The following is a 68,362-nucleotide window of genomic DNA, read 5'->3' on the forward strand; positions in this document are numbered from 1 at the left end:
ATACGATACGTTGAATACGTTGAATACCGTTTAATATCGTTAAATAATTTAAATTCTTACGTTTTGCTTGCATTTGTCACTTCCCTCGTCATTTCCCTTCCAGTTATTTTCTTACACAATATGGGATATTTTTGAAATTTCATCTTGTAATAATTTTCATACTCTGCAACGATAATTTCCAAATCGATGTTGTCGCAAACCCGATGTTCGGGAGATAGACGAGCTTCCCGGAATAATACATCGCTAACGTCTATATACATAAAAAAATGTAGTTTTTAATTAATTATAGTTTTTAACTAATTAAAAATATTTTTCGCAATGACTGAACACTATAAGATAACCATCAAACAACTGTTTTATCTCTAGGTAAGACAGGCAAAAGAATGTATTTACTATATAAATCCTCGAAGATAATTTCTTGTCTTCTGCTTTTTAATTTCCAATTTTTAGATGGATAAGAATAATTTGAATTTATACTTCATATATTTGTTTATAACTAGTTAATCTACATAATCGATTGAGTTATTCTTAACTACTGAATTACCGATGTCGAATTTTCAAATTTGGTTTCGCCTTCTCTTTCCATGATGTCCACTGATTTCTATTTCGATTGGTCACTGACACTATTCAAAAGAATTGGAACTAGGAATATATTTTAATTATAATATACTCACCCATTGTGTTCCAAATAATCACATACAAGGTATAATATGTTCCGATGACGTTCCGAAATACGACTCTCCTCCTAATGCAACATGGATATAGAAAGATGGATGCAACATGGAAATAGAAAGAGAACACCATGTATAGATACTTCCTGTCCATGTTTAATCAGGCATGCACACTAGTGGACACTGACGCTGCTCGTATACCGCTGTTACATATTTCCTGTACAAGTGCGCGTCATTAGACAAGGACGGAACATCCTCTCTCTACTTCTCTATCGCGTTTTTAGTTCGCTCACGCGCTCTGTACTTATATCTATTACATTTCCACCCTAGGCAGCGGCCGTGCAGTGACTTACAAAAGTTCCGAACGGTTCCATCCTGGGCGGACGGTTAATTGCGTTCGGTACTTCGAGGCAGAAAGGTGAGTACAGAATCGCTCCTCTTAGTACTCTTATTAGAAGTGTTATCATCGAATATAAGTTTTTTCAATAAATTCTTATCGTTTTACGATCTTTCTAGAATACAATGACGCCAGCAATCGATCATTTTCGCGAATTTATTGTAAATTAATTGGGGGAATATCTGGAGTTCTTTATCGGTTTCGACTGTAAAATCAGCAACTATTCGAATTTTTCATTCATAATTGTGACATTTTCGACACTTCCGTTGCCAAGACCCTCTTGAGAGATTTTTGGCACGTTCCATCACCCTTGTTAAACGAGTGCACATTGGTGGATATATTGATTTTAAAAACCAATACGTGTACGAGATTTATTATCTCACTGGGACAAAGAAATCCGTTTTATTCGCGAATTTTCCGTGTTTCTTCTTAATTTTCGTGAGTGTCTGGCGCGGAGCATTATTTGAATGAACTTTTCATCGTTCAGATTATATTTCGTTTAAAAAGATTGAAATTGATGTCGAGAAGAAATGAAACAAGGTGCTCGGGCATTCCATCGTTTCCCGGGGAAAGAGAAATATGAAAAAAACGGTCGTTCTTCCTTCTGCCATTTTCGTCCATTACCAAAATGGTATGACCCAAATGTCCCGGGCCGTGAATCAATCAAGCGAATTTTGAATAATTTTTGAATAATATCCAGTTAATAATTTGTGAAACAAATTAATTTCATTTTATTGTTGGAAACAAATTAGTTGGATTTTTCTTTCTTTAGCAGTTTTCGCCGGAGTTGACCTGACGTGCTACTTCAGTTTCCATCATCGCTTCTCGAAACTTCCAACGTCCTTGGTGTTGGAGTCTCCTTGACCAGGTGAGTACATAGCTTCTAGATACTCGTCGCTGTTCATCCTTACGAGCCTCTCGAGAAAAATCCGCAGTTAATATTCTGCTAATCCCTGCTGCTTTTAAAGACCATAAGTAGTCGTCCGTAAGGTTTAAAAGATTTCGAGTAGATTTGTATTACGTATTTTATCTTCTAATTTTTAAAGAGAGGGTCGTGTTTAATCAATTGAAAATGACGAAACTGTAATGGGACATTATTATCAAATATTAAACGTGGTTCCATTGGGTACTTTTATGGTCTTTGCGAGATATATATGCATTATACGTTGCTACTAGCAACGCGTAGCGATGAACGATGGAGAGCAGTACCTTCGTTATCTCGTCTCGGTTGTGTACATATCAGTAATGCACAGTACTCGTACTAAATATCTTACAAATTCCATACAGATTTTCAGATTAGTTTCGAATAATACCAACACGACCATGATAGTCACAGTACAGTATTAAATGGTGCCACTATGCATAATACACTCCTAAAATGTTTCTACAAATATATTTGTCCGAATATTTTTGTCAGCTACTATATCCTAACCACGGTTTATTAAACAATATATAGATTTAAAAAAGAATATATAACGACATTACTTGTTTAGGCTAGATTGGTTTAACTTGTATAGTTTTAGTAACTGTGTAAGATCAAACAAGAACTTATCGTTAGTTTGGCGAGATCTGATTACACGAAGCAACATAATTGCTTTGAAACTCAGGACAGAAAACAATGTCAACCGGTAGACGCGTTTGTCTGGTGAACGTGTAACGCGTGAATAATAGATAGCGACAATCACGCGAACGCTAGTTACAGCTGACTTGGCTTACATTGTAGCATTCAAACTAGAGTATACGAGCCGTAAGCACTATTGAAAGTTCAAAGACCGACTAGTGAGCTTCATCCTGTCTCATTTTTTAATCAGGCGATGGATCGACGAATCGTATTGATTTCGAGGATTATTATAGTTCTGTGGAAATTTTAAAGCGTGGTTTGTCTAATCTTGTCTCGTTAGCTACAGACTCTTTGGCGAGCAGCCTGAAACTTGATCCAGTTTCGAGAAAATGAAAAATTCGTTTCTTCTCTTTGCTTCCCTGTTCCTTCTTTCCTCCTTTTTCCCTTTTTACATCGCGTTAGGACCCGTTAAATAATATTGACTGCCGTGGACGCTGGCTGAGAAGTGCACTTTATAACTAGCTTTAAAATCACTGACGTCGATGAGGACAAAGGTAAGTTAGAGGGTCATTTATCTGAGCTGGTGTTATTCGACCTGAACCCTGCAGCTTTTCAGAGTTTCTTTCGTTTTTCTTTTAAGAGCAGAGATGTTAACTGGTCTCTTGTTACGTGTAAGAAGTATGTACTAAAGCTTATTTATCACCAATTGGTTGCTCAAAGTCGAGATATACATACCTATATTATATTAATACGTTACAGAAGATTACGCGTTAGTTAGCTTATGAGAATTTATAGTGTGTCACAGATCACAAAAGCAGAATGACTACTTTTTCATAAACGATATATGTATATGAATTGAAAGTTTAACTATTACGTCACATACTTCTCTCGATAAAGGTCGTCGAGTGCATATTGTTAAAGAATATTAGCCATTTGAATTCAATAGTTTCGAAGATACTAATGCTTCTGTGAAGTTTTTGCAGGCTGTTAATTTTTTATTGAGATACTACAAATTTTAAATAACTTCGATTAGAAATAAAAATCACATTACATTAACGCGTAGAATGTAACGTAACGTAGATAATGTAAATATAAATTATATTACAAGGAAACAATACGGGTAGGTAATGTGAAACATTCTGGTTAAAATTGCATCCTTTGAAGGCTAGGACACACAGTACTTACGAAGTAGATTAAGTACCAAATGGGGTACTTAAGAAAATTCATGTTGTCATTGTTTAATAAACATCTTCAGCTAATAGCTTTCTGCAAAAGCTGGTTTAAGTTATGCTAGCTTGTTCCTTATTAATTGCAATTATATTGTTCGTATCTCCTAGAGGATTAACAATCCATTTTTATAATGGATAATAAAAGTAAATTCCTATTAGGTTGTCCCAAGTTTCTTTCGTTTTATAAAGAAATGACAGTTATGTTATTCTATATTATTTTATATTAAATTGGAAAAAGGTGGATCACACGTAATTCAATAAAATAATATAAAACGAAAAATGTTGTACATCTATTACTTTCTTATAAAACGAAAGAAACTTTTGGAACAACCTAATATTTCTCTACTACGATGCTTCTACAGTGCTAAAATATTTGATAAAAATGTTAAGAAATTCTAATATTGATTTAAGCGTATCGATTTATCCACTCTTCATATTTGATCAAACAGAAATTGTTAATTATGATTTACACTTAAAAGCGGATTGCATATTATGAGGATAAATTATCAAATTCATCTCTAATATACACATTAGAGAATCATTCATAGCCGCAATCCTGTTTACCGCTAACATTCCTGGTACTCAATAATTCATTAGGTGTCTGCTTTAGCCGCACAGAATACACCTGTAAATAATTAATCGCCATTAATATTCCATCGACTTTTGAAAATCCCTCATGTGATCTATTTCATGCGATGAGAATATGTATAAATTGAGATTGCGATCGACCATCCTCAGTCGGATAAATCGAGTGATTCAAATTATAACACAAAAAAAAGTTAAAACTAGTTACATTATCTTTTTCAATTTTTATGTATTATTTGGCGGAAGAAACTTTGGTAATTGGTAAGTAAAGTTCACCTCCTTAATGTTAATGATTTTAATATGTTATTAAGCTCAAAGTTCTAAGGAATTTTCTATATATATATATATATATATACATATACATAACTGTGTGCGTATATATATAATATACGTATAACAGCCAAAGTTCAGCTCTCAAGTGTACGCAAAACTTTTATGTTCATTTTACGCTATACCAGTATGTTTCATGAATTTGTTTGCTAACAGTATCGAAACAAATAACAAGCAGAGGACGAGCTATTCATGAATTGTTTTGCCAGCGTGTACGCTCCCAATATTTTCTATTTGAGAAAACATACTTGTTGCTATTGCAACTACAAATATCTTTACAGTCGACGCTTTTGCCGCGAATCATTGACTAACATGTAAAATCGAGAAAAAACATGGTTTATTGTGATGGAAATGTGGAAAACCGCAAAACCGATATAGAAGGGAAAATAAAGGAAAGGAAGGTAGGGATAAGTAGAAGCTTGGGGCCAAGTTTAATTCACTGAAACCGAGCTGCTTGTATTATCGCAAAACAAAATTGCCAGTACGTCATTTCCGTACTCTCGTCCTCGCGAAAATGGTTTTGCTCGTTAAGAAAAAACGAAGAGACAGGGAAGAGAGGAAAAAGCAAACGGAGAGCGCTTTTAAAAAGCTGGCGAACCGTGTGTTACCACAACGAGATACGCGGTGCTATTTGTCGCTTTAAATTGTGTCGCAACTCGTTTTTGAGATCTTTGCCAGGGACGCGTTAAAACACGCTGCAAATATATTTCTGGCTTTTCTGGGGTTTAACTGAAATATGACAAATAACGTTGTAAAACATATGTACTTATGACTTACAGAGTAATTGAGTGTACAAAATATAATAGCCAGCGATTTAGGGCTTTAAAAGATCGAAAAGAAAAGAAAAGAAAAGAAAAGAAAGAGAAGATAATATGTTGCGGCAGTTTAAGTCGATCTAAGAAAATAGATAACGGGAGGGGGGGGGGAGGGCAAAGCTAGTTAATCTGGAAAGAATCCAAGCGTCAATTTCAAGCATTTACAGAGAATCAAGCGGGCTGGTTAAGGTCGTGAGTTGAGCAATTATCCCGCGTTAGGTTCAATCAGGTTAGTCCCACGCGAAATTGATCCAACCATGCGAAAACGAGTGTATTCTGATTTCTGTCGCAGATACTTCTGGCTAGTGCAGTACCTACACGGTGGTTGTTGAAATAGCCGCTTCTCATCTATTTTCCGCAGCGCGGACATCATCCTTTGATCCCTTACGACTAATGAAGTTTTCAAAGATGTACGGCAGTTTGAGATTCTACTTGAAAATGATCATGATTGCGGTCTGCGTACCGCCTGCCCTTCTTTTCGTTCTTCCGTTAAAGACTGGTAAGTTGATACTGATTAATTATGCGATCGAAATCCTATATAATGGCTACAAAAAATATTTGCATCATTATTCTCGTTTCCTAATGAATCGCTGTTTTAATCAAGTTTTATATTGCATCAAATTTCTGTAGTTACACGAAAGTACTAAATTATAGAAAACTTGATATACACGGATTTAATTAATTGATAAATTAGTCGATATATAGGCATTATTATTTATTATATTATATATTATAGCCATTATATATTAGTAATGTATATATACACTTTTGAATTTTAGCCTTCTATTATTCTTATATCCTTTAAACGTCATTTCAAGCTACAAGCGACTTTAACTCAAATAGCTCGATTTCAAGTTCTAACGTATACTGTAAAGCACACTTGCGAAGTGAAACAGTAAACACGATATGAAAACTCTCTCCCCAGTAAGAAATCGAATATCCAATTTCAATCGTGCTTCATCGATAAAGCATCAATGCTACGTAGAAGCATCGTGGCAGCCGCAATGCGGATCCGTTGATCAAAAATTTCCTGGCACGATCGTTTTCGTAACGCTATTAGCCGTTTCAGTATCAGGGATGTTTTAAAAATCCGTATCGGATTGTACCATGAAGCGCAATAGCGCTTCGTTTATTTATTTACGAGAAGTGCCGATCAACTCGATTGCACTGCTCTTTTTTTTTGTCGAAACATACCTTTCAACGCGTTCACGCTTCACTTCATCAGCTATATCAGAAACGTTACACTAAAGAGTCAAAAGGTTGCCAAATATTCGTGCTTTACCTTTTGTTTGTGTGACGTTCTGTAATTGGTTTTCCAATTCAAGAGGTAATTTATACATTAGTTTTTTCTTTATTTGGTTTACGATTATTTGAAAGAAAAGTAATTACGAGAGGAAACTCTGATAGACTAGCGACAAGCTACGTTCGGAACCGAGCGCGCTGTGAATTGACAATCGTAACCAAACATCGCGACACAGTTCACCACACTATGCGTACAGCATGATCACGCTGAGTGGCGTTGAAACGGTTAACGTAACTGCGCGTACGACCGTCGAATGGCAAAGATATTCAAGCTGAGAATCGTTTTCAGATGCTACAAACAACCGCTGTGCTGACTTTGAAGGAGAAACCATTCGACATGATCTTACGTTTGAGCCGGGGCCTTCGGTTTGCAGTTTCTGCGTCTGCTACAATTCGAGGCTGAAGTGGTGCATATCGATCGTATGCAACCCGCCCGTAGTGAGTATATGCTCATTACTTAAACACTTAACACAACCAGAGAGAAACTAAAGCACACCGTTAATGCGAATAGGGTACACAGCGATTCATCTAACTTGCCTTGAATTACTTTTACAAAGAGAAACATGGACAGGAATAATTCTTTGTTACGAGTCGTTTAATTTATTCGTTCGTTAGAACGATTGGTCTGACAAATTCAAAGTCTTGTTCCGTATAAATATTTTGAAACAAGCACGTCATAAGCTTTGTATATTTTTTTTATCGCAACGAAACTGTTCAGAGAAATGTTGAAATTATTAATTACAAAAGAAGACATTTACGTTGTAAAAATGTTAGCGAAAACATTTGTGAAAAAGTTACTTTGTTATAAATTCTACAAAAGGAAATATTGAAAATCACGCCCCATTTATTCAGTTGCACGTATGAAAAGTATTTTGCATTCGCGCAAAAAAATCCCTTAAGGATACATATTTTATAATAATTGGAGTGTCAAAGTTATTACGCGGATTGGCGTACACGTGCCTTTTAATGAAACTAGGTTATTCATTTGTTATTCGTTCCTAACTTTCAACTTTATGATTTTTGCGGAATAAAATTTTATATTCCGGTTCAGTTTATAAATGATTCATTTTGAATTTAATAAAATTAGAGTTACAGCAGAGTAATTTAACAAAGAACAAATAATCATTTGTACTTTATTAAAATGTTCTTTTAGCGTCTCGTTTTAATATTTCTCTAATAATATTTTGTTAACCGTTATATTTAAATGAAGGTTTTCAAAGCAGAGACGTACTTTAACGTAGGAAATGGACGTACATTTATAATGAGAATTCAGAAGCAAAAATATTTCATACAAAAATAAATATTCCCCATGTGTAAATAGCTACGTTATGACTTTTATATGTATCTAACGTTTTTCCATGCAAGGTAACGTATATTTGCTTCTTCGCTTCTTCGCTTCTGAGTAGTAAAACCTGGCATTCATGCGGCTGATAGGTAGTTACGCGCTGACAACGAAAAACATAAAATGAATAAAAAACATGAGCCATCCTATAAAAAAAATAAAGCTGCTTTTATCTTTCATTACATATTCGTCAGAATATTGTTAATAAATATTTAAGTTCAGATTTCAGCTTAAATAAATGCATAGGATTGGACATTTATTTATATATGTATCTGCGAACGCTTTTTGACATAAAATTTTTATAACGACTAAAATGACATATTCCGATATTAAATTAATTTGATGAGAATAAAAACTGAATTTTTTAAACGAGATTTTGTATGAAGTTACATTTATTGGGAAAAATTCATTCTTTTATAATATGATAAAACGAGACTCATAGTCTGTATAAATCATTTCATGGAATATTATGTGTATGTACATGTGTTCTACGCTTTTATTATAAAAATGCTAAATGAACATAACGATCAAATGCATCGACAAATTGATTATCTTTTATTTGTTTCGAACTACAAATTGATTGAGACATTCGTGTTTGCTAAATTGCGAATTTAACGCAATGAAGTCGTCTGAATCCCTTGCGAGCATGTAAATATAGCGTCGAATTAACAGGTCAATTACTTGAGGTTGGAACTGAAAGAAAGAGAAAGATGGAGGAGGTCTTGCCTTTGAATGCTGGACACTTCTAAAGCCCACAGTTCGCTGAAATTGCCAGAGAATTCAATTAAATGGCAAATTAAACCATTGAACTGAATCTGTTTCCAATCGTGAGCTTGGAGGTTCTACCCTTTGAATTTTTAAACCAGTCAACCTTCTTTTGTACGTATGGTAACGAATATAATTCATAAACTAATGAAGTGTGTAATTCAATTGAAAGCTCTTTTCACTGAATTCAGTTTAGATTAAGAAAAATGATATAATAACGAAATTATCAATTTACAATTTATAGAGCGTATACTTTATTCGAAAGTGAAGTTTATTACTGCAAATATTAGTTGGCTATTTATAGCCTGTTTGAAAAGGTGATTTAATTTCGATTGATTTTCGATAAGTTTTTGTTGGTTTACTCAGGTTAATTAATCTCCAATAAAATAGAAATACCAATCCGGTAGTATAATTGCTTTCTTGCTTATTACTTTTTTACCAATTAGCGATGCACGATTCCAGACCAGTAAATATTTTTCCATCGGGAGAAGTCAGGTCGAGAGATGCAAGATTTATACGCTCGTTCTGTCAGTTATCCCAGTGTCTGTTACGCGATAGAAAATGAACGAACTGAATAATAAATGCATTATCGGCATGAAGATTGCTTGATGTAGGCCACCGCTTTTTTTCTATCCTTCCGATACCATTTTTCTTTACTTTTTTTTTTTTTTTTTTTTGCGAAACACTTTGCTAGTCGTGAGAAGCAGCAATTCCCTTCTGCGAATCAATTACGGTTCACGAGAAATTGTATTATAGCCTGGAACGTATTCAAATTATCTTCAATTATTCTCGGCTGTTTCCATTTCCATTCGTCTCTTACGTAAGTACTCGTTTGATGTACGTACATCGTGAGACAATAATCGTTAACACCTTTAATGTCTTCAGTATTATAGAATAAGACGCGAAAATACGTTGAAACCTGACTTTTAGATTCGCGAGACTCTATAAGGCTTCGAAAGTCTCTTGTTTCAGGCCGAATAAAAAATTGTAGATGAAGAATTACATTGCGAGGTCTGTTAAGGAAAATTTTAAATCGTATCGTTGTAATAGGATTATTTCAGCGAGGGAAATTACGTGTTGCGTGCGAAGCCACGAGCTTTCTTTCAGGCTAATATATATAATTGTCCTATCGAACTTTCCATCTAAACCGTTGCGCTCACACGTGGATTTTGCATTTCAATTTTCTTACTTACAGTCCAGTCCAGTGAGACCAAGTTAAATTTTTCAGCCCTCCGAGGTAGAATATGTTTTATAGAGAGACGTACAACGCCATGAAAGGGAGACAGATCAATAAATTGGGTTATCTTTAAATTACTGACAATCATTTCATCGACGCGGTTTCACCGACACCGAGTCCCCCGGCAACGTCTGACAAAGCTTATTTACCGATACACTGAACCACAATCATTTTACCGACCTCTTCCTTTGCTGACAGTTATTATACTCGCTGTCATATGTTATCGTTGATTATACATCTTTATTTACAAATTCGTTCCTGTGTATAACGAAACAAAGGAAGAAACGAAAATGATACGTTTCATGACGCATTGTTAAATTATTAATTAACGAGAGTTACATATCTACATGAATGCTTTGAAATGTCAGTTATAATTCATGAAAATGGATACAAGCCATTTTACTATACATAAATATAGGAATATAAGATGCTAAGTAATCTTCCTATGTAATCTCCTCCAGCTTTTTCTAGTTTGATCAATAATTATTAGTACATGTTAGGAAAATAAATAGAATTTTTGTTCTCAAGCGAGGTATAATTTAAATTTTGTATGTACACAAAAATGTTAAATTAATAATGATTATAATAATCAATAAACTATGATTACAGAGGATGGGTTTTTTGATAAAATGACATTCTGACAAATATATATAGATCGATATATATATAGATATAGATAGACAAATATATAGACTCTTACAACAGTAGTTATGAATGAACAGTAGTTATTGTATCAATTCCGTTCTTCAGAAGCTTCATTTGTGAAAAGACAATTCGCCAGAATATGGATTCACTGTAGTTATAGCTATAGGATTTCAATCTAGTTGACAGACTTGCTTTACGTAGAGAATATCTGTCTCTTGTTCTACCTTATCGCGATTCTCTCCTCATCTTATACGCTTTGTCGAGCAAAGTAATATTGGCATATATCTCGGCTCTGGTTACAATCATTAGTTTCCGCCTAAACGGTTAGAATCACATAGCTCGCGCTCTACTCTCGTTTATTCACCATTCAGGCCATATGGTCGCATGCGACGAGTTTTATGTTAATTCCGACCGATTACAATACCTTTCTTTCGTTTACAAGGAACGACGAGACTGGCAGTTGCGTGATTTGCAATGCAAAAGCCGCGATATCTGCACGATAACCTAACCTCAACCGATTTTGTTGTACTATTCTTATGTGGACTTCGTTTGTACCACTTTCGTAACAAAAATAGAATACGTAGAACACAGCATTCCGTTATGCGATATTGTCGATTCCTAACATCCGAAAAATCAGAGATAATTTTTTTCCCTACAGTTGTACATTTGTGTGAAAAATTACGAACGTAAAGTTGTTTGGTGCATGCACAGTCCTCCCCTACCCTGCATTTGCGTGGACATGCTAGAAAGATTCACTTTTCCACGGTGAAACTGTATGTATTATAATTTCATTTTTACAAAGGTCGAACATCCTACTATACATAAATTTAATATTAATATAAGCAGGTTTCCTGTTAAGTATTACATCTGACGTATAAGCACACGTGTGTACGAGCCTTGGTTTTAAATGTCTTATAGTAGACACCGAAAAGATTATTCAGTTGGATATCTGACTCAACATCAATATTTTACTAGGAGATAACATGTTAAGAACACGTTGGTGGATGGCATGGGAGATGATGAATGAAGACATACTTCTGTGAGATACATAAAATAGTAGTCAGAACGTATTTTGGCGCTTGGGGACAGCAACAGCTGGTGATACTGTCATACACCTCCATTTATAAACTTTCGAAAATCGATGTGACCTTCAAACTTTAGTGTATTCTGTTTCACAGCACAAAATATTTCCGAAACGTACGTTTATTGTTACAATGAACTTGACTAATGGCTCTGAAATACTATCCTTGAAAAAACAATGGGGGAATTAGAGCAAAAAAAAGAAGGAAATAAACAAAGACCTTGTTGGTTCGTAAAAATAAAATATGCTACAGGAAAAACTTTTTCCAACTGATTGAGATGCGACAAGCTTTAAAAGCTATGACGCGAATCGAGCGTTTGTCTACAAGAGCGCATTTTCGGTGGATATATAGATATACATGTATATGTGACGAAATATACTAAAGCAATATTGACCCTTTGTCGCTGAAAGTATCAAACTACAAAACTTCCTTTCAAATTTTCAGAATAAGGAAATCAGGATCATGATAAATAATTGGAACATAATTAAAAATAATATATCTTCTCTATAAGATAATGAATACATTGGTTCATTTAATTTTTATGGATATTCAAACGCTTCTGTGAAATAAAACGTCAAGATTATAGAGTATAAAATTCATAGCTATGAAATAACTAAAACTCTGATGTATTATTAAAAATATACGTTAGGTTCTATGTAGTGATACATACAAAGATTACATGTACAAACCCATAATTAACACAATGCTACCGCAACCATTCTGCAATCTACCTTGCCCAAAACACTCTTCCAGTCACCTCCAAACTCTTCAATTCTCTCCACCTAACCACCCACAAACCATTCACAAACATGCAATTCTCGACAAAAGAAGAACTTGTCGTCAGTTGTCCTTAACATCTCGTTCATTCATTTGGTCCCTATCCCCCTATTTCCTCCCACTGCGATGATCGCACTACATTTTTCCACGTCTCTATTCTATTCTCTGGATGACCTGAATTCTCGAGCAGTCGAGTGACGATTGATCTGTACAATTGATCGATTTCTGTTTATTACAGCCATGCAGGAAATTTCGTCTTGGAAAGCGATGTTGTGATTTCGAATGCTTGGACCATGTAAAAAACATTACCGGAACCGGTGAAATTTATGTCCTTGAGGATGAGAAATCCTCCAGCTCCTCGACTCACCAACAAACGTGATGAGCTCAATGGTGCTGTTGCGGCTATTTTAATTTTTCAACAAGGATCCAGATGGCGCCGTGGACGAAATTCAATCATTATAAACGTCAACGATCAACATCAGCCATCAGGTAATTTCATATTGGTGACTTATTTCTTCTGTGTTATTTCTTCTAATTTTATTGTTAGTTCTTCCATTTGTATTCCAAAAGATTGAACTCTTTTTACGTGCGTGTGTGTTTTTCTTTTTTTTGTAACTCGTCGAGTTGCAATTCTAATTTTTGCACTTCCTCCTTCATGTCCTCTATGTGCTTCTCGAACTCTTGTGTCGTCCTGTCTTTGTCGGAACATTCTACTTGAAGATCAGCGAGTTGATGCTCGGGATCGTAATTCAATTTTTGGTCATTTTATTGCTGTCATTTTATCAACTTCTTTCTTCTTCTTTCTTTTTTTTTTTTTGAACTTAAAATCTTGATTTAAGGTTTGTGTTTCACTATATGATTTATTATTATTAACTAGTTCAACATTATTTTCAGTAGATTTTTTTTTCGCGTGATTTTTATACATATTTAAATAGTTTAACATGAGCAAATGCATCGTACGTCAGATATACCATTTTTAATAAATTGTCGCCTTTACAACTCGAGTTACCTCTGAACGAGTCGCATGATTGATCAATAAGCCATGAGTAATTATGCAAATTCAGTATTTTTTTCATCTATCTATCTGAATATTATAACAAAGACTTTACATTGAATATTTTATTAAAATTGTAAGTTTTTCATAAACGCTTCAAAATCCACAGTCTATTGATCAACTCCTCTATCCTTTCTCTTTCTCCTCACTAAAATAGATAAATTCCTAATGTAGTTTGTGGATAATATTTTTTTTTTTTTTTTCTAAAGCAAATCACATTTATCATCTGATATATTTTTTGAAATAATTTCTGTCTGTACATTTTCTTCTTTTCCCTTACTCCTCTTTCTCTTTCTAATGAATTCTTTTTATTCCGTAAAATAGTTTTTGTATATTCAATTTTGTTAAGTGCAATCCTTATTTCTGATAACTTACTTTTATTAGATAATTCTTGTGAATCTTCTACTACATCTTCCATATCATTTTGAGTGCGGCTTCTACCTTCAGTAAATTTAATATCTTGAACCGTATCATTAATTTCAATAGCTCTTTCGGTATCAAGTAAATCGCACTTATTATTTAATATACCTTTTGAATTGACTTCTGTCTCTGTAGTTTCTTCTTTTGTATCTTCTTCGAGTTTTCTTCGTTCTTCTAATCCACCCTTCTCATTTTCTAGGATCTTCCTTGTTGTTACGCCGCCTAAAACATCTGCACGCCAGCCCGCGCCAGCTCGCGCCACCGGACAACAACCAGCCTGCGTAACGTCACTTCGACCCTCAATAAACCTAAGGACCCACCATAACTTTCACTTCCCTGTATTGTTTCGCCATGTGTCTTCAATCCGTTTGTCTTGAAGAATTTCTAAAGCTTAAAAATATTCTCGAAACACAGTCGGTTTTTAGAGAGGTCCTTGGGTTTATTAGGCGTACTTAAAACACGGAGAAAGCGGGTATGCACCCATTAGGAAAATCCGAATAGCCCTCTAATAAAACAAGCTATGTTTTCCTCACGCACACAGTCATCTATCCACCACGATGGTAGGAGACTTCCTACTCATCCCTTCGAGCAGTAGTGCAGGTCATGACCAATCGACACCGCGGTTCAAATTTTTTGACACATTGTACAAAGGTGTATATCAACGTAACTGTACCTGTATGTCTATATTCGAGATTATTTATCTATTCAAGATAGCAAAGTAAAAATACTATATAGAGGATTTAATTAATGTGTGGATCAACGTATGTATCACTATATGTAACAATAATATTGACTGTATATGTACGTGTGTAATAAAAGATTTCCGGTTTACAATGTTTACGATACTGATATAAAAATACCATATAGAGGATTTAATTAACGTGTATATCTACGTATATATCATTATATGTAACAGTAACATTATGTAATATCGTGATGTAATATGTTTACAAAACGTGGACAATAGAGATGTTAATCAGACAGAAGAGACGATTGTGGCTTAACTTGAACTATTCATACCAAACGTACAGAACACAGCGCAATCCACACTCTCTCGACAACGCCACTCGCAACCTCCGTCTCCGCTCAACTCGCACTCGGCTCCTCGACTCGCACTCTGTGCTTTTCGACTCGCGCTCTGTTTCTCGACTGACTGTTGTCGCATTCCATTGCCCTTTTCCTAGGCCCACCGCACACGTGTTCTGCAGACGCTCGTGGCCAGGGTCACGTAGGTCTTTTCCACGAAACTATGCACTTGAAAAGACCGATGACACATTGATGGGCCCGACGGCGCCCCGGCTCTCGCGACACTGTTCATAGTTCGTCCGATATTTCCCAGGCCTTTCGTCCACGATACTACATTCGGCCATCCTGCAATAACATCTGCCCTCAGATGTTGCCTTCTATCTCGCTGTCATCAGATGCGTCACTTTCGGCATTTAGGACCCAAGGTTTCATAAAATCGAGGTGTGTGCGGGTCCTTCCTTCGGTACTGCTTCGCACGCTTTCTTCTTTTCTTGTAATTTCGCAGGCTCCCTTCTAGCTTACCTATGTTTCGTTGGGTTAGGCTACAGTCAAGGCAGTTGGACACCACGTGTTCGACCTTTTCGCGTAACCCCTTGAACCAGAAGTCCTTCTTGACCATAGCTTCTGTTTTGGTAACCTCGAAATGCCCACGCTCGTGCGCTTGCCTGACTACCTGAGCCCGCATCGCCTTCGATACTACTATTAGCACATCGTCCTCACACTCCTTATACAAAATATTGTTTCTTACTACCTGCCCATCGGCCTGACTGCACGTTGCGGCGTCCAAAATCCTACGGACTTCAGTGTCCTTGTTCTGTGCCCTTCTCAACCGTGCAATCAGCCCGTCTTCACTCTCCGTTACATACATAGTGCTCGGCAGGGGGTTCCTACTCGGAGCATCTACATGCTGCATACTTTTCCCCGGCCGATGACACACCTGATACTTAATCTCGCCTAGTAACAAGGCCCATCCAGCCACACGCACACACAAATCTTTCTTTCTAACTACACCTATCGGACTCGCATACTCCGAGTCTGACGATTTGATGACACCCTCGTTTGTCCACGCTTCCATCAAATCATCTTCTTCCTTTCTTTCCGACGGCGCCAGTCTTCGCGGTCTTCGCGCTATCGGCTTGTCGCTTTTCAAAACTACTTTTTCGGTTATTCCGACGTCTCGCTTCTTCTCCGGCCTATACCCCCTAACGATATCGCGAATCGCTTCACGATAATGCGGTTCCCGTACGTGTGTCAGGTCTGTTTCGTCGGCCTGTTCTACCGCGTTTACCCTCAGTACATCCGGCGCGTCCTCGTGACCGTCGGTCTGATCGTCGAGTCGTAAAAATGTCACCTCGCCCCGTTTGACTCGCAACTCTACCTGGTCTAAAAAGTCGGTACCTAAGAGTAGACTGTGTCTTGTCATTACCTTATTCGAGACAACATGCAGGGTGACAGTAAAGTCGTACCCGTCGACCGTCATTACCCTTGTAAACTCGCCCCAGGTACTATTGCCAGCGGAACCAAAACCATCAAACTTAAGTTTGCAGTTTCCCAGAGGTGGTGATCCTAACCTCACATACTCATCCGCTCGTAGGAACGTAAGGTTACTACCTGTATCCACTAATGCCACAAACCTACAATCATCTATCGCCACTTCCTTCACATACTTCCCCTTTTCGGATCTTGACACTACGCAAGTCTCTTTCGGTTGTGCCGTACACCTCGCTGCAATATGTCCAAATCCGCTGCACTTGAAACACCTAACACCTTCTCCCCTCTCCGGACACTTAACACTTAGATGATCCTCACTACCGCAAATGAAGCATCTTCTTTTCTTCATTGCATCCACAGATTGACTGGGCTTCCCGTTCTTCTGGGTTTTAGCCGACTTCACAATCGACTTTGCTCTGCGACTCTTCTGCTCTTCGTACATTACTAACCTCTTCCTCAACTCTTTGATTGACGTAGCGCCATACAATACAGCCTTATTGTTCTCGTCGTCTATTATTCCATCCACTATGTATTCCACCTTTGCTTCCTCCTCCATGTCCACATGGCTGGCTATTTCGAGCATACGGTACATGTAAGCCAGACATGCTTCATCACTCTCCTTTTTTGTTTCTTCAAGTTTCTGATGAACTTGCCTACTGTTGACTTTCCTCGAAAATTCTTTCACTAGCCCCCTCTTCTACTCATGCCAAGTCCTGGCATGACACTCGAAGCTCGCATATATTTTCGCTGATCCCTTCAGCAGCTTCCTTGCATAGACTGCCTTCTGCCCATCCGACCACATGCACGTATCAGCGACTTCCTCGAACGACTCGAACCATCGTTCGACATTTTCACCTCTGTTGCCACTAAACGACTCTAATGCATCTTCGACGTCTCTAAAACTCAGTGTCGAACCAACACATGCCCTTCGACAACATTCGTCACGGTCCTGATACACCCTTCGCGTATCTCTCTTGTATTCTCTTGCGTTTTTCTTGTCATCTTCATCCTCACTTTCGTCGTCGCTTTCCTCTTCCGACGATATGTCGTTACCATCCATGGCCGCTCGTAGCCGTGCGCGTAATTCTACTTTTCTTCCCGTCGTTTTTAAACCCAAACTAGCGAGGCGCTCCTTCAACTCCTTCGTATTCATTTTCTCAACATCCTCATCTTCGTTGCAATCACGCTCAGCTCTCTGTACACTTTCTAAATCTCGTTGACCGGTTAGCTCTTCACCGCCCGTCGATCCCTTACGATACGATTGTCCAGCCCTACACGCCCGATTCAGCCTTGCAATCAGCACTGACCTCGCACCCGATATAGGGAGGTTCATTCGCGCGAGCTTATTCCTCAGCTCCTCCAGCGTCGAACCCTCTTCACCCGACAATCGTTCGTCCTCGACGTTTGCCATTTTTCACACTGCACAAACTTAAACAGTCAACGATATCGTCTTTTACCGCACCGCGTACCGGTAAATTCACAACTAGCTCGAATAGCTCTGTTAAACCGTTTCGTTTTCTGTCTTGTCCAATCCCGGCTGAGCCCCCAAAAATATGTAATATCGTGATGTAATATGTTTACAAAACGTGGACAATAGAGATGTTAATCAGACAGAAGAGACGATTGTGGCTTAACTTGAACTATTCATACCAAACGTACAGAACACAGCGCAATCCACACTCTCTCGGCAACGCCACTCGCAACCTCCGTCTCCGCTCAACTCGCACTCGGCTCCTCGACTCGCACTCTGTGCTTTTCGACTCGCGCTCTGTTTCTCGACTGACTGTTGTCGCATTCCATTGCCCTTTTCCTAGGCCCACCGCACACGTGTTCTGCAGACGCTCGTGGCCAGGGTCACGTAGGTCTTTTCCACGAAACTATGCACTTGAAAAGACCGATGACACATTGATGGGCCCGACGGCGCCCCGGCTCTCGCGACACTGTTCATAGTTCGTCCGATATTTCCCAGGCCTTTCGTCCACGATACTACAATTATGTGCATATGCGTATAATATTGGTTAAATGTTAAATGTTAATATTGGTTAAATGCGTTAAAGTGAAATGTTATTTACCTATTCAAGATAGCAAAGTAGACATACCATATAGAGGATTTACTACTGTTAACACTCGGTATTCTCGTATTCAAAGTATTTAACCAAATAATTTGGGAATCCAGCGGACGAGCTTGTATTTAATATGATTATATTTAATATAACAACTTTACTCAATATACGCGTAGGATTTTAAATGTCATGAGGGTTGCAGCGGACTCAATTTTAATGTACCTCGATATCTTAGCTTCTTATAATATCCTAATAAAATGTCATTTATCGATTACAATTGTCCTGTCGTATTTTATAGTGTTTGCTTTATAAATGTGAACTTTATTCAAAAAGAGTTCATCGATGATTATCCATTACAGGTTGTTAATAAACCTGAATTATGCACAAAGGAATTGCCGTTAATAACTTAAGATTCTCTGCCCGTCGTACAGGGTACACATAGTAATTATTCTCGACGATCGTAACGTTTAAGTCCAATTCGAGCTTATAGTCCCATGCGAGTTAAACAACGACAATAGTTTGAATTTCTATTTGTTCGTTTGTCGTCTGTTTATACCCGGAGCACCTGCTGTAAACCAATACAAAATTTATTAGATCTATAAATAACACATATAAAACTTATTAATTTATAATTAATATAAAATAGGAGAGCACGAAACTTCCTATTTTATGGATATGTTAAATCTTTGTAAAAAATACCATATCATTAGTATCATTTTAATCGTTCTAAAGGATTTAGCCGCATAAAGCTGTGACCCTTGGAAGAATCGATGTTCACGCGTGACAAATTGAAATTGTGCGAAGGTTCCGGTACGAACATCACAAGCCGAACATCGATACCAGGGGCACAGGCACATGTTCTGGGTTCATTATATATTTATAAAAGGCTGACGATTCAGTAGATGGTCCGGGTAAATTTAAATTGTAAATGAACGCATTGCTGGTTTCAAGTAAAAGCCTGGATAAGAGCGGATATGGTATGAGAGTCTGTCGTGGAAAGGGGAACAGGCCGCTTTTATTTGTAAAGTTTGAATCTCCTCGATATTGAAGATGTTGAAGCTGCAAGTATGTATTTCATTTTAATCCATTCGAGACCGAGATTTAATTGTAAAACGATACCTAGGTGTCGGTACGATCTGAATGTTTAGTTGGAATGATTCTGTGTTTTACTCTCTCCAGGGTATCCTTTTCATACTTTGATTTTAAATCGATGACAATCTTAAATAGTATGCCTCATATTTTTAAAATATAAAATTATATACTATGTTATTCTATAATGTATTATGTACAGATATATATATATAATAATTCTATATTGAAAAAAATATGAAATTAACATGATATATACATTACTACATAAGTTATATATAAAATATGTATATTATACCCTTGCCTACTGACTGATATGAATTTCTTTCGGTCTCGAATGCGTTAAAAGAGAGCGCAAAGAAGTCGAAATTACTTATTGTAATTAGTAAAACGACCTGAGAGGCAGACAGATACAAGAAAGAAGGAATATTATATTAGCGGCATTATCATGTTTTTGCTCTCTTTAATTCTTTCATCGAGACAGACAATCTACAGGTATTAATCGACCAATTTCTCCAAGCTGATAACTTCGAATTGATGTTTATATATAAGAAGTGTTGTTAAACGATACGCAATTTCCTTTTGATCGTAAATTTTACTATCAAGGGGTCTTTTATGTATGCGTAATCATTGTGAATTATAACAATTTATGTGATCGATATTAAAGGTGTTTAAAAGCATGTATTTTTTTCTATATTATTATTCTCCTATATTATTATCCTATATTATTATAGCATTCCTATATTATTATAATATCCAATTACATGTTGATACACAAGATATACAGATTATTATTTATAACGTTTTAGTTTTCTTAATTGAGTCATTCATTTAGTACAAATGATAAGAAATTAGTAATAATTCACAAAAAAAGGATATCGTAGTAGAAATATTATAAAAAAACATTTTCTGTTTTAGTGTAGAGTTACTCCTTCTTACAGACAGTGTCGTACAAATCTGTACGTCTCTGAGAAAATGTAGGTATCCGAGCCCTTACTTCCTCAACAACTTTTAGATCTGATAGAAAAAAGAAACATACGAAATAATAAGTAATGCTTACTAATAAATTCAACAAATACAAAGGAAGATGGCTAAATCGATAAATTAACGAGACTAAAAATTAATTACATCATGGATCTCTCGCTTTTAATTTTAAGCTGTAAATTACCGATATCGGTGACTGCCATATTCTCTTGAGTTTCCAAATCGTAAAGAATCTTTCCTCAGGGATTGGTCAACTGTGTATGTCCCCATGCGACGTAACTTGCTTAAGGAACACGAGCCGGTGATATGCAGGCAACGTATAATTGATTATCATTCGCTCTGGAACGCTGAAGTAATGACCAGTGCAGTGGTCCAGTGGTCATATTGAATGCCGCTGGATATATCAGCATTTGGCAACCTAACCCAGAGAAGCAGGAAATATGAAGCCACCGAATACCAATTAACTTCGTAGTTGCACGGTTCACATTCCATCATTTCTGAATATGCGAGGACAGTCCTCTTATTGTGCTTTTAATTCTTTTATTTGTTTCATTTTCAGCAAATATACTGGTTTTTTAAATTAAGCTTCTTTTTATACAGAGTTACAGATTATATTAATTTTATATAGAATATATTTAAGAAAGATATTTAATTTTTTGCTAGTTAAGTATTGATCGATTAAGTTACTGTACCTTTGTTCCGATAAATGCGTGCCATTTCCTCGAATCTAATATCATAGCAAATGCCAATACCTATTTTGCAGCCCTTCACATCGAACGTCGTTAGGGAGTTACCAGGACTGAGTGAATCACTCTCTCGAAAAGTAATCTTATTAGGAATGTCGATGTCGAATAGATGTACCTAATAACATAAAAATGTGGTCGCTAATTATATTGCTGCAACTTTTGTAATTTAATATCAAAGTTACCAACTCCTAAACTTTAATTATTTTTTATTTAATAACTGACAGCGTTTTTATCACTTTCTTTTATTAAAAAATCTTATCATTTAATAATGTTTAAAAAGGAGAAAAAATAAGTATAATAATATTTTAAGTATGTGAAAAATTTATACAACAACAAACACATTACAACAAAAATGGGCGTTTCCCGTATCATAACGTATTTTATAAACCGTAAATTATAGAATTGGTTATAGTATACGTATGTACATATGTATATTCCTAAATTATTCCTAGATAGAGTCACTTTCTTCACCCCGATATTTTCAAATTCAAAGCCATAAAGGAATATATTACTTACCTTTCGGTGTCTTGCTATCAAAGTTCCATCGGGACCCCAAATAGTACAGGTATTGTACAATTTATCGCCCTCTATTTCAGGCATCGTACCACCAACTACATAGATGTTGTTTTCTTTAGCTGCGTTCGATGAAGCAACGCTCGTTTCACCATCAGGAATACTCTCGCCGTATTTAGGAAAGTACTCTGCATTGCAATATTTCAATTAATGAAAAATAACTGTCTTTTGTTCCAACCATAAATTAAATTGAAATGTTTGTCAGTTTTTTATTTTCTAAATTATCAAAATAACCAAGTTTTATATTTCGACTTAATTAAATATGCAATTTCTTAGCTAATAGTATATATAATAAATTGTTTCTACAGGTTCAAAATGAAAAATGAATATTTAGAAATATTTAATTACGACAATGCTATTTGTGTTAGCATCAGTGGCTTGTTACTCAACGACTTTGCTAGTATAAGTACCCAATTATTAGTATCTTAAAAAATATATTTATACAAAAATCACGATAATCATGAAAATGGGGAAATCCTATATTCTCGAATCAATTCACAATTTATTTTGTATATTAATTAGATTCCGCGCTCATCAGTACGTACTCACTGGCGACATCGAGAAAATGTATCGGCAATTCCTCGTACGACCAGAGGATCGGAAATATCAAAGGATATTATGGCGCAGCGCGAGTGGAGAAACAGAAACATATGAGCTTAACACCGTAATACTCTTATCATAGAAATAGAAGCAGTCCTCAATTCCCGCCCGCTAACTCCTATCTCCACCGATCCAAATGATCTCCTAGCCCTCACTCCCGGACATTTCCTCATTGGCGATTCATTAATGTGCTTACGTGATCGAGATTTCAGAGACATTCCATCGAACCGACTCTCCAAATGGCAGCATATCCAACAGCTTAAACAACATTTTTGGAACCGCTGGCATAAGGAGTATTTGAACGAGCTAACCAACCGCAATAAATGGAGCAAGGGTGGACACAGCATCCAAAAGGGCACAATCGTCATCCTCAGAGAGGACAACGTTCCCTCCATGCATTGGCCTCTGGGCCGAGTTATCAAGGTTCATCCAGGCGCCGATGGTGTCATCCGGACAGCTACAGTTCAGACGGCAAAGAGCATTTTGGATCGGGGCGTCAAAAGGCTTGTCCCACTGCCAATTCAACCCGATCTCGAGAAACCCGAACAACTAGCCACCGAGACGAAATAAGATGGGAACTTCAACCACACCTCGCTAGTTTGATCGGTACCCTCTCAACGGGGGGAGAATGTTACGCCATGCGGCTTACCATAGGTCATATTCTTAACTATCGATCGCGGCACTATAATGTCGCAGACGGATCGTCGCGTCTGCCCGGCAAACAAACATTGTAGTGGCAAGCGCGTGGTTCATTAAGCAGGGCGACTTCCAGAAACGTCGACTCGTGGCCCGTATTTTACCTCGCAGTAAAAGAATGTGGCGTGATCCGAACGTAGTGGGGGTCGCCTTCCAGAAAAAACGAAAAAAATCGAAAGGCGTTCAGAACTTTTCGAGAAGTCGAACCGTCAACACATGTGGTATGTCGCGCATTACTTATCAACCAAAACGCAGTTACATTTTTTTTGTTCCTTTTATATCTTTCTAGTTAATAAGTTGTTGAAATAAACATTAATTTATTTGTGTTAATTCTGTGGAATTTCATTGAACTACCCTTATTATCATAATCGAAATAAGGGGATCGATCAGTTCGTGGCGTCGATTATTTAATCGTAACGGGAACTTACAACTCTCGTTGACGTGCTATCTCGCGATCGCGTCTCTCCGCGAACGGTCGAAACAAAATGATTCACTAAAAACTGTCCTGAATTCCTAAGAATTTATTTACCGCAAAACTGACAAAGTGTTTATTTAAAAAATGAGGTTGAAGGTAGTCCTTTTCTTTCATTTCATTCATTTTCATTTTCTTTCTTAAGTATGGCTAACACAATATCTAATCAATTAAAATTTTATATTTTCACGTGAAAAGTTTCTTTAGATAATTATTATCAACATGTTGACTAACTCTTACGGATTAATACGTGTCTGTAGGGCAATCCGGTGGACTTGATCGGCTTTTTACTTCGAAAGTTGAGTAATCGGTGTCGCTTTCTTACGCATCTTTGAACTGTATAAATGTTTTAAAATTGTTTGATCCAGAATGTACGTACCACACCGGACAATCAAGAAGGCACGTTTTATGTCTTTCTTTCCGATTAATAATAAGCCATTTACTGCAAAGAATGAACTTTAAAGGCATTAAACAGCACATCAATGTACATTTCAATTAGACTAAATAATAATGCTATGATTTTATCGGTAGTAACTTTACTTATTAACTTGAATTATTTCTTTCTTTTACTTCATGTTAGGAAGAGTATCTTTTTGCTTGAAATAAAAAATTGATATAGGAGTAATAATATAGATAGAGATCAAAAACTGTTAGGGCAGAAATTACACGTTTGAACTTTATAGTTCAGTATAGTTCAAATAGAAATTATATAGAATTATTTAATAATTTGTATTCCACTGGAATAAAAATTTAATTTCTGTCTTTATCAAATCTCTATTTCAGAGTATTTGTACGTATGTACTTATCGTCTGCTGTATGATCGAATATCGAATAGGTAATAATCGTTGTTACTCGTTATGTGAGAAAAAATTATGTATATTCACAACTATGACTATTGCATTTTAGGCGCTTGGCCATGGATCGCTGCATTAAGTTTTCGTAATCCCCGAAACCCAGACAAACCACTATGGAAGTACGGAGGTTCCCTGATAACGGCTAGGCATGTTTTGACCGCAGCACATTGTGCACATATGGATGGAATAGAAAACATACACAATCATAATATTGCCATTCTTAGATTGGTGGAGGAGGTGCCATTTTCGAGTAAGTCCTCAAATATATATATATATATATATATATGCTATTGAGTATTACTGAAGTATCATATTCTGAAATTTCTTACTGTACACATATATTGTGTCATAAAGCGTGTACAATTCTTTCTCATACTTTTGGTCATTCGTTTCCTGCATTTTCATTTATTCTTTTATTTTTCAGGGTACGTATATCCCATTTGTACGAAAGAGCCCCTACGAAAGAGCAACTTCGTCGGCTATAACCCCCTTGTTGCTGGATGGGGAGCATTAAGATATAGTAAGTGATATCAATTTTATAATAAAATTAAACAGTTCCAGTCTTAAATATCTTTCTTATTTTCTTCGTAGGACGACCACGACGTAATGCATTAATGGAAGTACAAATGCCAGTGATTAAGAACGCCGAATGCAAAATAGCTTATTCCAAATTTCCTAATGCACCTGATATCACTGATGGTATAATATGCGCCGAACATGCTCAAGGTGGAGAGGATTCTTGTACGGTAATTAAGTTACAGAGTTACTACAAACTATACGGTATCTGAAGACACGTCAATTTGAATTAACATCAAATCGACGTCTTAAACATTAGAAATAATAGATAAACACAATTTAATAGTTTTGCCCACTTCTCACACCTCATTATGGTATTTAGTCTAATTTCCTTCTAATCTTAGTTTTGTTCAAAATACATATAACATGTACATTATAAATTGGAGTATTTCTATACACAAATCAATAGAAGATTATTACTGTATATAAGTATAATTTCAATACAATTCGATCGATATATTTCAGTATCTTTGATTAAAAATTTAACGATCCTTTCAGGCTGACCGCGGCGGACCACTGCTGATACAACATGAATTAACCTCGTATTTAATAGGTATTGTGTCTTACGCTTATAAGTGCGGCACAGCTGGCTATCCCAGCGTTTACACTAGGGTCACATCGTACCTTGACTTCATTCTCCAAGCGATGGAATAATATGATATTACTGTTCCATAAATATCATTGTGTAAAAAACGTAAAGTTGGATTTTCTTATTGTGGAGATAAGAAACAGCTCAAATTTACATTGTTTTGTACGTTACAAATTATAGGCTTAAAATGTACGAAATGTAACTTTGAAACGACACTAATTTTTTACGCACGATAAACCTCCACGACTTAGGTATGTAAAGATGATAAACGTATATTAATTCTATTAATTTGGTAATAATAAACCAACTTTCTGAGAAGTTCTGTAAATTTCGTTTCTGTTGTATCAAGAGAATAATGGAATATTCCACTTAGATCGTATACTTCTTGTATGTACATACAAAATTTTCCGGCTAATCTAAAACACTTCATAAGATAGAGAGCTTCTGGAAATTCGGACACAGAGAGTACATAAAATACAAGATAAGTCTCGTGTCTTTCAAAATTATTTTTTATTCGCTAAAAACGTCCTGTATATTCATGCAATCACATGCAACCTCGAAACTTCACTTATTTTTTATCACTTTCCAATTCAATACACTGTTTCTGCATTTTTGACTATATGTAAGAGAAATTTCCATTCAGCCAAAGGTGTACTTACAGATTATAGATTCCTATACGACTCTCGGTAAAAATTTATCCGCACTCCAGATAGTTAAAACTTCTGTCGACCATATTGATCCATCTGCACTCTTCGTATGACGTCTATATCTGTTCAGTGCTGCTGCGTAGGTTTCATTGTGTTACGTCAATTCGTTTGTGCAGGATGCTGTGATTCGTTTCTTGTGGTCTGAGGTTATGTTTAATGCCTATATTTATCAAAGATTTAATGCACATTATGGAGAAAGTGTTTTGTCATGAAGTGTGTTTGAATGGGCACAAAAGTTCAAAGAATATCGCACAAGTGTTATGAAAAAACAGCTGGACGCCCGTCCACATCCACGATGACAACATTGAACGTGCTATCTATGGAATAGACGAGTGACACTGGATAATGTGGCAAATCATTTGCAAATCAGCCACGGCTCTGCTTATGCAATAGTGCACGACAGATTTGGGTTTTAAAAAGTTTGTGCGAGATGGATGCCGAAAAAGCTGATGAAAAGGTGAAGACGACGATGCATTCGTGGTTTGCAGCTCAGCCCAAAACATTTTTTAACGAGAAAATATGAAGGTCCTTCAGCAAATGGACAAAGTGTATACAGAAATTGAGTGATTATGTCAAAAAATGATGTATGTCTTTTTTGACAATTGCTTAAAATAAATTCTACACCGACAGAGAGGGTAACTTTTTACTCACCCTCGTAAGACACTTAAATTTCCAATCTATTATGATGAATAAAAGAGTTTATACTATTAAATCTAATTGTATTTTGTTGCATGAGAGTACACGTGTATGTGATGTACATTACCTTTATATCCCCTTGAACGCTTCAATATTGCGCATATATACTATATTTTGTGCAGCTTCTATAAAATTTTGTATGTTTGTTTAGGCTGTTAATCGAGAGGCTGGAGTACAAAGAAGTGGCACAATGATGTGGGCTGATGACATTTATAATTATCAAGGAATCACCCCTACATTCGCTCAGGTATATATCGTTGACTATAATGTATTTAACATATATGATTGTTAGAATATTAATAATTAATTTTTAATTCTATCAGAATTTTTATGAAACTGTCCCTTGGGAAGGAAGAACTGATACCTTGATATCAGGGTTTGTACATCCTATATATACGACAAATTTTAGAACATTATATAACGAAGAACCAGATCGTCGTGGCCATGTGATGTGAATAAAAGGACTTGAATTTGATGATATTTTTATAATGTTAGATAACATAACTAAGTATCTTCACAGTAAGATAGGATGACATGGTTTACATGATCTTAATGTTGTTCACTTGAGTGATGATATTATAAGGAAAAGTGTAATATCACAGGTAGGATGATTCATAATTTAGAACTACTAACTCATGTATGTATTAAAAATTAAAGAAATATATTAAATTTTATAGGATATTTATGTTTAGTAACCAGTAATTCAGAGATTGGTATTCATGGTTACTATAACGAGGCTGTAGAAACGCACCCTTTCTTCTTTGCAAATGGTCCTGTATTTATGTCTAAGCCGAAACTGGAACCTCTGAATAATTTAGATTTATTCTTGTTATTTTCTAAAATACTTATCTACAGTATACCATAAGGAATGATACCGTATCACACCTAATCAAGTGCCTTAAGAAACATCAACAGGATATCACAGTAATCCCTTATCGACTGATATGTAAGTAAAAGTTATGTGTCATTGTTATACACAGTTATGTGTTAGTGTTATACACAGTTATTTATCATTTTCTATTAATTCAGTTGTAGCCACTACAATATCTATGACACCGGTAGTAATTATAAGATCAATAATGATGTTCTATAAGAGGAAATGATGATTAGGAACAAAAACTTACAGGTAAGTCAAAGTATATGTTATTTGCCATTTGAAAAGAAAGTTACTAACTTAGAATTTTTTGATAAATAACAATTGTGCAAAATATATTGGATTTCAAATTTGTCAAAAATTGAAATTTAAGAAGCATTGTAATAATATAACATTAATATTTTGATTTTTCAGGAGATATCATGCGGTGGATGGATAATATGTAAAAAATATTAAGCAGTATATGAATTTTCATATTGCGTAGAGATAACAAAATGAATTTTAAAAAATGTCGACATGGTAATAAGAAATAGCATCATGACAAAGAATATATAAACACAGTTTCATTTTTTATAAATAAAAATTTGTTGTTCCAGATTTTGAAATATAGTGAAACGTTTAATTAGTATCTTAATATCTTTAAATAATTATTATTTTAGAATCAATTGTAATTGTATCATACGTACTTTTGAATTCGTGCAAGAACATATGTAATTTTGAAGTAGTTATTATTAGGAAATTGTTAGACGCGAACAGTATGCGAAAAGTTAGTATGCAGTGTAATAATTATCAATCAAAACACAAGAATTAAATTCTTGAGGAAAAAATTTCCGGAATTTCTTATTTAGATGATTATAAAGAAATCCATAATAAAAAGGAGCTGCTTTCTAATACTTCTCTTCCTTGTAATGCCTACGTTAATAATAACGAGGTTCGACTTTTTGTTTTTAGAGGGATACTGGAAAATTTGAAAGTACAGTACCATTGGGAAGAAAATCACGATATTGAAAACGATATTTGCAAGTAAATTTCCAAAAAATCTGTTTTCAAATTTTCGCTTTCTATTTCACATTAAAAGAAAGGGCTGCCTTCTTTCTCTGCAAGACAAAACAAACATTCTGAATCTCGTATCAATGAATGATGTCAATAAGTTATTTTTCTTTTCAGATTGAACAATATTCCAGATTTATTCATAATTTCATACTACGCGAAGAATAGACTTTCATGGGTATATAAAGGAAATATTAAGTATAGGAAAACTCTTTTTCGTTGTAGGTGACATATGCTTCACGGTTGAACACAAGTATTTTTGAACACATATAAGTGAAAAAGTACTCTTATGGAGAAAAAGAATTGATACCTTCGATTGACATTAGATAATGTATATAAACTTATGAACAATCACTATCGGTTTGTATTTTAGGTGCACACGCAGATTTGTTGGAGTTCTTATAAAATGTACATCCTGTACGAACGTTTTATTCTTCCAAATTTTACGATACTATGTCTCATATAATAACTATATGGATTAAACGTAATATAAATGATCCGAAAATAGACTCGAACGACATTAATTGTCTTTCTATTTATATCAATATCGAAAATACAAGTAAAGCTGGAACAATAGTATGCAAGAATGGACTATTTATTATTTTAAACCAAATCATAGCATATTCAGAATGCACAGTATTATCATGAAATGTAAATGAATCAGTTGTAAACGAACGATTTTACTGTAAAATCGTTGCCTCCTTTTTTTCATCTGAAATATAGCAGCAATGAGTACATTCTTTTAATATATAATAAAACGAGATATCTTTATAAAGTTACATATGTCATCACTGGTAACTGTTATCTCGTATGACACCAAATATACCGTTAGTATGGAATGATATTTTTATGAAGATATACTTTAATGATAGATTTTATGAATGAAACGTTATATAAGAAAAATTATCTCTTGTTATTCTATGATGTGTAGTAGCTAATGAAGATTAATTTTACAAAGTATTGGAGCAAAAGAGAATTAAAAAATTAAAAAGATCTAAATAAGATTGTTCGTGTGGCTTAATTATCTCAATTCTGGTACACCACTTGTTACATTCTAACTAATTAGCGCTAAACAATAACTTGCAAATATTAAAGATATTAACACCTTAATATTAACACCTAAAGGTTTTCAGGAAATTTTATAATATTTGATTATTGTATATCTAGTCATTGATTGATAAAATTTCTTGTATAAGCATAGATCGAGGTTGACGTCATACGCAGATTGCATATCATTGACAGGTATCGTTTTAATTTATTTTATGGCTAGAATCATTTGAATATTATACGAATAATTATTTCCATTCGAACGATTAATAAATCACGTACCTATAAAAGATATATTATGAAAAAGACGTGACGAAACAAAAAAATATTGGAAATTCCGTTGTCATTAGATCAATTATTTTTGCAATGATTTTTATTTCCATGTAATTACATATGAAATGGGTAATTCATTAACATCTCCTCGAATCGAATATAATTCGTTACACTTCACAACGATTCAAATAATGGACGGGAAATATATAATAACTTTCCTGTCCTTGCGTTAAAATAGTACTGTACAAATCAGATGATACAGGAAATACCCAAAAAACCCAATTACATCCACATTGCATGACAGCACACTTGCAATGGATTTTTGTGATTTCAATGTCACAGACAATGACACAACTAATCAGAACACGTTCGAGGCTATAGACATTGAAATTACCGCGTGTTTAATACGTTTAAAGCATAAATCTAAATTTCACGCGATTATTTCTTTGTACATTGTGAAACTCTTAAATTATCTTAATCGAATAAATAATCCTAATGTAATAAAACATCTTGAAATAGACCTAGATATCTGAAACAGAAACTCGAAGGATAAGAAATCCTAAAAGGTACTAATCCTAAAATAACAAACTCCTAAATAATAAACAAGTGATAAAACCTGTTATAAATAATAAACCTTACCTGGAATAATCAAACCCTAACTAATCGAAAATAAAATAAGGCAAGCAATTCTTAATGTTTCAAGTAATTTTTCCGAAAACACAGAAAGATAGAGAAATTAAAAAGACGCAGCACAAATTGCAGCACAATGAAAGTTTCAGAGCGATGAATACGATCGTATTAAACTAAATAATTTTCAAAAGTGAAATTACACTGAAACGTATATCGATGATATTTGTCATTTCTACGATCTGTTTCGCTTGATCGTGCTTCTTTTCTGATGTAAATTCAATTTATAATACGAACTAAGTTTCCTTTATTATTATTAGTCCTGCGTCTTTTTAATTCGTCACTTCTTTTATTTCAGAACAATGACGGGCTCCAAGATGCTGTTCGGATGTTTGGCGTTAATTGCTTTTCTGCATCCATTAGTTCACGTTTGTACTTCGAGTAGTACAGCTCAAGGTTTGTACTTCGAGTTGTCTTTTTCCATGCACTTCAAATTCCAATACGATCTGGTCACGTGGCCTTCGTACAATTTCGAAATTTTACCTGTTTGGTAATCGTCAATGAAAAAAGAAGTTATGCGTGACCTCAACACATTGAAACAATTTTTATGATTTTTTATTTGCCGGTTGGTCAGCAAGTTAATGGAAAAATTTCACTTAACTATTCGCGTTAATTTCTTCGGTTTAACTTTTGGGAAATGCTTCGTTAGCTTCGGGAATATTCCAACGATTCGTTTTACGTACAAAATAAGCATGATAAATATTACATCGCGATAATGTAATATCGGAATATATTAAAGGTGTAATTTTGTCCGATTAATTATAATTTATTAATAATGGATTGAAAATACAGATATTAGTTAGACAGAGAAACGATGTTTGATTAACAGGAAAACTAAATGCAACGCTCGTATTTACAACAAATAACTTGACAACTATTTGGTAACTCTCTCTCTCTCTCTCTCTCTCACACTAGCAACTCTAACACTCGACAACACTCGCAACTCAATTCTAACGACTCTATGCTTCGACGTCTCGATCAACTCTGATTCTCGCAACACGCACACTTTTCGATTCGCCTTGGATAGCGAAACCGTCCTTCTTCTAACGCGTTTTTAAAACGCGATGGCGCTATCACTTTCTAAAAGCGTCGTCTTTACATTTCCGATGGCCACGGGCACATCCGACTGCCAGATATACAATGTATTATAAGAGTATCATTACCATACTTTTCATGAAAAGAGCAATTTTTCTTGATAACTATACTCTGTAACATAGATTGGAGTCGCTGATTTGATCCCTCTGATATCGTTGTCTTATGAGAGTCTCGCCTGGTCTTGATTGGTTCTGTTGACTCTTATCGTTGTGAAAAATCGATTCGTTGTGTACCTTTTTTGTATAGAGAATTATTTTGTGGTAGAATATAATGTTGTAATATTTGTGGTCTTTACTTTACTAATTTTGTCACTGAGCCGCTCTTTGGTTCGTTGAGCGATTCATATTCCGCATATATTCCGTACTTGCTTCGCTTGGTACTTTTATAATTTTCGCAGTTACAATAAAAAATTTAATTCTTAACAGATTAAAGATTTAACCTCTTGCTTTATAGTGTACAATAATTTTTTTTTTTCGTATAGGTTATGTGATCCATAGTTTGAGTAAGTAGTACATATATATATATATATATATATATATATATATATATATATATATATGTAGTATCGTGGACGAAAGGCCTGGGAAATATCGGGCGAACTATGAACAATGTCGCGAGAGCCGAGGCGCCGTCGGGCCCATCAATGTGTCATCGGTCTTTTGAAGTGCATAGTTTCGTGGAAAAGACCTACGTGACCCTGGCCACGAGCGTCTGCGGAACACGTGTGCGGTGGGCCTAGGAAAAGGACAACAGAATGCGACAACAGCCAGAAAGAGTTAGTCGAGAAACAGAGCGCGAGTCGAGAAGCAGGGTGCGAGTCGAGGAGCCGAGTGCGAGTTGAGCGGAGACGGAGGTTGCGAGTGGCGTTGCCGAGAGAGTGTGGATTGCGCTGTGTTCTGTACGTTTGGTATGAATAGTTCAAGTTAAGCCACAATCGTCTCTTCTGTCTGATTAACATCTCTATTGTCCACGTTTTGTAAACATATTACATCACGATATTACATATATATATATATATTTACGTGACAAGCTTTCATTTCAATCTATATTTAAGATTAATATTTTATCAGTTTCTGTTCGTAACAACATCGAAGTAGTCAATAAGTTTGAAGAGTATAATTAAGGAAGTTATGAAGCAAGAGGTTAAGAACAAATTCTGAAAGAGGTTATGTACAACTCAGTAGTACTGCTTTACATTACTTTGCGAATTACTTTTCAAGCATAAAAATAGTTTAACAGCCACTTATAGTTACTTCCTTACCATTACATTCATTAAATTCGTTTGATTTTGTAAACAAAATAACCACGCTGACCAGTCTCTCATTTAAAATAGAATTATTTTGTCACATATCCAACAGTTTACTTTCTCTTCGTAAATATTATTAATAATTTTATCAATTTCGTATACTTCCATCCTTCGTATAAGTGACAATGAATCAGAAGAGTTTCATAGCAATATTGAACAACATACAATCAACTACAACACCATTAGATACATCCACCATACAGTCAACTACAACACCATTAGATAACAGCAATACAATAGATTATAATTTTCTACGTGTCATTGATTCATCGTCATCATTTTCCATTTTTTTAGCATATGTAAAAACGTATCTGACGTAATCTTACCTCGCTCTTTGAGTACAAAAATCCATTCAAATGAAACAAAGGGAAAAGAAATAAGAAAACAAACACTCACATACGAATCTTCATTACATAACTGTATGTACTCCTCGAGGTATAATTACTCAGACACGTTACAGCGTACCTTCTTCGTTCCCTGATGGCTGATGTTGATCGTTGACGTTTATAATGAAAGAATTTCGTCAACGGCGCCATCTGGATCCCTGTTGAAAAATTAAAATAGCCGCAACAGCACCATTAAGCTCATCACCCAGAGTAGCTTTTGTTGCTGAGTCGTGGAGGAATTATTACCATCAACGACATAAACTTTACCAGTTCCGGTAATGTTCTTTAGATGGTCCAGGCATTCGAACTCGCAACATCGCTCTCCAAGACGGAATTTCTTGCATGTCTGTAGTAAAAAGAAATCGATCAATTGTACAGATCAATCGTCACTCGAGTGCTCGAGAATTCAGATCATCCACAGAATAGAATAGAGACGTGGAAAAATATAGTGCGATCATCGCAGTGGGAGGAAATATATATATATATGTACTACTTACTCAAACTATGGATCACATAACCTATACGAAAAAAAAAATTATTGTACACTATAAAGCAAGAGGTTAAATCTTTAATCTGTTAAGAATTAAATTTTTTATTGTAACTGCGAAAATTATAAAAGTACCAAGCGAAGCAAGTACGGAATATATGCGGAATATGAATCGCTCAACGAACCAAAGAGCGGCTCAGTGACAAAATTAGTAAAGTAAAGACCACAAATATTACAACATTATATTCTACTACAAAATAATTCTCTATACAAAAAAGGTACACAACGAATCGATTTTTCACAACGATAAGAGTCAACAGAACCAATCAAGACCAGGCGAGACTCTCATAAGACAACGATATCAGAGGGATCAAATCAGCGACTTCAATCTATGTTACAGACTATAGTTATCAAGAAAAATTGCTCTTTTCATGAAAAGTATGGTAATGATACTCTTATAATACATTGTATATCTGGCAGTCGGATGTGCCCGTGGCCATCGGAAATGTAAAGACGACGCTTTTAGAAAGTGATAGCGCCATCGCGTTTTAAAAACGCGTTAGAAGAAGGACGGTTTCGCTATCCAAGGCGAATCGAAAAGTGTGCGTGTTGCGAGAATCAGAGTTGATCGAGACGTCGAAGCATAGAGTCGTTAGAATTGAGTTGCGAGTGTTGTCGAGTGTTAGAGTTGCTAGTGAGAGAGAGAGAGAGAGAGAGAGAGAGAGAGAGAGAGAGAGAGAGTTACCAAATAGTTGTCAAGTTATTTGTTGTAAATACGAGCGTTGCATTTAGTTTTCCTGTTAATCAAACATCGTTTCTCTGTCTAACTAATATCTGTATTTTCAATCCATTATTAATATATTCCGATATTACAAGTGGGGGCTCGTCCGGGATTGAATAAGACAGAGAAACGATACGATTTAACGGAGCTATTTGTGCGGGAGTAGAAAAGAATAGAATAAAATGGCAAACGTTGAAGACGAACGATTGTCGGGTGAAGAGGATTTGACGCTGGAGGAGCTGAGGAGTAAGCTCGCGCGAATGAAACTCCCTATATCTGGTGCGAGGTCAGTGCTGATTGCAAGGCTGAATCGGGCATGTAGGGCTGGACAATCGTATCCTAAGGGATCGACGGGCGGTGAAGAGCTAATCGGTCAACGAGATTTAGGAAACGTACAGAGAGCTGAGCGTGATTGTAACGAAGATGAAGATGTTGAGAAAATGAATACGAAGGAGTTGAAGAAGCGCCTCGCTAGTTTGGGTTTAAAAACGACGGGAAGAAAAGTAGAATTACGCGCACGGCTACAAGCGGCCATGGATGGTAACGACATATCGTCGGAAGAAGAAAGCGACGACGAAAGTGAGGATGAAGATGACAAGAAAAACGCAAGAGGATACAAGAGAGATACACGAAGGGTGTATCAGGACCGTGATGAATATTGTCGAAGGGCATGCGTTGGTTCGACACTGAGTTTTAGAGACGTCGAAGATGCATTAGAGTCGTTTAGTGGCGACAAAGGTGAAAATGTCGAACGATGGTTCGAGTCGTTCGAGGAAGTCGCTGATACGTGCATGTGGTCGGATGGGCAGAAGGCAGTCTACGCGAGGAAGCTGCTGAAGGGATCAGCGAAAATATTTGCGAGCTTCGAGTGTCATGCCAGGACTTGGCATGAGTCGAAGAGGGGGCTAGTGAAAGAATTTTCGAGGAAAGTCAACAGTAGGCAAGTACATCAGAAACTTGAAGAAACAAAAAAGGAGAGTGATGAAGCATGTTTGGCTTACATGTACCGCATGCTCGAAATAGCCAACCATGTGGACATAGAGGAGGAAGCAAAGGTGGAATACATAGCGGATGGAATAATAGACGACGAGAACAATAAGGCTATATTGTACGGCGCTACGTCAATCAAAGAGTTGAGGAAGAGGTTAGTGATGTACGAAGAGCAGAAGAGTCGCAGAGTAAAGTCGATTGTGAAGCCGGCTAAAACCCAGAAGAACGGGAAGCCCAGTCAATCTGTAGATGCAATGAAGAAAAGAAGATGCTTCATTTGCGGTAGTGAGGATCATCTAAGTGTTAAGTGTCCGGAGAGGGGAGAAGGTGTTAGGTGTTCCGAGTGCAGCGGATTTGGACATATTGCAGCGAGGTGTACGGCACGACCGAAAGAGACTTGCGTAGTGTCAAGATCCGAAAAGGGGAAGTATGTGAAGGAAGTAATCGCAGGAATTAAGCTTCTATTCTCTGAAATTACTCTCAAATCTCAGAGTCAACCCTTCAAATTCTCCACACTGGATCTTCGATTCTTAATATTTGTAATATCGTAGAATAGCTTTGATTGGAGATCGGCTGAAATTAGAAAACACCGTGTACGTCGTCTTTCGTGGTTTGTTTACATCCAAGAGCGCCTAGTAACAGTGACGCGAGAAAAGATAAGCAGCGTCAAAACAGAAGTACGGTTCCACATTTCAAGGAGTGGCAATCGAGAGGCCAGAGTATGTGAGCCGAAAAGTGTGCGTGTGTGTGTGTGAGAGAGGACGAGAGCAAGAGCGAGCACGACCGAGCAGGAGTGTATTGGCGAAGATCAGAGCTAATTGAGTCGTCGAAGAGTAGAGTCGTTAGAGGTTTCGAGTCGTCGAAGAGTAGAGTCGTGAGAATTGATAGAGTTGTTAGAGAGAGAGAGAGTGTGTGTGTGTTAGATTCGTTGTGACGAGAGTGATCAAATAACTGTAAAGTTATTTGATATAGATACGAGTATTGCATTTAGTTTCCGTTAAATAAATATCGTTCTCTGTCCAATTTATATTTGTATATTCAATTTAATATTAATAAATTGTAAGTAATCGGAAAAAAATTTCTATCCTTATTTTCCGATATTACATATTTGAAGCATAAATTAAAAATCGACACATTGACTACTTCAAAGAAATTAGCCCGAACGAGACATAACTCGTTCATCGTGGTTTTCGCGCGAAGTATATATGCGGTTTCTCAATCGTTGTGAGATTCCAACGACGTTAATTCTGTCGAAACAGCGACGCGCGACGACGATCGCACATTCTGTTGCTAGCGAGTGCTTGCAAATCGCGACGATATCGAGCGTAAAGACTAAGCGCAAAAATGGAGGACACTCGGCGGGGAATTGGAAATGCTCGATGACGAAAGGTATTTCAAGGTGTAATTACATCCACATCCAATTGGATCGTACCTTCGTTCGGTTGCTAGGTCAACAACCTTCGATGTTATTCAAATAATGCAACGGCTGGAGCAGCCGGTAGCGAGTCGTAAAAGTTTCAATAAAACACGTTCCTGCTAGTGAACGTATGTTAAGACTTACACCGAGTTTTATTTCGCTACGCCGTTTACTAGTTCGAAACGATCGATTGCATAATAGTAGCTGTTTCTTTCATCTCGGAAACACGATCGTAAACGGTGACAACGATCCAGCTTATTCCTGATCGTGTTAATTTCCACGCAAACTTTGTAAACATTATACGTCGCGACGCTCTCGTTAACGCGTCATTTCCTCCAACTCGAAAGTCTTGCAACTTTGGTGATCCGTTTTCTGTGTAAAATTGGTTACGAGCATCAGGGGACTTATCGTCGTAATCGGTAAATTGTTTATTAAGGATCTACAGCTTTTAAGGATTTCTCTCTAGAGATTTAGAGATTAGAAGTTTCATTAACGCGTTATCGTGTCTCTAACTCGATCTTTTTTCGTGTAAATTGGTCACGAGACTTACGAGCTTCGTTGTAAATAGAAGATTAGTAATATTTCGTAGTTTCGTGATAGTATATAGACATTTTAGTGCTTAAACGCGCAATTTTTAGTTCGCTTTTCGCTCGCATCGGCGCTATGAAACGGATCAATATCTCAACACTTTCCTTTAGTTCTACGAATCATCTTTCGACCGGCTTTTCTTGGCCTACCGTTTCCTAACGCTGTCCTAATACTATCGTCTTGCTGAGATCCTTTTTCCGATTGTATCTTCTGCTTATTTTATTATAAATCCGAACTTTCATTCACGTCGTATGTTTTACAGCGTAAAATCCGCTAGAGCGTTCCAATAAATGTAACCAGTAGGTGCTCTAATACTCAAACGCACCTGTGCGTATCTCTGCATATTTGCTGAAAAAAAAGATGAATCTTACGTTACATTTTCAATATGCGTAATAAGCCGAAAATTTCTCTGATGCTAATCCTTCGTAACAAAAGGATGGCATCACTATATGCATAAAAATAGCATTTGGCAATCGTTAGAAACACAATACATGGATATATATGTAGTTGCCAAATTAACCTTCGCGGTGTTCAAAGTGAACGGCTAGAAACGATTGCTTTTTGCTATACGCGCATGGTTCGATTGCACCATAATTCGTTATTAAGACGTTTCGAGAGAGGCAAAGGATGTGGTGTCGCAACGTGTTGCGCTCGCACAATGCTCCTTGGATAAAATTCCCGGAGCGCGTATTATCGCGTACGCCGCGCGAACGCGTTGAACCTTCGCGCGAACAATGAGAGCGTGAAGGCGAAAAAATAGCGTCGAGCACGTAACATTCGGCCTGATATCCTTGATTGGCCGCGAATCGTCAACATGCACGGGACAGTTTTACGTAAAGACATTCGATCCGTACAATTATGTTAAGACGTCGACCATAGAACGTACTACGTTGATGCAATTAAAATTTCAATGAAACAGGAGAACGCGCGAATAACTAGTCACCCCGTTGTTGACCATAACGTACAAATACTTTTGTTTAAGAGCTGCTCGTTAGTGTTTACCGCGTGCAGCGATTAAGTGACGAACAAATTACGTTCAAAGGGTATAGAGCTCGTTCTCGATTAAAATTTTCCTAACTTTCTAATGGTATTAGAAATTATAACTTGAACGTATGTACGCGACTGGCGTATAAATATCAGGACAGCCGCGGATATTTAGTATAAATCGAATATGTGTTCCATTGTCCTTAATTTCTTTTATTATCGATTATTATTATTATAATTTTTATATTAATATTAATATTATTTAATATTTTAATATTAATATTATTTAATATTTTAATATTAATATTATTTAATTTATTCTATTATTGATTCGTTCCATTCCGTTTACGTCATAATACGTAGCCTGCGGATTTTTACGCATATTTTTCAGAATATAAAGGAAGCGAAAGAAAAAACTAGAAGCTGGATAAAAAATTGTTTTACCTCGATTAAACGTTACAAAGCGTGCTACTTTCCGATGTTTTATATATTTCCACGTGTCACACGTGTACTTTGCAATTTTGCCCTTTCAGATTTCACAGAAATGCATAAAACTTCCGTGACCTAATTTTTTGGCACGTGCACGTGCTTCAAAATAAATTCGATGATATTAAATACCAGATTATAGGAACCAGAAATGAAGAGTTCTACAACGATGGAATGGGTAAATGATTGTCGATCAGACGAAAGACAATAGCAAACAACGATATAGCGATGATTAATTAATGGAAGATTTTTTCCTTTCAGCAAACAAAAATAGAACTTAACGAACTCGGTAATTGATAAATGATTACGTATAAGATAAGTGCATTTTCCAACTGTGAGTCATAGTTAACGTTTAGTTTAGCCTAGGTAGGATCTTAGCTTTGGAGTAAGTAAGTATAATAGTAGCAAAAAATCGATAGAATTGTTAAAAGGCTGTGACTAATCCTGGTCGACTGGTCAGTTATCATCTGAATCTCTTGTTATTTTGCGAACACGCAGATTTGTTCGACATAAATTGCAAGACTTTTTGCTCCAGTGGATTTCCATGAACTTTGCGTCGCTCGTCAGGAGGAGAATTATTCATCGAGGGGTAGGAAGCATCCAGAAGAAGGACGCGAGAACGCGCAGGGTCTTAAGCTTCTCCTTCTTTTTTCCTCAAAGGGAAAGAAAAAAGGACAGAGGCGCGCTTCATTAGGAATTTCGAAACTTTGATCGAAAATTCGTTTAATCGAGGCGTTGAAATTGCTATAAGATTTCTGTGATGCTGATCGTGATCAGAAGTAAATCATTCGACTGTAGTTTTCTGTTGCAGCTGGGATGGGTTTGTCAGTATGATGCATTGCCAACCATAGCTCAAAGTATCTTCTTCATCGGCGCTATCTTCGGAGGATTAATTTTTGGATGGGTTGCTGATCAATATGGAAGAATACCAGCTTTGCTCGGAGCTAATTTAATGGGATTTCTCGCTGGGGTGGCTACTGCGTTCACGGGTAGCTTCTGGCAGTTCACTTTGTGTCGTTTTTTCGTTGGATTCGCCTTTGATAATTGCTTCACTATGATGTACATATTAGGTAACCGTTTTTCAATAATTTCTTTTTTGCCCTGAAATTGAGTTTGAAAGCCACACAGTGGCTACAAAAAGTACTTGTACGTATGTATCCTTATTTCCCAATGAAGCGTCTCTCTTCCTTTTTTTTAAATCAGTTTTTACGTTTCATTTTGATAGCATTAATTATTTATAAGCATGTATGAAAGTATTACAAATGATACGAAAGCTAATATTTTAATCAGTTTTATCTTAAGACTTAGTCTTAATTAATTGGTATATATATAAATGCTGTTCTAAATACGATGGTGTACAGTTACTTTTTGTAATTACTGTAAGCAGGAAGATCTCTAAGTTTAAATAACAAAGTAATCTCTACAACATACTGTAAAACTGTTGTTATGCTTGATTTACGACTGACGTTTCTACAAGTATATGAATTTTGCAACAGAACTCACGTTGCCATGCAACAATTTAAATGAAATTGAAAACCATTCAAAGTTACGAAGAAAGATGCTTAAATACATATGAATATACATGAGGTCATACATATTTATTTTTTAACTGCGGCGTTTATATCAAAGAGAGGGAGAGAGACAGAGAAAAATTAATTTTCCTGTTTTATAAGAATTTCATGCAAGATAAAAATATGAAACTTTAAGATATTTAGATTTATATATACCATTGAATATTTATAATATTTAAAGGTAGTTAGTTCGCAATCATTTTCTATACTAATATTTTCCCTCTATACTCGCGATCAATTATAATTTTGTTTTCTCTTTTAACGAGACAATATTCTGATTACAAAGGATTAGTTGTTCAAAATTGCTTTTCATTTCTGGACAACTATAGCATACCAGGGTTTTCATAAATTTTCACTTCCCAACGGAAAGCGAAGGTAACGAATGAATGGTTCTACAACGAACGCTTCCACAACTATAAATCTATGTATATATATACATACATACATGTATATGGTTTTAATTAAAATGAACATCTTCTTCTAGCAAACTTATTTAAAATTCGTAAAAATATCACATAATAATATAAAACAATCAAGTAACATTTTAAATATTCCATTGAAAATTCTAATAAATTGTTTAATATAAGATCGATATAATTCATGCTGAATTCATTGTCTGATATCCATAATACAGGCAATTTATAATACAAAATTTTATTATAACTCTACATGAAAAAATTTCAATTATAATACTGTAGAAATATATTTTCCAGTTATTGTTCTAATATCAATATACTGAAGAGAAAATCTAGACTAGTCTCTGTCTTGAAAGATATTTTATACCCTGAAAGTACAGCGTTAAGACCCTGATTGAAACTTTTGAAGAGACTCTGTTGAAACGTAAGAACGCTGATTGAAAGTTCATCAGACGAGTCATTGAAACGAGTTTTCTTGATCGAATAGCAAGTTTGTCCTGCAGACAGCATTCCAATTGTGAAAATCGAGACCAAAGAAACTCAGGTGACGTGCATTAACCCTGAATCGATGACTCAAGCCGAGAAAAATGACTTGGAAAAATTTACAATTTGTTCGACAAAACAAGGCCAAGTTGACGAGATTCGTGAGCAAGTGGCTGGTTCGTTAATGATTTGGCGTTCGAATTTTCTTATTTCTATTCTAATTATCAAGGTCGATTAAACGATTGATCACGAATATTCGACGGAAATATTGAGAAAGAAGGCTCGATCTGTACGAGTGTAAATCGTATTTTAATCAATGACTTGAGAAAGTGAGGTATTGATTGAAACTAAGATAAGTGATACTAATTCGTTTCGAGCGCGTAACAAATTACATCATCGGATTCATTGATTTGCAAATAATTCTATATTCAGTTCCGTATTTATAATCGAGCGTAGCGAAGATAAAATGAAAGGGACGTGATTATCCGAGGGTCTCACAACTAGAGGAAAATCGATGGGAACGAGGAAATCCTTAATTGTAGAAACTGCGTAGAAAATACCGTGGAAAATATCATATATATTTTAATAGAAATATTTTTGTACTTTTTTTTAAACATTAAAACTTTAGAGCTTTAGAAGCTTTATGTATTAGTATACGTATTTATACAGACTTTGAAATTCATAACAAATTTCTCTAGATAGATGCGGATTTTTTGTATTGTTTCGTATGTATACTTGTGTCACTTTTCTTTCTAACGATATTTAGTTAAAAAGTTCGTCTATATCATTTATAATAGATTTTGTTTTTATTTATATTAATGTTAATTTTATATTAATAAAAATCACTGAAATTTTCAGTATCATCATTATTTAGTATCATCGAATTTCTTTCTTCTTTATGTTCCATATTATTATTAAAATTCTCTAATAAACATTCAAATATCCTATAGAATATTTCCATTATTTTTCACGTATTATTTGCAGTCATATTTTCCATATTTTATTATCGATAAAGTTTGAGTTGGTTCTTTAAATTCCTATTCAACATTCCAGCTAACCAGTCGATATCAATAACACGTGCCTTTCTTCCTGCCAGGATTTATAACTTATTCAAGCAGAACCTCACTCGACCAGCTCGTTGAAAGCGTAGAATTCGATCAACTTCATACAACTCACATACAAACTGCAGATAATGCTAACAGTGGGAGGAAAATATGAGACTGCAAAGCGTATAAACCTAGTAGTTTATAAAAGCATTTACATATTTGCCACAGAAAAATTATATGTATGTAATATCGTGATGTAATATGTTCACAAAGAGTGGACAATAGAGATGTTAATCAGACAGAGAAGACGATTGTGGCTTAACTTGAACTATTCATACCAAACGTACAGAACACAGCGCAATCCACACTCTCTCGGCAACGCCACTCGCAACCTCCGTCTCCGCTCGACTCGCACTCGGCTCCTCGACTCGCACTCTGTGCTTTTCGACTCGCACTCTGTTTCTCGACTCGCACACTGTTTCTCGACTCACTGTTGTCGCATTCTATTGCCCTTTTCCTAGGCCCACCGCACACGTGTTCTGCAGACGCTCGTAGCCAGGGTCACGTAGGTCTTTTCCACGAAACTATGCACTTGAAAAGACCGATGACACATTGATGGGCCCGACGGCGCCTCGGCTCTCGCGACATTGTTCATAGTTCGCCCGATATTTCCCAGGCCTTTCGTCCACGATACTACATGTATGTAGAATATGTGTTATATAAAACATTCTGAAATTTCATTAGCATTGTAATGATTATATTGGTAAAGTTTGAAGCATTTCTGAAGATGCACATAGAAGTTACGAGATATTTAATGCAAACATTTATTTAGTACAAATATACAGCATAAATAGTTATCTTAAACATGTAATAAATGGTTATCAAATATCGGGATTTATTAATATAATAAATGTTTGACTATTTTTATAATTAAATATTTTTGTAATTACTGTGAAATATATAATTACGCTAAATAATTTTGTATCTTGTATATAGATTTTTAAATTTACTTAATTGAAACTCTGCATTATAATAACCGTATTTATCATTCTGACGTCATATTCGATATAATTATTATATGACTTTATTACGATCCTAATGAAATTCCAATATATTCATGAATATATAACAGAAACGTAATAATACTTTGTTGTACTAATTATGATACCATCATATATAATAAATATAAATAAATAAAAAATGTCTATAAATGCTAAGATACTTTTACGAGCCAACAGGCGAGAAGGAAGAAACGAAAGAAAAGAAAGAAGAGAACGAACGTTAATCAGTTTCGAAACGTTAACAACGTCCTTGCGTTGGACGGTGCTCGCGTTTATCGATTGGTCGCATTGCGAGATATCGGTCAGATTATTATTATTAATACGATCGTCTGTAATTTATCTTTGCTAACTGTGCCGCACGGAATCTTCGTTTACAATAAATGAGTTGTCGCTTTTGATCGAGCGGTAACACGATATGAAATAACAGGGTGACGGAAACAGCTGGGAGAAAAGCGAATACTTTTTCTGCGCGAATAATGTAATGTTAAAGGCAGTAAACCTTGAGAGGCGAAGTGATGAAACGAGTGGTCTCAGAGAAGCTTCTTTACGTCTTCTTCTCCTTTCTGTATCCTTTCTATGAGAATAATATCTCGTCTTCAGAAGAGATCTCCTCGCCCTATCTACGCGTTGTAAAGGCAATACAAACTGAATGATACATATATTTAAAAAACGATATTTTGTTGGTTTTATGAATATTGATTTTTATAACGTGAGGTTCTTCTACTCTTATTTTCTATTAAATTAATGATACATATATTTTAGAATGGCTGTCGCAATGGTGATGATGATGATGGTGATGATGATGATGGTGATGATGATTTGCGAAAGAAGATGTTGAAAATTACAGACAGCATAAATAATATTTAGATTTCATGGAAGTTGATTTTTGTAATGCGAGGTTCTTCTATTCTTGTTTTTCATTAAATTTCTATGTAGAAAATTATTAAACATTTGGATATAACTGGGAGATTATTTCCGTTCATGCGTACCGGAGTTACTCGATGGTCTCGTACCGAAGCTGATAACCAACCCAGATTTTCAGGAAAGCGATTAATAGCTTAAAATTTATTCGTGCGAGATAATAATCCAAAATGTAGTTAAAGTTTTTAAGCATTGTTTGTTAGGATTACGAGAAAATGATGAATTAACAGTTATGTATAGACACGTTATATATATGTAGGAGGTCCAGAGCGTATTGGGAAAATTTACGGCGAATTAAACAGGAAATTCCGAGATATTTGCTCAAAATATCTGATTTGTGGAATTATCCTATAGCTATTTTATTTAATAAAAATTAATTCAGGTAATTTTAGAGAATAGAAATATCTGAAACTCGTGATTTAAACGAACGTTCGTCATTTTGGTTTATTATGAATTCTAATTGGTTCATTATGAAGCATGAAAAGTAAAGATCAATGGTACAAAGTGATTTTAAATAAGGAAGCGAGTTCCATGGTAAACATGGTTCGAGCATCGCAATTATAATAAAGCAAAAAAAAAAAAAAAAAAAAGAAACAACCACTGAGCGGTAATTATCAGGAAGCCACTAGTTACAACTAATTGAAGGTGATTCCGGATTAGAAGCAAGCCACTATTAAATGGCTAACACGGTTGCTTCATTAAGAGCAATTACTCCCTATTTTACGGCAACTACAAATAGACGTTGTTCACTATGATATATTTCCACGTGTTTATCGCATCTTGTCCTGTTATACGATTAAAGAGTTACAACCTTGCGTTTCTAATTTATTGGACGTATACGCACCAGACATTAATTTCGTCTACGTATTCGTGAAATTGCGAGATTCATTCATCGCGAAGGTCAGTTCAATTGTTCAAGATAACTTCTCATCGTTTTAATCTGTTTTCTTGTACGAAAATAGAGTAATATTTACTTGTCATTGCACTGTGGATATATATCGATATGTTCGTTCAGGAAGTCAATTGTTTTCATCGAATTAGACTCGACTTTCCGTAGAGAATGTTCGTTTCGACATAAATATGTATCTCAGGCTTATCGATCTTTCAATATCTACCATAAATAGCTTAACAAGGTAACACACGCTCGTGTTTGAATTATGTAAATGATCCTTTGACTCTAACGATCCGTTTATTCACAGTTAATTTATGATATTGCTAGTTACGCGTGATTCTACCTTTTGTATCTTTAAGAAATACAGGGTGATTGGTAATTGGTGGTACAAGCGGAAAGGGGGTGATTCTACGCGAAAAAAGAAGTCGAAAATATAGAATAAAAATTTAAAAATTTAAAAATTTAAAAATTTAAAAATTTAAAAATTTAAAAATTTAAAAATTTAAAAATTTAAAAATTTAAAAATTTAAAAATTTAAAAATTTAAAAATTTAAAAATTTAAAAATTTAAAAAATTTTAAAAATAACGTCAATTGAGACAACGATCTACAGTGAGATCCGTTATAACGAGACGTGATAAAGTGCACGCGTACCGAGCGAAAATTCAAAGTCGATTTTCTCGAAAACAAAGCCTCAAACGAAAAATTTTTATTCTATATTTTCGACTTCTTTTTTCACGTAGAATCATCCCCTTTCCGCGTGTACCACCAGTTACCAACCACCCTGTATAATTCGTAAATAGAAACGTATTCTTGTCGATAAGTATCGAAACACTTACGGAAATTTAAATGGGCTTGAACAATCATCGGGAAATTATTAAAGTCCTTGTTATTAGATCTAAACACGATTTAATCGTAGAACTAAACACGTTTGTTAAATTAATCTATATATTGTATATCTACTTTTTATATATTTGTAACTCAAATTTTTCTTCTTCATATTGCGTTAAGTTGCCCCAAAAGTTTCTTTCGTTTTATATTATTTTATTGAATTACGTATGATCTATTTTGTCCCAATGAATATAATTCAATAAAATAATATAAAACAAAAAATAGTATGCGTCTATTATCTCCTTACGAGACGAAAGAAATTTCTGCGACAACCTAATATATTGTTCCATTCTTTATTCACAGAATATTTCTTTCACAGATGATTCTTCTAAATATTATGTTTTTTATTCCAGTATTAGAATACGTTGGACCAAAGTGGATGACATTCGTGGCGAATATGTCGATCGCAATATTCTTCACATTTGCAACTTGCATTCTACCCTGAATCGCCTATTATTTGGCCGACTGGAGGATGACCTGTATTGTCACCTCAGTTCCTTTTGTTCTAGCCGTAGGTACGCCATGGTTGATACCGGAAAGCGCTCGATGGCTGGTCAGTCAAGGTCAGATAGACAGGGCCATTAAAATCCTTGGTAAATTCGAGCGAATCAACGGCACCAAGGTGCCCGATGACATCTATAGACGATTCCGGGTAAATAAACCGATTACCGCAATCTTTTCCGTATTTTCTACTTTTATGATCTTTCCTGCTTTATGTGCGTTCTATAAATACCAATTTATATGCCTTTAAGCATATCATATAATCATTTTCTTTGAATAGAAGTCTAATTGGGTCTTTTACGTAATGAAAATTTGTTTACAACCTAGTAATTTTATATCTTATTCATCACCTAAATTGCCAGCGATAAATTGCTGTCAATTTCTGTTATTGTCTGTTATTGTCTATTTCTGTAATGTTATTTATTGAATTTGTATATTGTTTTTATCTTTGAAAATTTTTATACAAATAGATTAAACATTTGGAAACTGCTCAGTCTATGAATAGATCATGGCAATATTAACATTAATGTACGATATAAGGAGATAATCGACTTTCAGAGGTTTGATGTTTTATAAAGTAAAATGAAAAAATTTGCGAACGTCCAAGTAAACTATTTCGAAAGGATCGTCTCATACAAATATAACATAAACTTTCTTCCGGATTTTATCGTAATCTTTGTACACATAACAGATTCACATAAATTTGTAAGAAAAACAGACAAACGACATTAACTAGTTAAAAATTTGCTAATAACAGGAAACCTGTGCCAGAATCTACAAAGAGGAGGAAGCAGACAAAACGTACTCCGTGTTGGATCTATTTAGAACGCCACGACTACGGAATATCACGATTCTATTTATTGTTATTTGGTTCGTATCGCTATTAAACAGATATCAAATAGATTGACGTAAAATCGGAATTGTATCTTGTAAAAATCTCACGAACAGTTTTATATCTTTTGTCTAAAAATACTTCATTTCTGAAGCAAGGAATTTGCTTCTCACATGAAATATGATAGCGTGCTTTTCTTTATCATATGAAATTGTTTTACGAAATATAGGATGGCGATTTCTTTGGTGTTCGATGGTCACGTACGAAACGTCGATAATTTAGGCCTGGACGTGTTTGTTACGTTCACGATTGCTGCAGCAACCGAGCTGCCTGCTGACACGTTCCTCACGCTCGTTCTTGATCGATGGGGCAGAAGATGGCTGGCGTGTGGTTCCCTCGTCATTTCTGGTATCTTCAGCATCTGGGCTTCTGCCGTTTCCAATAGTTCGTACATTTCGTTTTTATATATTCACCCTTCTATATTACCGATCAATCTTCTAAATAACCTAAGTCGATAATTTTGACTTAATCAGACGAATATTTTTCATTCGTATAACATTGTGCTTTTTGAAAGGAAGAAAATGTATATTTTGGAATATTTATAACATGCAAATGCTTGTAGATTATTTGCTACATTGCTAGAATAGTTTCCAAGCCCTATCATGTATCCGTTGTAAAGATATTTTATTTCCCCTTCTACTGCTTTGATCATAAGATCGCTTCGTATTTCCGCATATATCAAAGGGCGTTGGCAATAGTCCTCAAAATGATGGGCTTCAGCGCTCCAGCAGTGCTATATGGCTTTCAGTAGCCGTAATCCATAATACAATCCCTTAGATTCAAATTGGCTAGATTAACGTTTTATAGATAAGAAGCTTATTGCTTGTGCTTAGCTTAGAGCTAAGCACGCTTATATTAAGCTGAGCAAATGCTTGTATCAACTATTGCAGACAACCAGACAAATTACAGACAGATAAAATAATTTCTTCCCTTTTTATTCCTTAAAATTTTCTAAAATTATTTCATAAAAAATTAGAATTAAAAACTAATGCTAAAATTTTTTTTCAGGTATATATACAGCTTCTCTGGCAATTCTCGGTAGATTTTGGATAAACATTTCATACAATATCGGTCTCCAATATGCGGCTGAAGTATAACCAACTGTGGTTAGAGCTCAGGGTGTAGCTTTGATACATATAATGGGATACGTTGCTAGTATCCTCGCACCCTTCGTAGTCTATCTCAATGTTGTGTCCTCGTTCCTACCTCTTCTTGTGCTGGGCACACTCGGAATTATGGGCGGTCTTCTGACTCTCTTTTTGCCGGAAACATTGAATAAGGATCTTCCGCAGACGCTGCAGGACGGCGAGGATTTTGGAAAAGATCAGAAGATGTGGGATGTACCTTGTATCGGAAGGTAAAATCATATAAAGGAACTTTCGGTCTCCTTTTTTCAAAGATATTCACAGATCTTCAAGCTCCAAGTTCAAGATTCTCAAGCATTCTATTAGATCTACATCTTCGTATGCTTTCGTATTACTTTCTTCTTAAAATCTGTTAAATCTCTCAAAAGAAAACTGGACTATCTTCTTTCTTCAAATGCTTTTTAAATCTTTTGAACAGAAGAGAAGGATCGAGTTGGGAAGTTATTCAAATCTTTAAGCGATTGGATTCAATATTTTTAAACGCAATGTGTTACGCCACGAGGCGTACAACAGGCTGTATTTTCTAACCGTCGCTCGCGGTCCTACAACATCGCAGACGGATCGTCGCGGCTGCCCGGCAAACAAACATTGTAGTGGCAAGCGCATGGTTCATTAAGCAGGGCGACCTCCAGAAACGTCGACTCGTGGCCGTTATTTTACCTCGCGTAAAAGAATGTGGCGTGATGCGAAAGTAGTGGGGGTCGCCTTCCAGAAAAGACGAAAATAATCGAAGGGCGGGCAGTTCCTTCTGACGAGTCAAACGTGACACACCGAACATAGCAAACGAATTTATCTAGAGATCAAAGTCGAGTCAAATTTCTATAACATCTTCATCAGATTATTGTAAAATATATTGTTCTATGTTAACCTGTTAATACAGTGTTACATTCATTAAACCACCTCTGTTATCCTAAACGAAACAGGGGAACGACTATTTCGCGGCGTCGATTAACATGATCGTAGCGAGAATTTACGACTCTGGCTGACGCGTTCTCCTAGCGGCCGCGTCTCTCCGCGAACGGTCGTAACACAATGTTTTGACAGGAAACGCGAGGACGAGGAGACACCACCGGTCGCCATGTTCCGATCATTTTCTAGATGCAGTGCGAGGAATTCGATGAGAGCGTCGCTTCGCGGTGAACCTTTAAGGAGTAGCATGCTACGGAGATCGAGTATAAAATCGAGGAAAAGCGAAAACTCGATCACAGAGGTCGAAAGGCTGTAGCGAAACGTTCACCACGAAGTACAATATTTGTCGCGTTGATCTCGAGCAAAGAATCTTTAGTCTTCCAAAAACGTGCAATACATGTATTAGAGTAAGACAAGTTACTGAATCCAGTAATCTTAAATTCCACCGTCATTAATATTCATTATCACAAAACAGCGGATTTTTATGCAATTATGGGTGATTCGAAGATACGAAAATTTATAGAATGCGTATGACGCAAAATTTTGTAAAATATCCAAATGTACAGCACTATCGATGATATTTAATGGATAGAAACATACTTTTGCCCAAGTCCTTTCGATTGTATCAAATCTTTCAATTGTATTATTGTATCCACGAAAATATGCATTTGCATAGAGATCCGCAATGCAATTATCATCGCGATTTTTCATCAACAATGATTGATTAAAAATTCAATTATTAGGCGAGCGAATAAAAATTAGAGTAAGAACGTAGGTTAAAATAATTGTCGTAAATTGTCGTGGGTAGTTAATGTTAAAAATTAGTACTTTCCTTTGTTATAAAAGTTCCTGAAATTGTTCGTACAAAAGCTCCATCTTATAGAATATAGTGCAATAATCGTTATACTAGTAAAATAATAACATCATAAATATACAAAATATATTAACGAGATGAAAATAATATGGACAACGTGGTGTATGGCCACGAGTTTTGTACATATGTACGTGTAAGTATTTGTAGATCGATTAGCAATCGCAGAGACCTCGTGCGCATGTCACGCGACGAGATAGCGCGATTGTTTTTATTATGATGTAAATCGTTCTTAGATGTTTTGTAATAAAACTTGCCAGTAAAACCTTCCCTGGATTCTGCTAATAGTTCTTCACCACTTGTTCCTTAGTCGATTGAATTAACGATATAAATAAGTATGAGATTATCTTAGGAAATCTCATTAATATTTTTGTCGACATCTGCGACGTAAAAGCGGGGTAATAATATTTTGAAGTTTTGACGACGCGTTGCTTACTATAGATATTGTCTGTACAGGATTCATCAATTTTTAGAGAGCCTAGTCTCGCCGAGATGGACATAATCCTCTTTAAAGCTGAACGTTTTAACACGTAATCCCACTAGCAAGCCATTGCAAAAATGATATTTCGATTAATGATGGAAAATCGCTTTTGAAGACAGAAAAATCTTCTTCGAAGGAAAAATTTGACCTAAATCTTTCGAATAAAATTAACGTAAAATCTGTGTTACGCCACGAGGCTTACCATAGGCTGTATTTTCTAACCGTCGCTCGCGGCCCTACAGTGTCGCAGGCAGACCGCCCTATCTGCCCGTCGGATCATATACAATGTATCGACGAGAGCATAGTTGTTGCCAAGCAGCGAGCTCTAGAAACGTCGATTTTTGACCGTTACGTTTTTCACGCAAGAAGAGGCATACGTGATCATAGGCGCGAGCGGTGGCGTGACCCGAGCATAGTGGGGGTCATCTTCCAAATGAGACAAAGGAATAATCGAAGGGGATCAGTTCCTTCTGACGAGTCAAACGTGACACTTCGACAAATCTGACGAGCAAACGAATTTATCTAGAGATATCATAAAGTCGAGTCAAATTTCTGTAACATATTCATCATATTATTGTAAAATATATCATTCTATGTTAACCTGTTAATACAGTGTTACATTCATTAAACCACCTCTGTTGTCTTAACCGAAACAGGGGAACGACTATTTCGCGGCGTCGACAAATTTAATATCTTTCTCCATAATCTCCATAAATCTGCAATACCCTTCCTTTGTATTTGTGTGCGTTATTGAATTGAATAAGACACCGATATAACAAGTTATAAATCACAGTTTATTCCAACAACGTCTCTCCGCGAACGGTCGTAACAATCTGTATATAAAATCGATAATTTCAGCATTCAACATGCTGTATATTATAATGCCAAGTTCACGTTATGTTCATAAAGAGTACAGAGATAATCTTCCAAGAAATTTCTCCCTAGAAGTGCTTGAAATCTCTTCTTGGAGAATCTTAGAAATGCGCGAAGAATATTCCAATTTCAGAGTGTTTCGAGAAATATCGTCGAGCTACAAATACCTGGAATTCGAATCGCAGCGAGTATTCGACGTATGCGTGGGAGTCGTTCGTGCTGTTACAGTGGAGAAACATGTTTTTGTTTTTACGGAGGTACAATTCAAGACTAATTGTAGATGTAACGCGATTTAAAGCTATAATAAGCGTGGAAAAACCATTCGCGATCGGCCAATTACTTTTTCCACTGTCAATTTATTAATTACGATTGCTTCTGAAAGTTTTCCTACGCGTAACTGCTAAACGAGAATTTTCCCATAGATCCCAGAAATTTCGTACACTTACTTTGCCATACCAGCTACCACAAGCAACCAAGAAAATATCGATGTCTTAATTTTCGCAACTTTCAGACATTCTTGAAATTTAGATAAATACAAATACAAATGCAAAACAATGCCGTTATAGATAAATACAAAAATTTCGAAGTTTTCCGCTTCTCAGAGAAATTTTGCTTGCATGTGTACGCAGTGCTCAGAAACTCGGCAGATTTAAGCCTAAAAGGATTAAAATTCGATGAAAAGATTACGAGATAATAAACTTCAAAGTCGATTACCACGGAAGTTTACATCGTGTGAAAGATTAAAAGGAATATTCTGACGAGCAGCTCTTAATAGTTTCAGCGTCTGATCCTCTAAAAACGTGACATTAATTGTTCGTGCCAAAGAGGCAGCTACGAATTGCAAAATATCGCGAGAATTCGATCTCGACGGGCGTAGAAAAGGCAGGGGCGGGAGAACAAAAGAGGATAACGTCTCAGATTTAAAAATGCGCTTGTCACATGATTTTTAAAACTTGTTTTTTTCGGTATCTAAAGCACACTTACAAACACGATTTTTTTTTTTTAATTCGGTGAGCCGCGGAGAGCTGAATACGACTTTCGTATGGAAAGTCACGAAGGTACGATACGTTATATTTTTGCGAATTACTTACTTCATCTAGTCGGTTTTTTTCTTCTTTTTTCTTGAAGGAACGCATGGTTCTATATCGCTCTCTTTCTCTTCTTCTTCTTCAATGTAATTTTCACGTAGGAGACTTATCCGCCTCAAGTACGTATTATAATCTTTTATTGTAGACCATCGACGAAATGATTCTTCTCGATACCGTTTAGTAGCATCGTTATGGAAAATTCTTCTCTCTTCTCATTTTAATTCCCTTAACAGTCAATGGAATCCGATGCTATGCGCACAGCTACGTACGTGCAGTGCTATATCATCTCTATTCCATAAATATCGTTCACTGCCCCAATGTTAAGGTTCAACATACGAGAGTTCGCGACCTTTATCGTAGTTTCTGTCGCTAATTAATATTAACGTGATGCAATCTGAAGCGACGAGTAATGAATATGCCCCTCTAGCGTGACGAGTTATCGATCATACATGTTACGAGACGATTGTACCATTATTCGGTGCCAACTAGTAAGGTTGCGGAGAAGCATGCTGTCGACGACAGACGAGATTAATCTTACTGATTGCAGTCTTGACACAGACACGCACATATGTAAATGGGACACTTGTAAAGTTTCTATCACGATCGTTGTATTCTTTTTTTGCTTACGTAAAATGTGAAAGGCATTGTGACTCGTTTGCGATCATTGATAGTTTGTTTGGTGAGTGTGCTGTTATGAGTGGGATTAGTAGATGAAAAGATGATTTAACGTGGCGATTTTTATGATTGTAAATATTGACATCTTTTGACGCCGATTTGTATGTTTTTTTAATATTAATATAGAGTGGAATAGATACACCATTGGGGATTAAATGTTTTTAATCTTTCGTTTCTAAGCTTTAATTAATTACGTTTCAGAGTTACTCGAATGAACTATATCTTAAAGAATAAAATTCGAGTTTGATTATGCGTTCGTAAAAATTGGATTAAATTTGAGTTATTGCCACTTGAAGACACTTCGTTACAATAATCATTGTAAATAAAATTAAGAAGTTAAGTAAAACTAGGAACATTATATTTGTCTACGATTTTTTACATTTCTGCGAGACGCACATGTTTCATTGCTAACGAAATAATTAAATTTATTATAAAATATGAAGGTAAATACGCTTCGTATTAGCAAGTTAATTTTCGAAAGCTAAATGTAGATATTATTATTTGAATGTCATAAATACCCGATACAACAAGTACATACATGAAGTGACACACACTTGTGTATTCATGAGTTTTTAATTGCCTTCTACGAGTTTACGAATTATAAAATTTTATAATTACAAATTACACATTCGAATGATAGATTATTTAAATATTTAAATACGTGTAATAAAATTTCGATTTATTCGATAAATATTATGTTCAGATAAACTCTCCGTTTTGTCTACTTTTCATATCTTTTGGAATCTTGTTAAAAAATAATGAAAAATGGGGTTCGTTATAAATTCATGATTTAGTTAACGATGTTCAAGGACGTTTAATCTGAAGGATCAGAAGGAAAATCACGATCGTTACGAGACAACGTGAGAAAATTTAATGCCGCAGATTGTCTGAAATCAGCCATAATCGCATTGTTACTTACTGAGCGATTCTTAGATCCTTTAGTTCTGTTTGTTTTGCCGACGAAACACGTATAACATGATGTGTTACCGATACTAGGTGATAAATGAACAATAAGGAAGTGAAACTGGTAAATTCCATGAAGGAATACATTATCAGTTTGGAAAAGATAGATGATCAAGATAGATCACGATCATTATGTATTAGTATGGCAAAATGAAGACTGAAATATTTGTACAATATTACAGTAAATAATTAATAACAGATTTCGTGTTAATAAAATGATAAAAAATATTAAATTTAGGTTTAATATTTTAAGCATTTAAAAAAGATGGAACAGAAAACTGTGATAGGCTTTGATCTTTGAGTATTAGATGGTACGATAAGTATCGTTTTCGAAAAAAGAGTATTAATAAATGTAAAGCATTTTAAAAATGAAAATTTTCCATTAGCGAATTTCTCGTCTCTTCTAGTCAGAAATTAAAATTGAATGAACTGTTTTTGGGTAATATTATGGAATTCTCTTCAGTTACGTGTTTATAATACATAACAGAAATGTATCTATTGTTCAAGATCCATCGTTCTACTGTTATGGAAACCAGAAGCGAACACAGATTTCCCTCAATCCGACCTCTACACAGTCAGTGAAAGCATTTTCATACAACAAAGTAAAGATAAAAAATTTTCCTTCGACGACGCAATGCGATTCCAGTCACGTTGCTTAATGATCTATCAAGGTAGACAGGATTCTTGAGGAACCAATGTAATTACGTGACTACGATCATAATTTTTCTAAGGTCTCTGTACCCATAAACAATATTGTGATCCCGTTTGTTATTTAATATAATTACTTATATCTAGTTATATTTAGTTATTAAATATTAGCATGATTTACTATATGTAATTCAGTAAATCGGTACAAGATCTAAAGGAAATATTTCTTACGTATGATTTTGACGAACTTTGTGTAAAAATCTATAAAACTAGAAGTTGCTTAGTTTATATACAGATAAAGAAAATCATCGTTTATATCGTCGAGATATCACATTTATATCATTTTAAAAATAAAAATTCTTCATCAAAGCGAAGAACATTTTCATAAAAAATTACGAACAGAATATCTCGATTCTACAATCTACTGTAAACAAGATAAGTATCGATAATGAATAAATCTTGACATTGAATTTTATTCAAAAAGTTTTATTCAAAAGTGATATCAAATAATCCGTAATGACATTTATTACTCCAATCATATCAGTCAACTACTACCTACCGCGTAATACGCAATCGATTTTCAAACGCACCCCCCCCCCCCACCCAAATAGAGTTTCCAGTGTAATTCTGTTATTCTTGAATCTTCGGCTTGTTTTTCATTTTTTAGCTCACTTTAAAATTTCTTCTGGCTTCAATTGTGCCACGATTTAAAGTTTTCCGTGTATACGTTTAGGACGTTACTGCGTGCGGAAATAGTACAGAAGGCCTCTAATTATACCGTCTACAATATTATTTATAGACTTTGAACCATATAGTACGTAAGTATGTAATTATATATCTGTCGTGGTTCATTTTATCCTTCTCTGTTGCGTGAATCAGCGGTTAGGAGCGACACTAAATCAAGTGGGAATGAAACTCGTTGAAACAACGCTAGACATGGTAACGGATCCATGACTGTGCTTCTGTTATTACCAACGCCAGTAACGGTTAAACCTATTGCATGTGTGTAAGTTGGAAGTTACGTACATAACTTATGCACACCCGTTGTGTGTTTCGCGATCCCATATTTCTTTTAATTTGAATTTTATGAAACTTTTTGTTCGATAATTGATGTGCCATATTACATCCGTCACATTCAATGTTATATGGTGTAATTTCTTTAGTTGTGGTGTTATGTAAGTTACGAGGTCATTCCTGTGTTTGGACATGTGTTTGGAATGTAATGTGTATCTTTCTCTTCGTATGTACATACTGAGTAGAGACTGTCTGTCTTTCGCTAGAAGAATATTCTGCATATAGTTATTTACTGTTCTTGATATTTGATTTTGGAAATTTAATTTTCGCTTTGCTTGTATCTTCGAGCGTAAGGTGAAATTTGTACAGACATATCTAGTAATTTGTTAATCGTACTGTTCGAAATTATTGTGTGTGTGAATATTTCGGTGAATATAAACTACGAAAACCTGTCCTTGATTTTTTATGGTAACAAAGCAGTCTTTTCAGAAGAAACAATATTCATAAATCAGTCCCTTCGCAAAAAGCTAATTCTACGAATCTTGTTAGAAGAAACCGGTTGACGAAACTACGTGTCCCTTCAGGAGAGGTCTAATTTATAGAGGTAGCTTGCAAGAAAAAACCAATCTCACAAAAAGCTTGAGCATTCTTAATTAATCCTCTTTAGAATTCAATTACATTTATGCCTTTTGTAAATATTAATTCTAAAATAACGATGCTAACATTTCTAACCTACAGAGTATCAACAAATAACATAACGCAATTCCCCATTTCAATTAAATATGAAAAATATGCTAGAGTCGATCCAAGATCAAACCCGGTAAAACAAACGACAAATTTACCTGAAAAATCCACTGAATTCGTTTCAATACATTCGTTATTTAAATTGCAAAAATCAGTTGTGTTTCAACGTCAATTTTTAACACCGTCCATATATCGCAATTTTAGTACGCGACAAGACGACAATACAATTCATTTCAACACCATTGAAAAGTATGGCTGGCTTCGGACAACCGGTTTCCGGCGTGGCGCCACTATGCTTTGGAGAAACAAGGAAATACATATGTATGCACCTTGCTTTTTGTGAGACAGAAGAACTCTGTGTCTCTGTTCTACCAACGTCGCTGTTGCGACGATTTGCCGCAAACCTAAATGGAGTTCGATCAATGGCGACGCGAGCACGTGGTCCTCGATGTCCGCGATCGGAAAATCGTGTTTTCCAAACTATTTCTAGTTTCGCCGGTTCCACTGTCAATCAACGTTTCTTCCTTTGGTTCCGTTTCTCTTCGATTCTCTCCTTTTTTATTGGCAAACACGTGTCACCGAGTATCGTGTTCGTCTTCGCTAAGCAAGCTTATTTCATCATATTTGTACAAGACTTCGTGAACATCGGACGTTTTTCTCCTCTCTTTTCGAATAAGAAAATCCTATCGTTGTTTAACTAACAATTGCATTTCTTTAAATGGAAATGTGGTCGTGTCTCCTTTATATTTTCAATTAGCCAGGGAATTTAGGTTTATTGCCGTGGAAACTTGATCGGTTGTTTACGTAAGGATCTGCGACTCTGCTTCATCTTCGAGGAAAATTTCATCGAATACAATCGTTTCACTCAATGATTGGATCAGTCGAAAGGGAGATTCCGTGACTGCCTGTATAAATATTGATCATAGTGTCTCTTGAAGGGAAGCTGTACCAATCTTGTTGATTTAACTACTGATCCTACTTTATCCTCGAGAAAAATTACTTACTTTGATTGTTTGACCATTAATTTTAGCGTTTCTTCGAGGGAAACAGTGTTGATCGCTCGAGTCTGCTTCTTTCTCAAGGTAAATTGTATTTACTATTTACTCGATCAGCTATTTTATTTTCTTTTCCCGGAGAAACCTTGTTTCTCGCCTGTTTGACCATCCGCGCTATTTCTTCTTTGAGATAAACTGCAGCGATTATTCGTGTAATCAACAAATCTACTTTTTCTTTCTTTACGAAGGAAATCGTGTATTTAACGAAATCTCGCTTGTTTAGTCATTGATTCCGCTAACTTTTCCAAATAAATCGTCGATCATTCGCTCGATTGCCAATTCTAATTTTGCTTCGAAGCAAACTGCGTTGATTATTCGTATAACCTTTTTAATAGAAACTGTTTTTCGCCTATTTTATCGCCAATTTCCTTTTCAAAATAACATGTATTAATTATTCGTTTAATCGCAGATTTTATTTTATTTTATTTCTATTTCTATTTCGTTTTATCATCGATTTTCCGCCGTCTTCAAAGAAACCCACGTGAATTACTTTAATTGCTTTTTCAAACTAATTTTATTTCTTTACTTTTAAATTAAGAAGCAGCAACGAAAATGCTACAATAACGGAAAAATTCTTCGGTTATCTCCACAAAGAACACGAAGTTATCGAACTTAGTGTATTGAGACATTTTGTTCGTTGGAAGTTAGTCGACGACATTTGGAACGGAAAGATACATTTGACATGATTTAGTGTGACGTTGAGAGAGAAAAATGGTTTGATCGAGGGTGCCCTTAATTACTAATTTCATAACTTGCTGTTAATCGATCTGACAGTGATATTAGTGGATGTGGTTGGTAGTGCCTGATTAATCGTGATCGATATTTTGAACAAAGAGCAACGAGAAACGATCGCGATTTCTGGAATTTCTCGAATTTTCGAACATTTCGAAAATTATTAGAAAATATTGTAGAAAAATTTCACGATAAGATACAAGATATTTTTGGATTACTCTGTCTGGACTTTGGTTCTTATTTTAATAATTAAAATGATCAATCATCTATCGTATGGGGTGTTTAGGATTAAGATAGCGATTCCAGTGACGAACGTTTATCCCTATTACGAACAATGTCAACGGAAGGACGTAAACTTCACAGAGCTGTTGAAGAGCGATAAGAGCCTGAGCTCATCGGGCTTCCAAACAAACAAAACGATAAAATGTACTCAATGGGAGTATAATTTTACGCAGATTCCATATCCTAGTATAGGAACTGAGGTGAAGTATTCACATCGTTGTCTGAATCGCATGCTTCGAAATTCTTACACTTCTGCTGCGTTCTTTGGGTCATTTCCGATCTAATCTAATCTTGTTATAGTAAATTTCTTAAGTTTAAAGAAAGTATAAGACGATAATTGTTAGTACGGATAATTCCTCGTTCCGATTTTACGCGAACGTTTTTTTCAGAGCATAAAGAACTCTTTCATTCATCGAACTGCGAGCAGAATCGAGATATAAAAATTCGAAGACCGCAGCAGGATTAAAATTATATTCTGAAAAATATGAATCTGGTTTTTCGCTGACTAACTCTTAACCTTGGTGATTAGCTAGATTGGGTATGCGACCGAGAATACCTCGTATCAACGGCGCAGGCCATCTTCTTCTGCGGATCCATCATCGGTGGTTTCCTAGTCGGTTGGATCGCCGATCACAAGGGTCGTATCCCAGCTTTAATGTTCTGCAATGGTATCGCCCTTTTTGCCTCCATTTTCACTGCCAGCGCAAATAGTTTTTGGTCATTCGCCGTCTGTAGGTTTCTCACTGGACTGGCGTTCGATAACTGTATCAACATTCCTCTGATTATCGGTAAGCCTTCTACGAAGTAGAAAGTGCGAGAGGTTCGACCGATAAGCCAATGTTTCAGTCACGCGAGAGATAACGTTAGTATGAAGTCAATGTTTCTATTACGTGAAAGATGATGTTGCGTGAGAAATTTTTGATGAATTGTTCCTCGAAGATAATTTTGACGTTGCTGTACTCGATTGAACTATACGGTTCGAGTTCTTGATTCAAGAGCTTTTGCCACCACCAGAGATGAATATATTGATTTTGTTATTGTTAAAGATCGTTTGATCGATTTTCATGTCGTCGAGGATAGTTATATCTTGATATTCTTAAATCGAGTTATACAAGGTGGTTGGTAACTGGTGGTACAAGCGGAAAGAAGTCGAAAATATAGAATACAAATTTTTTTTTTAATTCTTCCATCGAGACAACGATCTACAGTGAGATCCGTTATAACGAGACGCGATAAAGTGCACGCGTATCGAGCGAAAATTCAAAGTCGATTTTCTCGAAAACAAAGCCTCGAACGAAAAATTTTTATTCTATATTTTCGACTTCTTTTTTCGCGTAGAATCACCCCCTTTCCGCTTGTACCACCAGTTACCAACCACTCTGTATATTCGTTCGAAATGAAAATTATCACAAAATTTTCAACACGTAATTCGTTTAAATACGTTAGAAGCAAAACACGTGCATTATGTAGCGCTTTTTGTTATACGGACCAGCTCAAACTCGGAACATTCACGTTTGCAGAGTAAACGGATTAATTTAAAATCGGAATTATATTTATAATCTTACAATTATCCTACAATTATGTTGATGGTATCGTTCATTCGGCTCGTCATCAATCGCTCCATATTAATAATAACCGGTTTCACTCGATAAATCTTCCATGTTCTATTACTGCAACATAAAGAATAATCGTCGTTAAGTATCTTGATATAATAATCAGTTATTCCGAGAGTCATCGACGATCAATTATCCCACAGTTCTCGAATATATGGCTGTTTCGAAACGAACGTTGGTCGTGAATATCGCCTTTGGCGTATACTTCGCAGTGGCCAGTACAATTTTACCATGGATAGCCTATTATATCGCGAACTGGAGATATTTTACTTACGTTACTGCCATACCGCTGTTATCTGTCGCTATCACACCGTGGATTCTTCCCGAGAGCGCCCGGTAAGTAAACTCCTAATCGTTCGATTATTCGAATTCCCAACTTGCGCTTTGAGATTTATGCAAATTTACTTATCGATCCATATCACTCGTATTTGCTCTGTTCAAGTTGGTACGTTTCCAACGGGATGATGGACAAGGTTGTTGAGAAACTACGGAGAATAGCTAGGATCAATCGTAGAAATCCAGACTCGCGTATTTGCGATATATTCGTCGTAAGTTCGATCAAATAGAATTCTAGAAAGCTTACGCGAAATCATACGGTACAGTACTTGAATCTGTGCTGACAGATATATTTGATTCACGTCGAAAACACACAGACTCGCGAATGTATTTTAACATGCATAGACAGGTTTTAAAAATGAAACGCGATGAAAAATGAAATATGAAATGAAACTTGACTGTCGCGATTCCATTGTGGTATTATATCGATCTCGTACAAAATTTGAAGTAAATCTGGGAATTTATATAGAAATTATAAAATATTTACAATTTACAAGTACAATCGGGGATAAAAATAAGCTGCTATAGTTAATGGAAATAGATGTGAAGAAAGTATAATCAAATTAGTATCAGCCTCATATACTTGAGTTTTATTTATTATATTTCCTTCTAATAATATGCGGATAGTTCAGCAAATGATTGAAATGAATTTTTACATTTTCTCCACTAATCCACTTAGTTTTGTTCCCGACTGTATTTCGGATCAGAAAAGTATTTAATCAACCAACCACCCATTATATTAATAAATCTCGATATCAAAAGCCATGCCGACTAATTCCATAAAACAGAATGCAAAGTGCCACTGTTCGTGCTATCTATTAATGACGAATAAAATGAAAATAAAATTTCTTTTCAGTGTGTTATGAATTTTGAACTGTGTAAGGGCTAAAGGCACGACTCGTATTATATCTTTCGTTAATTATTCTCGAAATAAATTCTTGCAGAGTAACATGGAGGCACCGGACAAAATTCAAGAATCAGCGACGCTGCTCGATCTGTTCAGAACGCCACGGTTGGCGAGAAACACTATTCTTCTAGTTGCATGCTGGCAAGTATAAGATACGAGTTCATGTTGCGAGAAAACCTTCATAAATAACCGATACAATCTTGTAGGTGTTTCACCCTGATCCCGTTCGACGGTCACGTGTATTCATTAAAACTTATCCAGAGCTCGGTGTTCGTGTCGTTCTCGATCGCCTGTGCCACAGAACTTCCAGCTGGGTTATTACTCGCCCTGTTGCTCGACCGATGGGGTCGTAGACTCTGCGGATTTCTCACGATGGCAATGACCTGTGTACTCAGTATCGCTGAACTTATGCTGCATTCCAGTAAATATATCGATCTGTTTATTAAAGTAAAATTAAAACGATTATAATGACGTATTATTGAGAAAAATCTGAAATTAAGTTTATGATGAATGTAAAAGAATTTTGGTAACTTCGAAGGTATTAATCTTGGAAAATAATTATTTTGATGGAACTAGAATTTAGGAATTATTAGGAATTAATTTAGTGGCGAAATTGAAAGAGGTGTGCACATTTTAGAAGCAATAATTTTCTATATGTTGGTTTTCTAGAATTTGGAGATTTATAGAAGTTTAAAGTTTGTGTGAAATTTTAATTTGATTTTGATTAAGCTTCGATCGGACTATATTTTTAATTAAACTTACAATCAAGTATTGTGTATCCAGGATTAATTTTGTATTTTTTAATTTATTCCCCAGTGCTCGCGAAATTAGTAATGTCAATATTGTCGCGATTCTGTCTGAACATGGCAGCCAATGTTGGTCTTCAGTATGCAGCAGAACTTCTGCCCACGCCAGTCAGATCGCAGGGCGTATCTTTCATTCATATTTTCGGAATAGTTGCACACTCTTTGGCGCCATATATCACTGACTCGGTAAATAAATATTTATACTACTATTGTTGTTACAACATTTTTGAAACACCGCTAAGTACATCCACGTTCAACTTCTCTTTAATTTATTCCAAAAGATACAATAAGCGCTATTAGAAATTATGAAAAAGTTCTCATGTAAATTTTCTCATGAAAATGTAAAATAGTTTTTTTCTTACCTTAAAACAAGTTGTTTCCTGAAGAAATTAAATATTATAAAAATCTGATCAAAATATTTCTCACTTTCTAGAAAGCCCGTTTTGGAAGTTGCAACCAACGCTTTTCTTTAACTGATCTTTAATCAAAAAATTGAAATTTAAAATAAAAAATGATGGAATAACTTAAGATATGAAACTATATTGGTTGAAACATTCTAATGAAACTTTTTAAATGAGAAATACTTTGACCAGATTTTCATGGTATTTAACCTTTGCTCATATAAATTAATATTTGTTCATTAGGCTGCAATTTGGGAGGGATTTCCAATGCTCATTATCAGCACGGTGTCCTTTTTTGGCGCTGCACTGGTTTTGTTCCTGCCGGAAACTGTCGGCCAGAATCTTCCTCAGACTATCAAGCAAGGCGAAGAATTCGGAAGGGACCAACATTTCTGGTCGTTGCCTTGCTACCATAAGACACACTTCAATGGACATCAACACTATCACTCCTGTGAACGATAATTATCTGATTTTTAATACTAATTCAATTAAAAAACACGAAGGAGGATTCGTGTTTTTTTAGAAGTAACAATATTACAAGCGGATCAGTCTGACGATTTTTGTACGAGAAAAAATCGGAACATATTTTTCTATTCTCCTACATTAATTTTTATTTTTATCGTTTACGTTTAAGAATTTGTAAGCCTTAATTCTAAAAAGAGCGAGCTTAGAAATCGTGTTCCTATATAATTTTTATTATTATCTTTTAAGAGCTTTTATAATTTTAATGCTAATTTTCACTTGCGTTACGCACGTTCGAATCGTTCAGCGGTTGGTGCTAATTTGATATTCAAAGATATTACGTAGAATAATATCGAAAATGTTACGTAAATTAATAATTACGTAATTTATTAATTACGTAAATAATAAATTAGGGAGATTTAAATTTTTGATTCCTTTAATGTTTTTAACATTTTTTACTGGAATATATTGGACAAAATCTTATTTAAAAAAATAGTACGTTTAGATAATTTTTCTTTGTGAAAAGAAACAGTTTTATATCTTTTGAACGATTATCCACGTATTTTTAACGATTATTTATCTATTCGTTATATTTTTTTGTACGATTTTAAATAACGTACAATATTAATAAAATCCAAGCTTGAAGACTTTTTAAATTATTGTTATAATTTCTTCAGCACCAACTGCTGGACTTTTATCTATCTAAAACGAGTTGTGCGTACATTAAAAAAAAAAATAACTCTAATTGACTGTTTCTATGGTTTAGGAAGAAGAAAAAAAGAAAGGAAAGAATATTGTAAGCAAATCGTGCCATCGTATGACGATCAGTGTTCGTCGTTGTACCAATAACAACGCAATCAATCTGAAGAAACCTATTCATAGTATTCATAATCATCACTCACGTATACATTCGCGTATACACTCACGTCCATAAGATTGATTCGCCGAATAAAACTTCCATAAACCTTAATATAAGAAACAATTCTACTTTTTATTTGCACACACATCGACGAATCCCCCGAACAAAAATAAACTGCTAAATATCTCTATAATTAAATACATTAATGCTCGATGACCCTCGTTCATCATTATACGTCTAATCTAACTCCATCCTATAATTAGGAGTTCTACGATAACGATCACTTATGTTACAATGTATTAACCCTTAACAGCCGAACTTAATTATAATTAATTATAGAAAATGAAATGCTTCATTATACGGATATTTGAAGTAATATTCTGTATTATACAGGGTGTCTGGTAATTGATACTGTGATAACCAGTGGTTAGTTAATGTGGTTAATAACCAGTGGTTAGTTAATGTGGTTAATAACCAGTGGTACAGAATAATACTATGTGAAAGGATCTGTTGAAAATATAGAACGAGAGATTTTCGTACGACGTTCGAGAGAATGAAATTCTGAAGCTTTGTCAACTCGTGTTCACACGACATTCACGAAACATATTCAAAATTTATTTTCTCGAAAATACGAAGAATCATCAGTTACGAAACACTCTGTACTATATCACATTATTATATCACTATCGTATTGATAAGAAATGTCGATATTATAACTCCTTAAGACTCCCTTAATATTTATTTGCGATTCAGCTTAATATGTATTGGCCCTGTGTAATTTCAAGATTAAAAATATAAAAGAATTCATTCCTGATTACGATATCGTACATGATTTACAAAATCATCGACCGTCAAGGGTTAAATGAGAATTCTCTCGTCCAGAATTATTTTCCAGACGATCGAATTATTATCCATTGCATCACGAGGATCGAACTAACTTGTAGCCTTGAACAATTATGTACAGTTGAATCTCTAGCGTAGGAATATTTCAAAGAATCTCAGGTTTTGAGGAACGATAGCTGATATTTGCAACGAACAATAGTATGTCTTTTTAATCGGTAACTGAAAGCAGGGGCTAGTCTCATAAGTACGCGAATGATTCTAACGATCGAATGATTCTAGTTGCTAGAATCATTGTTTAAAGGTGGTATAACGGAGATTGTGCGCTTAAGACGAACAGGTCGGAGGATCGAAAGGAACGAGATTGGAAATATTCGCGTCTCTTCACGAATCAGAATTTTACTATTTCTAATTGAACACGTGACGGAGTTTCGATCTGTTTCAAGTAACATTTAAACCTGAGCATTTTCAAAATTAACTCATTATCTATCAATTTTTCTTCTAAAATTTGTATATAATTCTATAAATTATTTACTGCTTTTTCCATTGGATTTAAACAGAACAATTTCGGAAGAATGTCGAACATTATGTTAATATCCTTTGTATTAAAAAAAATTCCTGCTTAAAAAGATCCTACAACTTTCATTTTATAATCTCAATTGGGTATGATGGTAGCTAATGAACGCTTAGCAATTAATTGTTTTAATGCATTCCATTTTATGAATGATCAGTAATTACGGATTCAAGGATACTTATCAGAAGTAATATTCTTATTATATCTAAATATATCAAATAGAGATATTTCTCGTATTAATACTGAAAGATCATAAAAAAGAAAATATCATAAAAGAATTTCAATCTTGATGTTTCATTAGAATAATATATATATATGTATGTATATATTTAAATTAAATAACAGAGATCTCAGAGTTTTCAAAGCGTTCAACGTGTTGATGCATAAACGGATGATGAAAAAAAGCCACGTTGATCGAGCGAACGCAAAATACACTTCGGTTTAAAAGTCGATCGAAACTCTCATTTCAAGTGTCGGCGATTTATGAATCACCTATATTGATACAAAGGCGATTCGTAATAAAGGAGACAAGTTGAAAGCTTGACAATGCGCGAAGACAGCTCTCTTTTTGTGTTTCGAGTCTCGTGGCAATCCTTTGTTATTCACGGTATTTCATAGTTAAATCAATTCAACTAGAGTATTCCTTCAACGAGAAAAGAAAAAAAAGAGCAAGAAGAAAAAGATATAGCTCTTTCTTTTCGATTTTTAAAGCGAAAGATGCATAAATACTATGGTATATTATTTCTTTATATATCGTTTCCTTTAATACGTATATCCAATACTGAATTTAATTGTACATTTACATAAGATACTTGAATCGTTTCTCATTTCCAACACTTTACCGACGTTATAGTACGCGAAATAATTACATCGCAATATGTGAACGCAACGTACTTTAAATGCTGCGTTCTTAATTCTTTAAATTTCTTCACATTTTTATACAGTCATTCCAATTAAAAAAAGATAAAGAAAATTATCTTGTGTGCAACAAAGCTACTTCGTCGATGAAGCGTCAATTAATTGCTTAAACGTATACCTTGTGTAATTTGACGATTCTTGTCTCTTTCACTGCAATAATCGATACTTCCTCCTAGTTTCTCTCAATAGCTCTCCAATCTCAATACGTTCGTAATATCTTAACATCTAACATCACACGCACACGTTTAATAACTATATTTACAACGAATTTGGCAAGTTTCACGCCACTGGCAATTTCATGTCACTGACAAGTTTCATGCCATTGACAAGTTTCATGCCACTGGTAAGTTTCACGCTACTGGCAAGTTTCATGCCAGTGGCAAGTTTCTCGCCGTCGCCAAATCTAACCGCTATAACCTAGTACAATCCATTTTTTGAACACTGCCAGTAAACGCTGGATTTGAAAGGCCTTTCTTCTTTCTATAAGATTTTTTCAGCATTTTGCTCCTGTCAAATTGAAATAAACGGTTATTAGTAAACTTATATTGACATAAGGCGGAGGAAGAATATTATAGAATCTATACTTACGAGGATATACACGGAACCCACCAGAAACTTTGTTCCTTGCCGAAGTCGTTACCCTCCTGTAGGGTTTCTGGTAATTCCTGG

At 35.4% G+C, this 68,362-nt stretch overlaps 6 protein-coding genes and 1 long non-coding RNA gene across 15 annotated transcripts in view; 4 read left to right on the forward strand and 3 right to left on the reverse strand.

The window, feature by feature from the left end:
- Window positions 1-1,001: 1,001 nt before the first annotated feature.
- LOC117164568 (uncharacterized) lies at window positions 1,002-15,052 on the forward strand. Of its 6 annotated transcripts, none has more exons than XR_013061398.1 (6): window positions 1,002-1,089; window positions 1,841-1,936; window positions 5,881-6,087; window positions 7,180-7,328; window positions 12,977-13,227; window positions 14,412-15,052. XR_013061398.1 is itself a non-coding variant. In XM_076627279.1 (5 exons), the coding sequence occupies exons 3-5, from the start codon at window positions 5,982-5,984 to the stop codon at window positions 13,115-13,117; spliced, it is 396 nt and encodes a 131-aa protein (XP_076483394.1). In that variant the 5' UTR covers window positions 1,002-1,089; window positions 1,841-1,936; window positions 5,881-5,981; the 3' UTR covers window positions 13,118-15,052. The 6 variants fall into 6 exon arrangements, 2 of the variants coding, with proteins under 2 accessions (XP_076483394.1, XP_076483395.1); XR_013061399.1 differs by having other exon boundaries at window positions 1,844-1,936; XR_013061400.1 differs by lacking the exon at window positions 1,002-1,089 and adding an exon at window positions 1,278-1,699.
- A 56-nt stretch (window positions 15,053-15,108) lies between these two features.
- On the reverse strand, window positions 15,109-26,758 carry LOC117164569 (uncharacterized). The gene is made up of 6 exons (XM_076627272.1): window positions 26,631-26,758; window positions 22,128-22,312; window positions 21,558-21,726; window positions 21,050-21,283; window positions 18,802-19,360; window positions 15,109-18,715 (listed from the first exon to the last, which is right to left on the reverse strand). Exon 6 carries the CDS (start codon window positions 17,319-17,321, stop codon window positions 15,639-15,641), a length of 1,683 nt encoding a protein of 560 aa, XP_076483387.1. The 5' UTR covers window positions 17,322-18,715; window positions 18,802-19,360; window positions 21,050-21,283; window positions 21,558-21,726; window positions 22,128-22,312; window positions 26,631-26,758; the 3' UTR covers window positions 15,109-15,638.
- LOC143304751 (venom serine protease Bi-VSP-like) lies at window positions 25,148-30,056 on the forward strand. Its single transcript, XM_076627281.1, has 8 exons — window positions 25,148-25,326; window positions 25,398-25,552; window positions 25,881-27,313; window positions 27,526-27,621; window positions 27,698-27,976; window positions 28,052-28,320; window positions 28,404-28,500; window positions 28,663-30,056. The coding sequence occupies exons 2-3, from the start codon at window positions 25,421-25,423 to the stop codon at window positions 26,034-26,036; spliced, it is 288 nt and encodes a 95-aa protein (XP_076483396.1). The 5' UTR covers window positions 25,148-25,326; window positions 25,398-25,420; the 3' UTR covers window positions 26,037-27,313; window positions 27,526-27,621; window positions 27,698-27,976; window positions 28,052-28,320; window positions 28,404-28,500; window positions 28,663-30,056.
- Window positions 30,057-49,506: 19,450 nt separating this feature from the next.
- On the forward strand, window positions 49,507-51,638 carry LOC117164312 (carcinine transporter-like). Its single transcript, XM_076627278.1, has 2 exons — window positions 49,507-49,854; window positions 50,687-51,638. The coding sequence occupies exons 1-2, from the start codon at window positions 49,637-49,639 to the stop codon at window positions 50,865-50,867; spliced, it is 399 nt and encodes a 132-aa protein (XP_076483393.1). The 5' UTR covers window positions 49,507-49,636; the 3' UTR covers window positions 50,868-51,638.
- Window positions 51,639-57,015: 5,377 nt separating this feature from the next.
- On the forward strand, window positions 57,016-66,179 carry LOC117164311 (organic cation transporter protein-like). Of its 4 annotated transcripts, none has more exons than XM_076627275.1 (10): window positions 57,021-57,156; window positions 59,982-60,177; window positions 60,507-60,765; window positions 61,734-61,926; window positions 62,033-62,138; window positions 62,871-62,974; window positions 63,040-63,254; window positions 63,650-63,825; window positions 64,284-64,491; window positions 65,269-66,179. In XM_076627275.1, coding segments are annotated over exons 1-10 (1,515 nt in total). In that variant the 5' UTR covers window positions 57,021-57,100; the 3' UTR covers window positions 65,271-66,179. The 4 variants fall into 4 exon arrangements, with proteins under 4 accessions (XP_076483392.1, XP_076483390.1, XP_076483391.1 ...); XM_076627276.1 differs by having other exon boundaries at window positions 61,803-61,926; XM_076627277.1 differs by lacking the exon at window positions 63,650-63,825 and having other exon boundaries at window positions 57,016-57,156.
- LOC143304752 (uncharacterized) lies at window positions 59,981-63,733 on the reverse strand. The gene is made up of 4 exons (XR_013061402.1): window positions 63,596-63,733; window positions 61,865-63,268; window positions 61,543-61,647; window positions 59,981-60,739 (listed from the first exon to the last, which is right to left on the reverse strand). It is a non-coding gene; the product is annotated as an uncharacterized LOC143304752 (long non-coding RNA).
- Window positions 64,715-68,362, reverse strand: part of LOC143304758 (carcinine transporter-like) — an 8,821-nt gene continuing 5,173 nt past the window's right edge. Inside the window, exons 7-8 of the mRNA XM_076627291.1 lie at window positions 68,282-68,362; window positions 64,715-68,200 (exon numbers count right to left, since the gene is read on the reverse strand). The exon at window positions 68,282-68,362 is cut by the window's right edge and continues 92 nt beyond it. Of these exons, the coding sequence (XP_076483406.1) occupies window positions 68,104-68,200; window positions 68,282-68,362 (178 nt within the window). The 3' untranslated portion in view covers window positions 64,715-68,103. The remainder of the gene's footprint in view (window positions 68,201-68,281) is intronic.

The sequence above is a fragment of the Bombus vancouverensis genome, unplaced genomic scaffold (assembly GCF_051014615.1).
Source record: "Bombus vancouverensis nearcticus unplaced genomic scaffold, iyBomVanc1_principal scaffold0053, whole genome shotgun sequence".
NCBI lineage: Eukaryota > Metazoa > Arthropoda > Insecta > Hymenoptera > Apidae > Bombus > Bombus vancouverensis.

Excerpts from the sequence above, each read along its gene's own strand:
- LOC117164568 (XM_076627279.1), top strand. The coding sequence starts at position 5,982 with ATGAAGTTTTCAAAGATGTACGGCAGTTTGAGATTCTACTTGAAAATG. Across the intron at positions 6,088-7,179 it reads CGTTCTTCCGTTAAAGACTG|ATGCTACAAACAACCGCTGT; the intron begins GTAAGTTGATAC and ends AATCGTTTTCAG. Across the intron at positions 7,329-12,976 it reads TCGTATGCAACCCGCCCGTA|CCATGCAGGAAATTTCGTCT; the intron begins GTGAGTATATGC and ends TGTTTATTACAG.
- LOC117164569 (XM_076627272.1), bottom strand. The coding sequence starts at position 17,321 with ATGTACCGTATGCTCGAAATAGCCAGCCATGTGGACATGGAGGAGGAA.
- LOC143304751 (XM_076627281.1), top strand. The coding sequence starts at position 25,421 with ATGGAAGTACAAATGCCAGTGATTAAGAACGCCGAATGCAAAATAGCT. Across the intron at positions 25,553-25,880 it reads GTGGAGAGGATTCTTGTACG|GCTGACCGCGGCGGACCACT; the intron begins GTAATTAAGTTA and ends CGATCCTTTCAG.
- LOC117164312 (XM_076627278.1), top strand. The coding sequence starts at position 49,637 with ATGGGATACGTTGCTAGTATCCTCGCACCCTTCGTAGTCTATCTCAAT. Across the intron at positions 49,855-50,686 it reads GATGTACCTTGTATCGGAAG|GAAACGCGAGGACGAGGAGA; the intron begins GTAAAATCATAT and ends ATGTTTTGACAG.
- LOC117164311 (XM_076627274.1), top strand. The coding sequence starts at position 57,101 with ATGACTGTGCTTCTGTTATTACCAACGCCAGTAACGGTTAAACCTATT. Across the intron at positions 62,975-63,039 it reads ATTCTTCTAGTTGCATGCTG|GTGTTTCACCCTGATCCCGT; the intron begins GCAAGTATAAGA and ends ACAATCTTGTAG. Across the intron at positions 63,255-63,649 it reads TGAACTTATGCTGCATTCCA|TGCTCGCGAAATTAGTAATG; the intron begins GTAAATATATCG and ends TTTATTCCCCAG.